The sequence below is a fragment of the Hemicordylus capensis genome, chromosome 6, assembly GCF_027244095.1.
Source record: "Hemicordylus capensis ecotype Gifberg chromosome 6, rHemCap1.1.pri, whole genome shotgun sequence".
In the NCBI taxonomy this organism is placed as follows: domain Eukaryota; kingdom Metazoa; phylum Chordata; class Lepidosauria; order Squamata; family Cordylidae; genus Hemicordylus; species Hemicordylus capensis.
Window position 1 is genome coordinate 127927577 of NC_069662.1, and position 72089 is coordinate 127999665.

Below are 72089 nucleotides of genomic sequence, written 5' to 3' on the forward strand. Positions count from 1 at the left end.
AGGATCAAGCTAGCTCCTGGCGCTGCACACAAGCAGCCCAACCCAGGTGGGGTGCCATAGTCTGGGTTTGGGCTGATCAAAAGAATAGCCTTAATGACTTATTTATGTATTTATTTTTATTTAGTACATTTATATACCACCCCATACAAAAAAGGTCCCTGGGCGGTTCGCAGATGAGACTAGGGCTGGCTGGTCCTATGACTTCCCCTCCCCCACCCATGCTCTGGATCTTTTTCTTCTTTTAGTCGCAATGAAGTTCATTGGGCACTGGTATCAACATTACATCATGTTTAAAATATCCTTTGCACAGAAATCCTATACAAGCCCTGCTTTTTTGAATAAGCATTGTATACCATCAGTAATTGGTGGGTTGCACTCACTACTTGCAAAATCCATGGGTCTAGATTTATATGTACGGAAAATATTAGTGTATGTTTTATTGATCATCCAAAAGTCTCTTGGTTTAATATAACTAAAGTACATCTAACGTAGTATAGAACCCATTTCCTTTTTCTAGCCTGTTCTTTCTAGTACATCATGCCTTTTGGCTGTTTGGGATTAAGTATATTGAAAACAGGAAAATTATTAAAGGTTAAGTACTGTATATTTTCACTATAAATATTCATAGCACAGTAATGAAAAACGAATAAGCAGATTAAACTGATTTAAAAATTAATCCGCAACTCTCTTCTTCAAGAGATTTTCAGAGTTCAATTATTAACCCAAGACTTTTTTTACCATCAAGATTTATTTTATTGTCATGGTTGTTGTTGCAAATAACCTGAGTACAGCTGACATGAAAATTAAAATATTCCTTGAATCCCATTTTAATATGAGACTTAATGAGTAGGAGAAAAAGTAATTACATATTTATCCACGTAATACTAATATTGATGAGCTAGAGTGCATCCACACTAGCTTAAGAAAATCCTTTTTACCTAAATTTGATCTTGGAAAAAGGGAAGGCTTTAAAAGAATTCAAACTCAGGAGAAGTCAGTGAGACTCAGCTGTTAAATACACGTGGGTGCTTGGTGTGTTTTTAAAACTATTTTAGGTGATTAACTTCAAATCACTGAGGGTGGAGTATTCATGTGTTCCTTCCTGGATTGTTTTGTGCAAGAGAAAGTTGATAGCTCTTTAGCACTCCACTGTTAACGCATTTAATTCACCAATACTTCCAGCTATTAGAAAGAATTTAATATACAACAGAACAATAATACAAACTTGAAAGCAATAATATCTGGTTTCATCTCAGGATGAAGTTCTTCTCAAGGAGTAATTATGCAGAATAAGTCAGCATTGAAAATAGCCAAAGGGCAGCATAGAACAAATAGGTCAAATAAATTGTTAGCAAATCATATCAAGTACAATACTGAAATGGCTTAGCAGTGAATATACTAATTATCTGAACTTGCCATCTTAAAGGTAGCAGTCCGAATGCGTAGACACAGATATAAGGAGTGCTGCTAGAAGGGGATGGGCAAACACAGCTCAGCTCAGTTTGGAACTGCTCAACATTTAAGAGCCCTACTGCAGAATTCTCAGAAAAAGCATTTATTTATTAACTAATTTCTTTATGTTTACACTTCTAGCCTGCTCTTCCTCCAAGAGCTCAGAGTGGTGTACATGGTTATTTTTATCCTCACAACAACCCTGTGAGGTAGGTTAGGCTGAGAGATACGTGACTGGCCCAGAGTCACCCAGTGAGTTTCATGGCTGAATGGGGATTTGAACTCAGGTCTTCCCGGTCCTAGTCCAAAACTCCAAGGGTCTTCTGACAATTTATAATGTTAAAATATCAGAGTCTTGTGGCACCTTAAAGACCAGCACATTCATTATAGCATTTGTGACCTAGAGCTGACTTCATCGAATGCATGAAACTCTACATTTGGTGAATCATTTGTCTGATAAAGTGGATGGTAGTCCATCATTTCAATCAAACTTGCATGGGAGAAGTGTCCATTGGATTTGTCTTGAGAGTAGAATTTCTAACCTGATATGATTTTATGGAGTATAAGACGCACTTTTTTCCTTGGAAAATATCCCCCCAAATTCAGGTGCGCCTTATACTCCAATTGGCCGGGGAGAAGTTGAAAGTTTAGCGCTTGTCAGGAAAGGGGGGGGAGAAGGAGGAAGAGGAGTAGGAAGGGTTCAGAAGGATTGGGGTGGGGGTTCCATTAAGGGCGGGGGAGGGTTTACTTACCCCTCTCGTGCTTTCCCCACTCCGGCGCCGTATTTCCTTTATAAATCAGGTGGCAGGATACCTCCCTGCCGCCCCCTTCCCCGCTGGGCTCCTTTTAGAAATCAGGAAGCAGGATACCTCCCTGCTGCCCCTTTCCAGGCTTGGCTGCAAAAGGCTTCTTAAAGCCTTTTGCAGCCAAGCCTGGAAAGGGGCGGCACAAGCCCACACAGACGAGCGCCAGCCCGCAGGAGCTGCCGGAGGCACAAGGTGAAGAAGGTCCCGGATGAGCAACAACTAGCAGCAGCTGCCGCAGGTCACCAACGTGGGCTCACTGCTGCTGGCAGGAGGGAAAGGACAGAGCGGGGCTCGGTGGGAGGGCTTGGAGGGGATATGGAGGCGAGAGGAGAAGGAAAGCTCGAAAACTCAAAAACTGGATGAAAATTTAAGGTGCGTCTTATAGTCTGTAGCATCTTATAGTCTGTAAAATACGGTATTTCTATGTGCTTCAGTGCCCATATTAATAGACCTTCTCAAGCTTTATTTTCATGACCATAAGAACTAAACACCTGGGTGTTTTTATATAATGTATGAATATATGAAACTGCCTTATATTGATTCAGGCCCTTGTTCCATCTAACTCATCTACTTTGCCTTTTTCACAGCTGCCACACACTAGGTTGATGGTTGCATTGAGCTATTCACCACAACTGATTTTTCCTGATAAATCACTAACAGCTCTATCCCACCAGGGTAGATACAAAGTTGGGGATTTGTTCCATCCCTTTACATTTGCTTACATTGACTCATATTTGACACTTTGTTTTCATCCAGTTTGAAGAAAACCTTTTTTCTTTTTTTCACATTTATATCCTGCTCTTCCTGCAAGGAGCTCAGAGCGATGTACATAGTTAGGTTTCTCCTCACAACAACCCTGTGAAGTAAGTTAGGCTGAGAGAGAAGTGACTGGCCCAGAGTCACCCAGCAAGTATCATGGCTGAATGGGGATTTGAACTCGGGTCTCTCCGGTCCTAGTCCAGCACTCTAACCACTACAGCACATTGGCTCTCTCTCTCTTTTGGAGCACTTCAGAATTCAGCTTGATTTTCTTACTTTATCTTAAGTAGCTTGGTATCATCTACAAACCTGGCCATCTTGCTGCTTTCCCCAAATTACAGATGGTTTATGGATGTTGAAAAATGACTTCCAGTACTGGGTGACCTCACTTCTTTCTTTCTCCATTGTGAACATTGTCCATTTATTCCTATTATTTAACCCTATTTATTTATTTTTTACCCAAGAACAGCCCTGCTGGATCTGGCTCAAGGCCTATCTAGCCCAGCATAGAGCCATCGTGGTGCAGTGGTTAGAGTGCTGGACTAGGACCAGGGAGACCAGAGTTCAAATCCCCATTCAGCCATGAGACTTGCTGGGTGACTCTGGGCCAGTCACTTCTCTCTCAGCCTAACCTACCTCACAGGGTTGTTGTGAAGAGAAACTTAAGTATGTAGTACACCACTCTGGGCTCCTTGGGAGGAAGAGCAGGATATAAATGTAATAATAATAATAATCCTGTTTCACACAGTGACCCACCAGATGCCTCTGGAAAGCCCATAGGCAAGAGCTGAGGGCATGCCCTCTCTCCTAGAACTGGTAACTGTTTAGAGGCATCTTGTCTCTTAGGCTGGAGATGCCCTGTAGCCCTCAGACTAGTATCCACTGATAGACTTGTCCTCCATGACTTTATCTAAGCCCTTCTTAAAGCCATCTAGGATAGTGGCTGTCACCACACCTTGTGGCAGATAATTCTATAGGTTAATTATGCATTGTGTGGAAAAGTACTGTCAGTCCTAAATTTATTGGCAATCAGTTTTATGGGATGACCCCTGGTTCTCATTCTATGAGAAGGAGAAAATTTTCTCTCTGTTCACTCTCGCCACACCATGCATGATTTTATAGACCTCTACCATGTCTCCCCTCAGTCGTCTTTTTCCTAAATTAAAAAGCCCCAGGTGTTGTAGCCTTTCCTCATTAGGAAGGTGCTCTGGGCCCCTGATCATCCTGGTTTCCCTCATCAGCACCTTTTCCAGTTCTATAATGTCATTTTTGAGGTATGGTGACCAGAACTGTACACAATACAGCAAATGCGGCCGCACCAAAGATTTTTCTAAGGGCAATATGATATTAGCAGTTTTATTTTCAATCCCCTTATTAATGATTCCAAGCATGGAATTGGTCTTTTTCACAGTTGTGGGCACATTGAGTTGACACTTTCAAAGAGCTGTCCACCACGACCCCAAGATCCCTTCCCTGGTCAGTCACTGACAGCTCAGATCTCATCAGTGTATATGTGAAGTTGGGGGTCCCGCCCCTAATATGCATCACTTTACACTTGTTAACATGGAACTATATTTGCCATTTATTGCATTTGCCATTTTGTTGCCCACTCCCCCTGTTTGGGGAGATCTTTTTGGAGCTCCTCACAACCTGTTTTGGATTTCACTACTCTCGTTTGTGTCAATCTTCTGGCACAGAGCCAGTTTTTAAAGAATAGTAACACATTTTCATAGGATCAGCAATTTCACATTTGCGTTCCTTAAGAAATCTCAGGTGGATGCTATCTGGACCAAGAGATTTGTTAATTTATCAATCTTTGAATCACCCTAGAACGTAATTTCTTGTCACCACTGTTTGGTTCAGTTCTTCAGATTCCCTCCCTGAGAAGAACAGTTCAGACATGGGTATCTGCCCTGTATTTTCTCTACTGAAGACAAATTCAAAGAATTCATTCAGCTTTTCAGCAGTCTCCATATCTTCCTTAAGCATCCATTTCACTCCTTTGTCATCTAACAGTACAGTCAACTTGCTGGATTGTTTCCTGCTTCTGAAGTATTTAAAGAAGCTTTTATTGTTCATCTTGAATTGTTTAGCCATATGCTCCTCAAATTGGTTTTTTGTGATCAGCTGTTGAGATGCAATTGTTTTCCAAGGCAGAACTGAGAGCTTTGGCTCCTTTCTCTTCTATGGAGGCATATTTACCTGCCTGCTAGCTTGAAGTATACACATTAAATAGGCATATTTGGATATCTTAGGATAAAGTAAAAGGTAAAGTGTGCTGTCAAGTCGATTTCAACTCTTGGCGCCCACAGAGCCCTGTGGCTTTCTTTTGGTAGACTACAGGAGGAGTTTACCATTGCCTCCTCCCACGCAGTTTTGCTGTTGCCTTTCAGCATCTTCCTATATTGCTGCTGCCCAATATAGTACCAGTGGGAATTCGAACTGGCAACCTTCTGCTTGTTAGTCAAGCATTTCCCTGCTGCGCCACTTAAAATGCACCCCAGGTATATATATATATTAGTATAATGGCTTGCAGTCTGCAAGCATAAATCCAAATCTCAACCTCTTATCTCTTTCTCTGACTTACCTATCTCTGAGGATTCATTGTCCATGTTCTTCAATGGTAGGGTTTCCCTGCATTTTCTGGGGAAGTAATGCATTTTTGTGGGGTTTGTGGTTTTATTTATTTGTTTGTTTTGTCTGGATGGGGTCTGGAACATACCTGCAAAAACTAGATTGGTCTGGGAGTTTCATGTGACTGAGGCCCAAACAGCTTTAGATAGACCTAAATATCTTTAGATAGCAATATAGTGATTTCCAAGCCAGGAAAAGCCCTTTTTAAAGGAAAGGATCCTCACAGTTTCCAAGCCCAAAACCCCAGATTTCTGCTAAGGACAGAAAAGACACTGTTTTGCAGCTGTAAGTGGGTGCTGGAAGGCGGGGAAGAGAAGGCGAGGGACCAGGGCTGACCCCACACTTGCCAACATGTTCCTATTTTCCCATTTACCTGAATGGGAAAGTAGGGGCATGTTGGCAGATATGTGACCCCTATGCCTTAAGTGACATATCTGGTGGTCTGGCTCCCCCCACCCCACCTTGGGCTCTCTCCTCTTGCAACCTCTCCTTCACCCCTAACCTGACGGATCTTCCTGGGCAAAAATGCTCAGTCGGATCCCAGCAGGAAGAAATGCAGAGGGAGGGAAGTAACTGAAGAGGCTGTAAGTGGGGTCTGGAAGGTGTGGGAGTGAAGACAAGAGACCAGGGGTCATCTTTAAGGCTTGGTGAGTAAAACTGTCCCTTTTTTTCTTGTCACAGCAAAAAAATGAAAAAAATAAAAATTCATGTTTGAAACTCAAACACGTAGTTTATCACATTTATTTTATAGCAGAAAGTGGGTGAACTTTTAAACAGCAGGCTTGTCTTGTAAGCAGCAATTCCACCTATGTTAGTGTTTAAAAGGACTCTCTCACACAACTCTCTACCTCAGGCAGGGAGAAAAGTATTGTGACAAAAGTAAGTAACTGGATGATCCAATCTTGGGCTCTGTCTTGTTTACAATTCAAACTCTATGGTTAAATGCGGGGGGGATACCACATTGCAATTCAGACGATCATCTAATCACGATAGTGACTGCCCCATATTCATCCCCTACATTACATCTAGTATTTAAATCCAGGGTAGACAACATATGGTTTTCCATCTGGATGATGATTTGAACAGGGGTAGAAGAATCTAATTATGTGTTGAAAGTATCGTCTGAACTGGCCCAATCTAAGCTTCTATTGTTGTGGTTTTTAATAAACTTCATGCGTTCTGGAGAGGTTTGACCATCTTGACTTTCCCTTTCCCTTTCCTTTTCACCCACCTCCTCTTTTGAAGTCAAATGTGTTTGCGCTGGATTTTCTTGGCAATTTTCTACTTGCATATATGTGGAGTTTGAAAGTACTATAGTCATTGTTTCCTATTGGCTCATCGAGACTTGCATCTCACACTAAGTCCTGGGCACCTCTTAAGATTAAGTACTGAAGTATATTCACTGTTTGGCTAGCACTATGCACATGAAGCCCTGGTTACTGTGTCTAGCTTTTTCATGTTGGGCACTGTGTTGGACTGGGATATTTATCTGTAGGATTCTGTTGTTAACGCAGACAGCAATGGAGGTGCTCATTATTATTAATATCTGATCCAGGGGATCACCTACAATTAGTCAAATATCTTACACATTCCCTTTCCTTGCTACAATAACCTCTTCTCCATAATTATGTATACAGAGACAAATAGAACTAGAGCTATCTGTTTGAACTGTTTTCTACACGTCACTGAATGCTGCAACAACAGTTATTAATAATCTCACCTAAATCTTCCAACATTTTTTTAAAATGTTCAAATTCCCAACATGGCCCATTTACCATGCACACACTGCTACTGAGCCTGGGGGAAGCTACTAGTTGTATGCTCAACGATCATATGACTTGGCCACATGAATGGTGGAACAGGGTGTGCCAAAAGGCTATTTCTGTCTCTTTTGTCTTCATAATGTGCTTCACAATGTGCTCATGTTCCATTTTTCTCTTAAAAGTTGCTCTATATTTTGAATGCACTAGAAATGGAATTTGATAGACTGAATGGAAGTACTGCATACTTATGTGTGTGAGAGTGGGTCAGGGGGTTAGTACACCCTAAATCCTAATTCTGTCTATAGAGTATATATTTTATTTAGATTCAAGCAAATATCCTTGTTTTAGAGGAATTATTTCAGACATTTTCTACAGAGATGGTGGTACCCTCATTTCATACACAGAGCACAGCCTTCCAGGGATGCATAATTTTCTCTACAGTTATGGCCGCATTCGGCCTCTTAATTAACCTCAACAAGACAGGGGTTATGCTGATACCAACAGTACAATTAATGGCATCACGTTGATTTCTTATGTTGTGATAGCATCCTGTTTGATAACACATTCTTCGATAAAGAAATATTATCCTACTTACTTTCAGCCAATAGATGCTTTGGGTATCTGCACACCAAAGTTCAGAACTGATGTTGTTGATCGGTCACATCAAATGAAAGCTGGTTATATTCAGTAACTATTGAGTGTTCTGCAAATTATATATTTCAGATAATCCTAGTATTTCTCATGCAATCTTGGCAGGGATAACTTTTGAATATGGAAAAGACTAGGAAAGGCTCTCCTGCCTTTGTTCTGTGGGTGACCTATCAGCCCAAATTAAGCATTGATTATTGAAACATGAGTGTCTGGGTTATTTGGTTAATTAATGGACCATGCATTTGCCATGTAATGTCTGTCTATGTATGTATCCATCCATCCATCCATCCATCCATCTATGTGTGATTATGCTGAGGAAGTGTGTATGTGTAAATAGCTGAGGACTTAAATTGGTGAGTCACAGTGGCATAGTGAGTGGAGAATTGGCCTTTGTTCAAACACTGAACATGGGTGGCCTCCCTTCCCTATGGTGGCATGTGTGTCCTCGTGCATGCACGAACCTCACATTCACCTGCACCACTGCTCCTGCCACCTGTCCACTCGCTTGCCAGGGCTCTCAGGCCCATCCTGTTTCCATTGGGCCTGGAAGCCCCCTGGGAATGAGGGTACACATGGACCTTGTGTCTCCATCAGGGTGCACATGCATCCTCATTCTCAGCAGTCTCCCAGCTCGGAAGAAACAGGACAGGCTCAGGAGCCAGGGCAAATGATGGGGGAGGTAGTTTTAAACGCCATGTTTAAACTATTTTCAGCCCCCAACCAGAAAGAAAATCTTCCAAAGATGACCAGTTTTGAAATCCGTGGTGGAAATGGACAGGGATGAAAGACTGATATGGTATGCCAGCAAAATCCTTCACTGACATACTCTGCTATGCTTAATGTACTGGTATAATGCAATGGGAATTTTGGGAAGCCCTGTAATCCATTTTCATTTCTGTTTGCCATACAATAGCACAAAAGGCTGCCTAGGGCAACATTATATTAATGCAGGTTCTTTGGAACCATCTACTGGAAAGAATGTTCCCATCCTGGAGCTGCTTTCATGCTTCTGCTCTTCAAGAACGAAAAGGGGTGATTTGATTTTATATTAGTTTTCTTCACTGTGACAACAGTGAACTTCTTTCTACCTCCTCAGTTGTAATTATAATAATACTAGCTAATCCCTCACAGAGCATCTGTGCAGCAGTACACTCCCCCCACCTTCTGTCCCAGTCCCCTTCCCCCAAGCCTTCAGCCCCAGTCCCCTCCCCCCAAGCCTTCTGCCCCAGGTTGCTCCCTCCTCCATTTCCCCCTCTTTCTCTCTCTTTTTCTTTCTCTCATTCGTGCTTCCCCACCCCGCTGCTTTTTAGCCTGCTTGTGTTTTCCCCACTGGCTGTTGCCGCCTCCTCCTTCCTCCAGTCCCTGGTGTCAGGCAGCCAAGCTTCAACTGGCTCCTTCCTGCACGGCCCTCCCTCTAGCGAGCGTCTTCTGAAGCGGCCAGCCATTTGTCTCTGCCCGGCCAGGTTCCGCCACTTTCTCTCCCCACAGCTTCCCCCTCCCTTCTGCCCCAGTCCGTTCAGTTCTCCTCTCTGCTTGCCCGCTTTCCTTCCTTTCCTTTCCTCCTCAAGCGGCCACTTCCCTACACGGCCAACCGCTGCCCAGCTAATCCAGCGCCTCCGCTGCCCAGCCAATCCGCTGGATTGCCGGGACGCATCCCCACAGAGGCACATCTACGAGAATTAATATAATAGATACTTCTCTAAATCTATGGTCAGGATCCAATGAACTATACAACTGGCTCTATGTGCCCAAGGTTGCTTTAGGCTTACATTTCTCAATTTTTTTTTTAAGCTAAGACTTTTCAATGGCTTCTGTTCAAAAAGAAAATGTAAAGATATAAATATATTCCACTGGGCCTGCCCAAGTCTTTGGGTGTGCCTGAAAGCAGCATTATGATTTTTTTTCTCCTCTTGCTGCCTAACAAATATTCCCTGCAGAAATCAGGAAGTTATATTCACTCAGCCTATTTTACAAGTCTCTAAATGATCCTTATTGCTGAGAACTCCCTCTAATATAGCTCAAGGAGAGGTTATGTGGAGTTAATATGTTCCACCTACAAAGACAACGGAAACTCTAAAGGACGACTGAAACTCTAAAGGACCAGCATGTTGATGACAGTGTCATGAATTGTGAGAGAACGTTTAAGTAGTTCTAAGGGACATTATTTTTAAAGAACACTAAACCATGTTGCTCTGCCTTATAAATTCAAAGCCAGCTTTCTCCTTTGCCCTCATTCTTGTATGTTTTATTTTACCCCAGATCGCTAATAGATCAAGAACATTGACGGAAATCCAGAAATCTAGTGAAGGCCCAGTTGCTAATTTCATGTACAAAGAAAATTCTTTGTTTTCTACTGGGCTGGGTGTGTTTTCCCCCCTTTTCCATTTCTGTGCATAAATGATAAAAGAAATTAAGTGTTGTAAATGTTATGTATGACAAGAACATAGGAAGACACAATGGAAATGAATACAAATAAGACATCTCTCAGCAAGATCTCGACCATGAGTGTGAAAAACACTGGGTATCTCATTAGCACGGAAATAAACAGCACTATCTGCCTAAGGAGGTAATGGCTCTTTCTTAAAATTCAAACACAAATGTCAAAACAGAATGTCTTTCAAGGAAGCATTGTGCTATTTGGAATGTATTCATATACATTTCACAAATCTCTCAGGGGAAAAGAGACTCAATTTTTTCACTGTTACAGATTAAATGGAAGGCTATCGTAAGGGCTAGGAACATATGACATAGAAATAATCAAATGGAAAAGCACGCAAAGAGGTGCTGTGTTGAGTCACAGGCCTAGCTCAGCTCTCAGAGAGCTCTATTTTCAGCCTGGTGAAAATGTTCATCTTCACCTCCTAATGTTCTGGGCACTCTTCTCCAGCAGTGTCCTCTCTAATTTGTTACATCTGTGTGCAGAATGAGTTTTGTTCTGGGCGGCAGTATCAAGGCAGTGTGTGCACATGTGCATTCAGGATGGGGCCTTCCTGATTCATCCTGAGCGGGATCTAAAATTAACTGAGCGGACATCAAAAACTATATAAGTGCAAGCACATGTGCACACCTTGGAGGGAACAATGCTCTCCAGCTTGAAATGCAAGCTCTTTTCATCAGAGGCGTATCTAGGGAAAATAGCGCCTAGGACAAGCACTGAAATTGTGCCCCCTGTTGAAACATCTGACACCCATCTTTCAGATAACTTTACCATAATATCAGCTGAAAAATATAAGTCAAGCTCGTTAATCTTTTAATATTTCAAAAACTATTTAGCAGTGCATGTAGCCAGACCAAAAAATGCTGGAAAACTACAAATTTCAGTGTGCTGGGGCTCACGACATACCCAAATACTGTGTGGAGGTGTACTTGGAAAACTAAACAGAAGTGCCTGTCTAATTCTCTACTATGCATTGTAGCATCACTATTACATAAGTTTTAAAAATAAATGGAGAATTTGGCCTTTCCCAGATACTCTGAAAATAATTAAAGGATATGCAGAGTAAACTGTGTCACTGCTTGGAATATATTCTAGTATTTCAGAAAGATAGTTAAAATGAGAGAAAGAGAGCAAGAAACTCCCAGTGGCCCTTAATACTAAGGATTTCACACTGATTCAGAGACAAACTCACCATTAATAGCCATATTATTAAGACACCACTTTTAACTCACTTATCATAAGAAGCAAAGTAAGAGCAAATGAATACAGTCTTAGCTCATAAGCTTCAGCTCAGTATTCACAAGCCCTCATTCTCTGTACATAGTACTAAACAGAATATGTGTACAGTGACATATTATATTAAATTATTATTTTTTAAAACCTGTAGCCCCTTCGGGGCGCTTCCTATAGGCCGTGGGAGGGGGGCATCTGCAAAGGTTAGCCCTCCCATTGCTGGCCTCTAGGGCCTTGCAGAGACCATTTGAGCATGTGCAGTGGCCATTTTTTAAAATATTTTTTTTAATGGCCACTGAAAACAACATGGCCACTGTGCATGCTGAAATGGCCTCTGTGAGGCTTGGCATGGCCCAGGGCCTCACAGAGGCCATTTGAGCATGTGCAGTGGCCATTTTGCTTTTGGTAGCCATTTTTTTTAAAAAAAAATTTAGGAATTTGCACCCCCCTTCAAGTGGCGCCCAGGGCACGTGCCCTGCCTGCCCTACCCTAGATATGCCCCTGCTTTTCATCATCATTACCCTCCAATAGGTCTAAAAAACATTGAAACTTACCAACTCAAATGTTGTAGCATCTGGACACAACAGAATTTGTACTGTATCAGTGACCAAACGATTCTGCAGATGAACAGATCTTCTTTTTGCAGTCTTTCCCATCAGCCTGTGCCTGCATCCATCACCAGTTCCTTCACTCCCTCTTTCTGGAGGGAAGAGCTTAGAACAGGTGCTCTCAAACTTTGGTTCCAAGTGTTGTTGCACTTTAACTCCCATAATTCCCAGCCACTATTGTTACCACACATGCTCACTTCACCATTTTCGAGGTACTTCATTCTACTTCCTAAACTCAAGCTTTAGCCATATTCTGTCTCCATGATAGTTTGGAAGAGAAACACTGACTGCATTCCAGGTAAACAGTCATTATGACAAAGGGTTGTCCTAAAAAGACACTACTCAGGTCCATTTAAAAACATAAGAAAAGCCCTGCTGGATCAGGCCCATGGCCCATCTAGTCCAGCATCCTGTTTCACACAGTGGCCCACCATTTGCCACTGGGAGCCTACAGGAGTTCAGAGCATGCAATAGAACTGCCACAAACCCAAGGAAATACCCTTGCTGACGTCATCATTCATTAATTATATTTGTACACCACCACAAACTTCTGTCTCTGGGCAGTTTACACAACATAAAATAAATTAAAACACAAATTAAAACCTTAAAACAATTTTAAAACACAGGTCTAGTTAAAAAGCTTAGGTGAATAAATGTTTTTAGAGACTTTCTAAAAGTTGCCAGAGATGGGGAGGCTCTTATTTCAGCAGGGAGCACATTCCAGAGTCTTGGGGCAGCAACAGAGAAGGCCCGTCCCTGTGTAGCCACCAGATGAACTGGTAGCAACTGCAGACAAAACTCTCTGGATGATCTCAGTGGGTGATGAGGGTCATAGTGAAGAAGACGTTTGCTTAAATACCCGGGGCCTAACATGTTTAAGTCTTTACAGGTTATAACCAACACCTTATGTTTTGCCCGGAACGTATTGGTAGCTAGTGTAGTTCTTTTAGTATAGGAGTAATATGGTCTCTCCGAGATGACACAGAGACCAACTTGGCTGCCGCATTCTGTACCAACTGCAGTTTCCAGGCTATGTACAAAGACAGTCCCACATAGAGTGCATTGCAGTAATCAAATCTGGAGGTTACCAGCATATGTACTACTGTTCTGAGGTCATTTATTTCAAGAAACAGACACATCTGGCATATTGGCCAAAGCTGATAGAAAGCACCTCTGCCTCAATCTGAGACATCAAGGAGAGGTTTGAATCCAGAAGCACTTCCAGACTGTGTACCTGTTCCTTCTGGGGACATGTGACCTCAACCAGAATTGGCATGTCATGAACCCCAAGTCTGACTTGGAGGAGTCCCAGGATGAAGGAGTCATGACCCCTGAGCTGGACACCAGGGGCTCTCTAGGGGAAGTGGTTGTGACTCCTGAGCCTGACTCTGATCAAGAGGACTCACAGGAAGAGGCAAGCTTTGAGGGGCCCTCACCCCCATTCCCGCCAATAGAAATGCCAGCACCTGCTGGTCCCCTCAACAAACCCTTGCCTGTGTTCTCTGATCTCGAAGCACCCCTATCCCCAGCAGCAGCCACGCAGCTACACTGCAACCAGCACTTAAGAAATAGGGTGCAGCCCCTTTAAGAGACTCCAGTCTTGGGTGGGGCTGAAGTGCTGGCTTTTTATTTAAGGCCCCAGTTTGCCTCCAACATTTGCTGAAGCAGCTTTGTAGTGACTATGTGGTATCCTGCTCCCACTCTGTTGTTGGTTTCCCTGGCTTCTGACCCTTTGCCTGTTTTGACTCTGACTTGCCTGCCCTACCGGACTGACCTTTTGGCTCCTGACCTCCTGCTTGTTTGACTTCGCCATGTCTGCTCCCACAGTTTGACTCTGTCATGTTCCCTGCCACACCTGACCTACCCAGGTATGGCATGGCAGATCAAAATTGTCTCCCAAGTTCCAACCCTGCACAATAAGTACTTCTGTCTTATTTGGATTCAGTCTCAGTTTGTTATCCCTCACCCAGTGTGTCCACGCCATGGCTGTCTGTCCTGCACAGCTCTTAAGGAATTTTTATTGCTGTTCATGGGTCTTTACCATTTGGTGCTAACTTTCCCCACTTGAGCCAAAACATAGTCATGGAGGGTCATAGTCTTTGGCCATTGTGGCTGGGAATCCCTAGCCTTTGGTCATTGTGGCTGGGGGTTATGGGAGTTGAAGTCCAACAACATCTGAGACCCCACATTAGATAACCCCTGGTGTAGAATCTCAATTGTGCCAGCTGTCAGGGACCAGAAAAGCCTACAGAACGTCAGAAGGACTGTGCCTATGGGTTGGCATCTTTGTCATCAGCTTAGAGGTGTGCATGTTTCTGCATAAATGACAAAAACTAAATGGGATCTGTGCACTTCATCTTCATTCGTTCTCAGTCTAAACATCAAGGGTAATGAATGAGAATGAATGACACACATGCCATTTGTTCTCATTCATTACCCCAAACCATTCATGTTTGGAATGGGGCTGGGGCAGGTAGGCTTCTGGAACAGCTGAGCAACAGCTTCTCTTCCCTCTAAGGAGCTTTTGCTTTAAATGTTTGAAAGGAGCATCAGAACTCATTCCTTCGGCAGCTTCTCATTGGCCACTTCATTTCCCTCTCAGAGTGTCCTAGAAATTGCATTGGTCTGGAGAACAGGGCGGGGGAAGGGGCAGGAAGAGATACATGAGCGCACACATCTTTATGGAGTGTATTGGGCCAAAAGGAGAGAGTATGATCTGAACCAGCACACAGAGATGCAGTAGAAAGTCACCTGTAGAGTTTTTACCATCGACATAGTGTGCATTTCTCTGCCAAGTCGACACCTGAGCCACTCACACAGCAAGAGACACAAAAGAATTCTTGCAGTTCTATTTCAATTATCCAAGAGGACCAGATGCAGAACAGAGTGTTCACCTCTGTCTAGACTCCACCATGGTAGGTATTTATTTGTCTAAATTTCTTGTGCTTGTCATTGAAAGAGCTAAGAAAGGGTTAAGTCATCCCTCACTAGTGACATGTAAATTGCTAGGGATTATATACAAAATTCCCATAAGTGGTTGTGTTTACACGTCAGCTGTGACTTGATAGTCAACCCTGAGGAGTAAGCTGCAAAATGTACAAGTCCTTTGGAGCAATGAATCCTGCTTCAGGGCAGGCAAATGAATTCAACATTGATTATTTCCTGCCCAGTAGGTTGTCAATGTTATATTTATATTTAAATGCCTCTCGAATTCTACAGGTGGCATTGGGTGGCTGCTTAAACTTCCACGATTCACCATGTTTCCACTGTATGCTGCACCCTGATACTGTGATATGTTTGTCAAGTGGTTAGAGGTTCATAATTGTTGACAATCTCTCTCATATGGTTTTGAGGCTTTAATGCTGCTAATACTCAAGTACCACCTGAAAGAAAGAATGCCAACAGCTGAAATATTCCGAGGGCAGCCCCTAGGCACCCTAGCCATGCCCCCTGCTAGGGACATGGTCCAGTTTGAGAGATGCTTCAGCCAGCACTGAGTTCCCAGCCTGGCTGGGAATGCATCTCTTTTCCTTTTGAGGCAGAGAAAGGCACTCCCAGCTAGGCTGGAAACCCAGCACTGGCTGAAGCGCCTTGTGAATGGGGCCGTGTGGCCCCATTTCCACATATGGCCACACACCCTGCATCTGATGTCAGACACTGGGGGCGTGGCTAGGTTGGATGGGGTGACTCCACAGGGAGTGGTGGCTGGGTTCTTTGGACCTGTCTGCACAATGGTGGCTCTGCCCCTGATAGCATGTGACTTATTCATGCCTCTGGCATTTGTTTCTTCACTAGTGACACATCATATGAATGAGCCCCATTCATTTTAATTTTTCATTCATTATCAAACAAATGTGTCTTGGTATTGGTTGGCCCTCCCAAGGCATTGGAGCTTCTCCAACTGCCCAATGGTGTCAATCCTTCATGCCAGCATAATCCCCTTTAAAAAAAAGGTCAGCACTGATCATATACAAAGGAAACCAGGCTCCTATACTTTTAATCATAGTGTAGAAGAGAGATTGTGTGTGCATATAGGTTTTTGCACTTGTCAAGCTGCACCTGCCAGAATTCTCTCCTGCACAATTATTTAAAGTAGAGGAGCCCTGTCCTCCTTTGCATCTGCTCCTCCGAGTTTAATGTCACCCATAATCAGACCTGTGACAAGTCTGTGCCATTCTAGCTGAGAAACCACTCCAAGAGGTATGCTTGTTAATGTAATTGTGCTTTTTTCTTTGGCGGCTGATGAATTATATTTATGCTCTTGACTAATGATTTAAAAATGTTTTTGTGAAATTTTAAAAAAAAATTATAAGAGATATTCCTGTTAGCCAACTTAAGCTAAGACAAATACTATGCAACAAGAGGAATACTCATGCAAACAGGTAAATTATGCGTGGAAATCAGAATCAAATGAGATGAAGGCCCAGTTCATAGGCTTACTGGGCAGCAATCCAGTTCCTGTATTGGCTGCCCCAGCAGAGATCTGATTGCGATTCTTTCCCTTTGAAGGAGGGAATGATTACACAAATAAGGCGTGTGTGTGTGTGTGTGTGCATGCACATGTGCTTTGCATGTAATAGCTGTAGCACAAGTTACATTAGGTACATTGTATCATTGGGGATTGTGCCCACTCCTCTGTCACAGAGATCTGTGTTGGCAATAACCATTGGAGGACAGCTGGTCTTGTGGAAGTGAGTATGAATTGTACCCTTTGCTAAGTAGGATTTGCCTTGGTTTGCATTTGAATGGGAGACTACAAGCGAGCTCTGTAAGATATTCCCCTAAGAGCAGGGCTGCTCAATGTTGGCCCTTCTGCAGATAACGCAGATAACTCCCATAACCCCTGTCTATTGACTGTTGTGACTGGGGTTATGGGAGTTGTAGTCCAAAAACAGCTGGGGGGGGCTATGTTTGAGCGGGCCTGCTTTAGAGGATGGGTCCATAGCTCAGTAGAAGAACATTTGCATGCAGAAGGTTCAGGAAGACTACGCAATCTCTATAGAATCTATACATCTTCTTAATCATTTACTACAAACCCACAGATCTGGGCCAGAGTGTATTTGTGGGGGGGGGGGGGGACACCCAAAACAATACTACACAAGCCACAATGGATTCACACAGCTTCTTGACCTTTCACAGATGAAATGGGGCACAATACATATCCCTCACTCCACAGTTCAAACACAAAACCAACTTGGACATATAGCGAATTCGTAAATGTGGTGGAGTTAAAACCACAACACATGCTCCTTGCTTCTCAGTTCTCATGCAGAAATTTTGGATTACAAACCAAGTTGAGCATAGTGCATTTGTTACAAAAAGTGTTTATTAAGATGTAACAGTTCAACTTTCACTAGATGTGAAATATTCTATGGATAGAGAGAACTCTTTCTGGAAGCTTTACTGTGGTAGGGGGAAATTCATTAAAAATCACTGGATTGGCCCATTTCCTTGAAATAAAAATACACAAAGGGCTGCCATTTTGGACTACATGTGTGCCCAGTTTCAGAACTCTAAGCCCAGCCATTCTGGAAATGTAAAGGGTTGGGCAAAAAGGGAGGCATGTTGCACTTTTTTAGGAAGGGAAAGGGCAAACTCCTTCACATGGGAGTGAAATGATGGTCCAAAAAGTGGAATGATAGCTTCAGTTCCAGAAGTTTTTGTAATTTTCTGCCATGAAACAAGCCACTTGTAGGACTTTCTTTAAAGGTTTAAAGGTTAAGATTTTTTGTTTTTTTTTAAACAAAACAATAATTAAATATCAATGGATAGCTTCAAAATAAATAGAGTCTTGATGACCTGTCTTACATCTGTGCCAAATTTCAGAAATCTAGGCCACGCCATTCTGGAAATATAAAAGGGACTCTCTTTTCCCTTGGGGAACATCATGGGGCCCTCTAGAAGAGTGGGCACACAAACCTGGGCCCCAAGGTCAATGCTGAATGGTGCCTCTGCTAATTGGTTCCTGCATACCAGTACAGTTACTCTAACTTCTCCATCCTCAGTGCATGCAACCTACCTTTCTCATTCATTTTCTTGTTTTATGTGAGTTTATAGGAAATTTTAGTACAATTATGACTTATGACTGCATGTGGATTCTTCAGAACCAACTCTGCTAACAATTGATTGCCATTCAGTTAAGCATATGAATTTAGTTTCAAGTACATTCCTAACAAGGTGAGATGTAGCTTTCCCTTTGTTATTTTCTAGGGCAGGGGTTCCATCCCAATCTGTGGTGCTCCAGTTGTTGCTGAACTACAACTCCCATAATCCCAAGCCAGACTAAATTGTAGCTGGGAATGATGGGAGCTGTAGTTCAGCAACATCTGGAGCACCACAGATTGGGAACCCCTGCTCTAGGAGATCAGTTCTTTTCATTCTATTTTCTGCCCTCTGCCTTTTTAAAGAATAGGAACTGGGATGAGGAGAAGTGACAGAATCAGAGACAGCTCTTGCTGCCACCTGTAATAGGTAGAGAGATGGCAGAGATAAGGCAGAGGTCCAGCTTTGAAGTGGGAAGCAGAGCCATGGGGATGGGAGAAAGATCAGGGGGTCTTATGGGTGGAAATTGATGGTGCAAGTGTGATCCATGCACTATGGTAGTGAGGTGGCAACTCATCTTACTTCTTGAGGCCACTTTGGGAGGGGGCTTGGGCCAGGCTTTAAGGATTCTCATGTATGTTTTTCCTTTGTGAGTGACTCTTCTCAGGAAGCCTTTACCATGGCTATACAACTTTGGCACTCCAGTTGTTTTCTCCCATAAACCCCAGCCACAGTGGCCAATAGTCAAGGGTGATAGGAATTGTAGGCTGTAGTGATGGGAAAGATTTGAGGGAGGAGAGTGGGCTTTTCCTAATAAGGGAAGAGGTGTGGAAAAATCAAAGCAGAACGACCATTCTAGAGGACTGGGCAGGAACTACATGCACAGCCACCAGCAGAAGAAGAAAAAGCTTTGTTCTGTTGCTTGTTCTGTCCCAAGAGTGCACTGAGGAAGCAGCTGGCTGAGAAGCTGCTGGGGAAATGGGAGGCCGCAGGCTGGCAGCTGGAACCAGCATGAAGACCACTGCCTGTGAGTAATAAGTTGTGTGAGGGAAGGTATTTTCCTTTTTTTAATTGCTTGAATCTGAGTTGCTTGGTTAATGAAAATTTCTCCCTCTAACAACCTGCTCTATGAAAAGACAACTGTACTTATTGCACACTCTTTTCTTTTAAAATTGATAATAAACCCTTGTTGGTGAAGTGTGCTACTCTTCATTTTGGGTCTGCCTTAGTTTGGAGGCCTAGGACTGTTTGGCCCTTCTAGGGAGGGTTTTGACACTTTACCCCCCAGAAATCTTATATGGAGAGAGTGGTTTGCCCCACATCAAAATAAAGTGGATGGTGGCAGCCTACTGTGAATCTCTTGCAGTCAAGGATTCACCCCAGTGAACTCCCCCCTTCACCTCTGACTCTGGTAGGAACTATAGCATAGGACAACATTTGCAGGAGCACCAAAGTTGTGCAGCCCTGTTATAGACCAAATTTTCAGCCCATCATCTTTGAGGAATCAGCAGAAGCTGCTGGCTGTAAGGGTACAAACTTTGAATTCTAATGGATGTGTATTTGCTTAAGAGGTGAAGGTACCCTCCCCCAAGTATTTAAGGAGTGCCCCTCATTTTACTGAACTATCCCAAAATCCTATTTTCTCTTCCCCCCCCCCCAAAAAAAAACCAAGTGAGGAACTGCTCCCATGGGCAGAGCCACCATTGTGTGAACTGGTTCGAAGAACCCGGGCCACTGCGCTTCAGGGGCCACACCTCGTGTCCAGCCACATCCCTGTGGGGCATTATTTCACTTGCAAATGGGGCTGTGCAGCCCTGTTTGCAAGCTACACTATGTCCCCTGTGTCTGAGATGCAGGGAGTGTGGCTTAACTACGTGTCCAGCTTCTGAAGTCAGATAATTAAGTCTGATTCAGGGGACAGGGCTAGGGGGCCGTGGCAACAGGCTGAACCTGGGCCACTCTTGGTCTCCCTCCACCCCTGGCTGCTCCTGAAGCTTTTCCTCTGCCTGCAGCTCTGCTTTGCTTTGTATACAAGAGCAGAGACATCCATCTTTAAGATCATCATTTTCACAGAAAAGTTAGTTCAATTTAACGGCGAAAGATGGAACAATTATATTTTTCTAAGATTACCTTTTCATTTGTTAAAATGACAGTAAATCATTGCGTCTCAGAGAAGTGTTCAGATGAATCCATATAGATGTGCCAAAGGTCATCCCTAGAAACAAAATAATAAATTAGTCTGAAAATGTAATATATATTGTGTATTCTTTTTAAAACAAAAATCTTTAATAATGATCTTCTGTAATGAATATGATAAATTTGATATTCAGAATAGCAGCTTTTGCCTGGAAATCCTGATGTAAACTATCAAAAGCTCATGCTATTCAACAAAGCGGTTGATAAATTAACTTATAAAAGGCCATACAATAGTTGGTTCTGAAGAGTCCAAAATGAGGGTATTAAAAATTACAATACTGCATTCAGTTTTGTAAGGCACAGTTGCCTGGGAGTAACCTTCACTGAACTCAATGGGACTTCTGAATATTACAGAATGGTAGAAGAACCAGAAGTTCAGGGGCTCAGGTTCTCCACTCTCAATCTCAGCTCTTTCTCTCTTCTTCTTTTCTCTCTCTCCATACCTTCCTCAGTTCAGCTCTTTACCTGTTCTAAGCTCTGCACCTAAAGAACTACAAGTAAGGCTCTGCACTCAGCTGCTGTGTTATGAAGAATATGCTGCCCCTCTCCCTCTCACTTATTGACTATCCTTGACTAAAAGGGTGTGTGTATGTATCTATCTATCTATGATTTATATCCTGCCCCTCCAGTAGGAGTGTGAATGGACCATTCTGGGCGGTTCAGTTCAAATTCGAACTGAATTCAAAATGAACCGCCAATCCACAAATTGGTTCATTAGAACCAGTTCAGTTCATGCATTCGAACCGGGTCAAACTGGTTTGGCCTGGCTTGGCCCTGTTCGAGTGGCTATGCTTGAATGTGGGAATCCGGTAAGGATTTCCCTTTACAAGCAAAGGGGATTTCTTATTCTAAAGAAGTTGAACAGGTGGGTGAGGGAACAGATGAGAGGGCACCTTACTGCTGGTGACACGGTGGCAAATCCTCGGTGGCGGCTCCTCTAGGCCCCGGTGGTGCAAGTGAGCCAGCACACTGCAGGCCCATGCAGCTGGGCAGGAGCATCGGCGGGGCCTAGAGAAGCCACTAGCACCGCCAATAAAGTGTCCTCTCGCCTGCCCCCCACTCTCCCTTTCAATCCCTTTAGAGTTAAGAATCCCCTTACCGGATTTACAAGCGTAGGCACCTGAACTGGGATGAGCATATCCACCCGAAACAAACTTTCCCCTTTACAAGCATAGCAAGTGCAGCTCCTTGGTATACACCTCCACTGAGGGTGATGAAACAAGCTGGGAGACAGCTGGAACATAAGTGGAAGAAAACTGGGGGTGAGTCTGTGAACGCAGGTTAAAACTCACCATCGAGCCTTTTCTTTACCCTGTGATGGAACAGAATAAATGTGTGTGTGTTTTTCCATCCACCATTTCATCCTCTCAGTGTTATCCAGTGGGGCTTCTCCAGATGGTGCGAGGCCTCTTGAAATCTGGCACTGAAAAAGATGTATTAGAACCCTTGGTAGCATGCTGTGATGCATTTGCACACCACTTTGAGGGTAAAGATGCTTGCATTAACCATGAGTTGGATTCTACAGTTGCACTGTCATTAGGAGAGATGTCCAGAGTAACACCTGGTCCAGTTTTGCTGGAGGAGTTTCAATTATTGGTGCCCAAAGATGTGAGCAAGGTGTTTAGTTGAGTTCGGCCAACCACGTGCATGCTTGACTTTTGCCCTTCATGACTTATTCAATATAGTATGGAAGGAAGTTTAAGCTGGGTCAAGCAGGTCCTAAACGCCTCAGTGAGAGAGGGAGTGGTCCATTGAAGGAAGCTATTATTCAACCACTCCTAAAGAAACCAAGTCTGGACTCTGGTATGTAAACAACTATAGGCCTGTGGCCAATATTCCCTTCCTGGGCAAGGTGCTTGAGCATGTAGGAGCCGACCAGCTCCAGACACTCTCAGAGGAAACAGATTATCTAGATCTATTTAAATCAGGCTTCAAACCTGGCTTTGGAAAGAAATTGCTTTGATCATCCTGTGGGATGACCTGTGCAGAGAGAGAGACAGAGGGAATGCAACCCTGTTAATTATCTTGGATTTCTCAGCAGCTTTTGATACCATTGACCATAGTATCATTTTGGATAGGCTGGCCAAGTTGAGTGTGGGAGGCACTGCTTGGTGCAGCTCCATTTTTGGTGCAGCTCCATTTCGGGGAGATTTCAGCCAGCACTGGGCTCCCAGCCTGGCCAGGAACACCTCTTTCTGCCTTTGCAAACAAGCAGTAGCCATCCCTGCTAAGCCGCAAATGGGGCACTAGCTGGATTTTACTTCCAATTGGGGTGCATGGCCCTGTTTGCTAACGGGGCCACGCCCCCTGCATCTGACATCAGATGAAGGGGGTGTGGTGGGGGCTGGCAGGGGCAGGCTAAACAGAGACCGCCAACATCCTTGCTATGCCACTGATGAAACCACTGGGAGAGGTCATCCTGAGGTGGCCTGAGGTGCCATCAGTATGAGGATTATACTAAGGTGTATCTCTCTTTTTCATCAGACTCAGGTGAGGCAGTGACTGTCCTGAATTGATGCCTGGATGCAGTAATGGACTGGATGAGGAAGAACAAGTTGAGATTCAATCCAGACAAGACAGAAGTACTGTTGGGTGGTTCCTTGACCTGGGTGAATGATGTTCAAACTGTTCTACATGGGGGTTCACTCCTTCTGAAGGACAAGGTTCTCAGTCTGGGGGTGCTCATTGATCCAGCACTGTTGCTAGAGGTTCAAGTGGCTCAGAGCACATTTTATCAGCTTTTGCTGATGCACCAACTGCAACTTTACCTGGATAGAGATAGCTTGGACACAGTTAACTTACTCTGGTAGCCTCTCGCTTAGATTACTGCAATGTCTTGTACGTGAGGCTGCCTTTTGAAAAAGGTCCAGAAACTGCAGCTGGTACAAAACTGCAGCTGGTACAAAACAAAAATTTCCAGGCAAAATACAAAGTGCTGGTTATTACCTTTAAAGCTCTGAACAGCTTGGGTCTGGGCTACCTTAGAGAGAGCCTTCTTCTATATGATCCCCATCACTCGTTGAGGTCATCTGGAGAGGTCCATCTCCAGTTACCTCCGGTACGTCTGGTGGTGACTCAGAACCTAGCTTTTTCTGTAGCTGCTCATGGTCTATGGAATGCACTCTTGGCAGATATCCGCAGTTTAGGATCGCTGTCGGCCTTTAAGAGAGCCCTAAAAACTTATTTGTTTGGCCTGGCCTTTCAAGGTTTGTAGAGTGTTTTTTAAAGTATTTTTATTGGTTTTAAATGATTTGAATTGTTTTTGAATTGTTAATTGTTTTTATATTGTTTTTAGTACTGTGTTTTGAATTGTGTGTTTCTATGTCTTATAATTATTATTATTTATTCAATTTCTATACCGCCCTTCCAAAAATGGCTCAGGGCAGTTTACACAGAGTAATAAGAAATAAATAAGATGGATCCCTGTCCCCAAAGGGCTCATAATCTAAACAGAAACATAAGATAGACACCAGCAACAGTCACTGGAGGTACTGTGCTGGGGGTGGATAGGGCCAGTTACTCTCCCCCTGCTAAATAAAGAGAATCACCATGTAAAAAGGTGCCTCTTTCCCAAGTTAGCAGGGTTAAAAACAACTCTTTTTAGAGTTGTTGTACACTGCCAAGAGCCTTTGGATGGGGTGATTTATAAAGGAAGGAAGGAAGGAAGGAAGGAAGGAAGGAAGGAAGGAAGGCAGGCAGGCTTGGGACCAGGTTACCTGAGAGAGTGCCTTGCCCCATGTGTCCCAACTCAGACCTTAAGATCTTCTTCCTCAAGATGGTCTTTGGAGAGGCCCTCCTCTTAGTGCTCCTGCAAAACAAGAGAGGGGTGGCTACTAGGGAGAGGGCCTTTTCAGTGGTTGCAACCTGTTTATGGAACATTCTCCCCAGTTTGTCTAGCACCAGCACTTTGTGCTTTTAGATGGTAAGGCCTTTTTATTCTCCCTGGCCTTTTAAAATTTGATTTTAAAATCTGATTTTAAAAACTGACTGTAAAAATATTTTTGAAGTGTTTTGTACTGTATTTTGTATTCTTTATTTGGTGTGTTGTGATTTTCTGTGCTATGTTTTTTTAAAAATTTATTTATTTATTTATTTATTTATTTGATTGATTGATTGATTGATTGATTTCTCTACCGTCCTTCAAAAATGGCTTAGGACAGTTTACATTAAAACAAAACAATTAAAATCAATTAACAATTAAAACCAGAGACTATAAAGCACCATAACACAATTTAACACAAGTTAAAACTTTCAAAACAGTTTAAAAACCCTGGAAAACCAGGTTACAGCAAGTTAAAAACATTTACAACAAATTAGAAACCCTGGGAGGCCAGGCCAAACAGATAGGTTTTGAGGGCTCTCCTGAAGGCCAATGAATTCAGATTACGGATTTCTGCAGGAAGTACATTCGACAGCCCAGGAGCAGCTACAGAGAAGGCCTGCTTCTGTGTTGCCACCAGATGTACCAGTGGTAACTGGAGACAGACCTCCTCAGATGACCTTAACATGCAGTGGGGATCATGATGTAGAAGGCGTTCTCTAAAGTAAACTGGAGCTATGCCATTCAGGGCTTTAAAGGTAATAACCAGCACTTTATATTTTGTCCGGAAACATATCGGCAGCCAGTGCAACTGTTTCAAAACAGGAATAATATGGTCTCTCCAGGTTGCCCCAGAGACCAATTTGGCTTCCACTTTTTAAACTAACTGAAGTTTCTGAACTATGTACAAAGGCAGGCCCACATAGAGAGCATTGCAGTAGTCAAGCCTGGAGGTTACCAGCTGATGCTCTACTGTTGTTGTTTTTTTAAATGTTTTTTGACATTTTATATTTTACAACAACATACCCAGTTCCCTCTCTGCCCCAACATCCACCCCCCCAAAAAAACGGGGGGGGGGAGAAAAGAAGGGAGAATCACCATTGCACTAGAAGATGTGGATAGGTCAGAAGGATTTTAATTCTAAGAATAGATTAAGAAAGTTATCCCAGATTTCTGACCATTTATCCAATTTATTTATTTTTAAAGGGAGCCATTTTTCATATGCTACAAGCTCAAGCAGGTCCTGTACCCAGTCTTCACACCTCTACTGTTTTGAGGTCATCCTTTTCAAGGAATGGACACAGTTGTCAAATCAGCTGAAGCTGATAGAAAGCACTCCTGGCCATAGCCTACACCTGAGATACCAGGGTGAAGTCTGGGTCCAGGAGTACTCCTAAGCTCTGTAGCTGCTCCTTCCGGAAGAGTGTAACCCCATCCAGCACAGGAAGAGCTACCTCATTCCTCAGATTCTAAACCCCTACAATGAGCACCTCCATCTTGCTTGGCTTCAGCTTCAATTTGTCATCCCTCATCCAGCCCATTACTGCCTGTAGGGAGGCATTTAGGGACTGAATGCCATTTCCTGATGAAGATGAAAAGGAGTAGTAGATTTGGGTGTTTTCAGCATACTAATAACACCTAGCACCAAATCTCCCGATGACATCACCCAGCAGTTGCATGTACATATTAAAAGGTACTGGTGACACAGAATGAAGCCCTGAGGGACTCCATATGATAATAGCTCCCATTTTGAGGAGGAACTGTCACCAAGCTCCACCATCTGGAATCTGCCCGAGAGATTGGAGCAGAACCACTCAAAGCAATGCCCCCTATTCCCAACTCCCCCAGGTGATCCAGAAGGATACCATGGTCGATGGTATCCAATGCCACCAAGAGATCCAAAAGAACAAACAGGGTCACACTCCCTCTGTCGATTTCCTAGCAGAGGTCATCCATCAGGCTGTCTCAACTCCATAGCCAGCAATAAAGCCAATTTGAAATGGGTCTAGATAATCAGTTTCCTCCTAAACCACCTGGAGCTAGTCGGCCACCACCCTCTCAATCACCTTGCCCAACCAAGGGATATTGGAGATCGACCTATAATTATCCATTGCTAAGGGGCCCAGGGAAGGCTTCTTAAGAAGCTGTCTAACCATTGCCTCCTTCAAACATGGAGGCACCCTACCCTCCCTCAACAATGCATTTATGATATTGACTAGGCCACCTCCAACAATCTCCCTGCTAAGCAGAAGCAGCCAAGTCGGGCAAGGATCCAGAGAACAAGTGGTAGGCTTCACCGCCCCAAACAGCTTGTCTACATCCTCAGGAGTCACAGATTGAAACTGATCCAACCTAATACATAAAGAGAGACTGCTGGACACCTCCTTCATAGACCCTGCAGAAATAGCAGAGTCCAAGTCAGCCCGAATACAGGATTTTGTCTGCAAATAACCCATTAAAAGCATCACAGCAGAACACTTCCGGGGATTGATTTTTACTAAATGTTTTAATGCTGTGTTGTGAGACACCCAGAGAACAACTTGTTATGGGGAGGCTAACAAAGTTGATTATTATTATTATTTATTACCTGCACTGTAGAGGGGTAGAGAGTCAATCCCATTGTTATTTGAGTTGGTTTTTGATTAAATCAATTGGTGGCCCTCTTTGACCAACTGAGCTGAATGACTACATTGGTATGGTTGTAATTTCACTTGCCAACTGTGGAGGCAAAGAAGTGACAAATAATGACAGGCTAAAGTACAACTCTCTCTCTCTCTCTCTCTCTCTCAATCTCTTCTAGAATCGACTCTTATATAACTGTTAAATCCTTTCTGTATGTGGACCTGGAGGAAAATGATAATTTGTCTTGATCATTCAGATATGCAGTACAACTTCTCCCCTGAATTCCTTCTAATTTTCAAAGAAATTAATCAAATGAATCTGTCTCGCTCAACAAATTGAAAATATTGTTCAGTTAGGGCTATAAAAATAATTATGACATGCAGCAAGGACAGGAAAGAAGCTTACAAATGCATCTTCCCTAATTTTGAGTCATTATTTTGCATAATCAGAAACCACTTCTGTGATTGAAGGCACTCTTTAGAAATCATGCACAGCCTTTAACAAGTAGTCTGATCTAGACATAGGGCCGGGGTGAGGGTGGGGGAAGTGTTGTCTCCAATTCCGCATAAGCGAGACAAAGAAAAGAAATGAGTGATGTAAGTGTAACAATTTTGAGCAATAGTTCATGTGTAAACTCAGAAATAATATATAATATGTCTATTTTAATATATAGTGCACATCCCTCATGTAGTGCAGCTTAGTTACTTTCCAAAGACCTCCAAAGTGAATGAAAAATCAGCCAGTAATACTAGGGGAGGAATAATAATGAAATCTACTGTCCCCAAATTATGGTCTCAATCCAACACTTGGAAAAACAGGTGTATATGAGGGAAGTGCACTAAATACACTGCATGAGTTTAAAGCTGGAATGTATGCATACAAATAGAAAGCACCAATAACTCAGTGGAAGAGCATCTGCTCTGATGCAGAATGTCCCAGTTTCAATCCCTGGCATCACCAGGCAGGGCTGGGAAATATCAGTCTGAAATGCTGGAAAGCCACTGCCTATCAGGAAAGGCAATACTAAGCTACAGACCAATGGTCTGGCACAAGATAAGGCAGCTTTCTCTGTCTACCTACAATCCTCTTCAGTCTTGGCATTTAGTTGGGTTCCTATGCTGGAAGAAGTAGTTAGACAGCAACAGGAAAGGTAGTAGACAGCCACATTAGAAGTGAATAGATCATACATATGCAACCAGCCTCAGAATTAATAATGAAGACATTGAAGTGGTGGATAGCTTCTGCCTTTTAAGACTGACCATCAACAGTAAAGGATCCAGCAGTCAAGAAATATGCAGCAGACGAGCACTTGGCAGGGTTGCAATGAAGGCCTTGGAAAGGATATTTAGATACCGTGACGTGTCTATACCTACAAGGAGTAGAATCGTTCGGACAATAGTTTTTCCTATGGCACTCAATGGATGTGAAAGCTGGACTTCAAAGAAGCAAGATAGAAAAAGTATTGATGCTTCTGAACTTTGGTGCTGGAGAAGACTTTTGACATGGACAGCCAGGAAAACAAACAAATGGATCATAGAACAAATCAATCCAGGATTTTCACTCGAGGCACAAATGACCAGGCTCAAACTATTGTACTTGGGACACATGAAGCGAAGATCCAGCTCCCTTGAGAAGTCAATAATGCTGCGGAAAGTTGAAGAAAGGAAAAGAAGAGGATGACCAGCAGCAAGGTGGAGGGACTCAATTACGACAGCAATGAATGCACCACTGAGGGACCTTAAAGGCCAAGTTGAAGACAGATCATCCTGAAGAGAATCTATCTATGTGTTCGCTAAGAGTTGACACCAACTTGACAGCACTTAATCAATTAATTGTGCATCCCAGTCCAGCTAGGGGCATTGTATGTTCAGGGACAGGTTGATACATATCTATCCCCACCTGGAGTGGGAACCATGTGTGCAAATAGGTGCTGTGAATGATGTTCCCTTCACAGATAAAACAGCTAGGTTTGTATGCACCAAGCCCTTTGAAAAATTAGAATGCAGTAAACAGCTGTTTGGAAAGGGGAGTGTGGGGCTGGATTCAGCTCCCCTGCCACATTCCTCTTTTCCTCCCAACAGCTGGTCAGTGTACCTTAACATTATTGAAAAGGCTCAATGTGAACTTGCACAGTCTTTTTGGCTGGGACAACTGTCTGCATATACTGCATTTGAGGTATCACCTGGTACCATCTCTGCCCAGAGTTTCCTATCCTTGGGTCCCCAGATGTTGATGGGCTACAACTCCCATCACCCCCAGCCACAATGAGGATGTTGTTCAATAATGTCTGGGGACCCAAGGTTGGGTCTATGCTACTGCCACATATATGACACAGGGCACATCAGTGGTAAGACGACAGACAGCAGCAGTGCATCTTTTGCATGAAGGTTCCCTTGCGAGACTCCACCACCACTTGCTGTTTCAGCCACAGATAAGTCCCCTCCTTCCCCAAAACAGATAAACATGTTTTAAAAACCCCACACCTCCAAACATCTAAACATAAGGATTGCCTTTGTGTATCACACCAATGACCATCTAGCTAAGCATTCTCTTTCCAGGTCCAGAAGCAATGTTCCCTGTAATAAGAAATCCCAGATATTGTTGACTACAATTCCCAGGATCCTCAGCTTCAATGGCCTTTGGCTGGAAATGAGGGGAGTTGTAGTCGTCAGCATCTGGGATTCCCTGTGTACAGCGAACATTGTCCAGCAGTACTAACCAGATGCTTCTGGGCACCTGAAGCAGGGCACAGATTTCCACTATGGTTTTTCTCCAGCACCTAGGATTCCAAAGTAAATGTTGCTATCATAGCTAACTCTGAGTAGAGATTTTATTGTGTCGAAGGGTGTGAGTGGACAAACCCTTTTGCCTGCAACAACAATGGTAAGAATGAAGGGTTGCCTGAAGTGGTCAGCGCAAGGACTCAACTTGTTTCTAGGTTGTTATGGAGATGTTGCTGACAGTGAAAATGTATGCAGTTGATTCACCTCTGGAATGAGGTGGTCTGATCCACTGTTCCCTCTAACAGGGACTCCCACATGTTGTTCACTACAACTCCCAGCATCCCCAGCTGCAGTGGCCTTTGGCTAGGAATTCTGGGAGCTGTAGTCAACAACGTCTGGGAATCCCTGTTAGAGGGAACACTGGTCTGATCTGTTGCTTCCAGGTGTCCACAGCAACACACATCTCCAAGGGTCATGAAGAGATATCAATCCTTGAAGCAGGAGGGGCAATAAGCAGGGATTAGAATATAAGTAGTCTAAAACTCATACCAAATCCACTGAAATATAATACAGAGAGATCACTCTGGAATGATAGCACATTTGAATGACAATCATTGTTCACCATTTGAACTTACAAAAATAAGAAACTACCTTTCCAGTCACTTGTACCAGAGAGCACCAGAGAAGGGAGTAAAGGCACAAATCCACAATAAATATGGACTATGGAATTACTCTATGTTTATACTATCAGCTCACTGAAGAATACAAAAAAGGTCCATTGAGTATAATTGAATCAAAGAGTGTTCAATTTTATTCCAATGGTTTTCACAGCAGGAAAGTGTTGAGTTTGAGAACACTAGAGACATCCATACCTCCCAAAACAGTATGCTTCATTTTCCTGCATCACTTAAACTTTACCATTTCAGGTAATATTTCTCTATTCACGCAGAATTTCAGAGTTATTTACCTTGGAAGCAAAATTTTCTCAGTTTTCTCAATATCTGCAAGCATGCAGATATTCTTCTACTGAGCTATGACCCCCATCCCCGGAGGGGAATCTTACAGTGTTCACATATAAAGGCTGTTCACATGACCTTTGAGACCACTAGGGAGGGCAGGCAGGAGAAGGCAGGAGAGCACCAACCTTCCCCCCAGACAATCCAACAGTGCTTCCAGCTGCATGGCTCATGTGTTCACACAACCAGGGATGCCATGAGCCACTCAGCATTCTGGAGGCTGGGAAAATGCGACCCGGCTTCCAGATATCCCACAATGCACCATGTGATGAATGTGGTGCACTGAGGGATTCCCTATGTGTCGGGTGCTCTAGGCGCCCAGCTCTGTGTCTGTTCAGGCTGCAGGCAGCCCAAGTATTCACACAATCCTGAACCTGGATAGAAAGGTGCACTTGCGCCCTTCTACACAGGTAAACAGATGGGTAAAATTCCCAGGCTACCCAGGAGGGAAGTGCCGGGATTGGCCTTGATCTCGGCACTTCACAGGAGCAGCCCTACTGAGGTAGGTCTACCCAAGCCTGGGTAGGACTTCATATGTGAACAGCCTCATTGTCTCCCATACAAATGAAAATCAAGGCAGAACCTGCTTAGCAAAGGGGACAATTGATGCTTGCTACCACAAGACCAGCTCTCCTCTCCATGGGACATTTTTTTCTGTCCAGATTCTTGTTTCCACCAAAATTAGATCAAATGTGGATATGGTGGAGTACTCCATGCATACAGGCTTCGCTTGACTTTCACATAACAGCATGACTGCAGCTCAGTCATAGAGCATCTGCTTTGCATTTGCAAAAGATCCTAGGTTCAATTCCCAGCATCCCCTGCTAGGGCTAGGAAATTAAACCCTGGAGAACCACTGCCAATCAATGGAGTCACACTGAGATAATGGACCAATGGTGTGACTCAAAATAAGGCACATTCATATTATGCATGGCATTCTCCCCATCTCAGTTAGTTTTTCATGGACAGAGTTGGTAAGGCTACATTAGAATAGTGTGAGGGTCCGAACTGTGTATGTCCATTAGGCTCTCAGCCACAAAAAGGATTTTTAATGAAGATTGCAAGGTTAAGAACATTGTAAAGGCTTAATTTTTAGCTTGAAAATACTGATGTTGAGGCAGGGGAAAATATTTCCTGAAAAAAACCTGTTTAATTGTAAGCATATTCACCTGTGAGAAGTTGCTGCCACTGCTTATTCTGTCTGCAGATGTTTCAGCATCATTTTTTCCATCTACTTACTGTGTCTTCTTCACTTAGGTGATCCTAGCCAATCAGAGATCACATAGTGACTAAGCTTGTCTGGTGACGACTCAAAGGTGAGCCTTCTCTGTAGTTGCAATCGGGCTGTGGAATGCACTTTCTGCTGAGCTTAAAGCTGCTCCATCCCTGTTGGTTTTTAGGAAACAACTAAGGACACATCTCTTCAGCCAAGCTTTTTAGTTAGTTGGTGTGTTTTTATGAATATTTTAATCTGTTTTTCTATGTTTAAAATGTTAAATTCTTGGTTTGCTTTATGCTGTAACCTTCCTAAAGACTTTGGTAGTGGGTGGTATAGACATTTAATTAATTAATTAAAGCTGGAATGATGTCATAGCCAGCGTGGTATAGTGGCTAGAGTGCTGGACTAGGACCGGGGAGACCCGAGTTCAAATCCCCATTCAGCCATGAGACATGCTGGGTGACTCTGGGCCAGTCACCTCTCTCTCAGCCTAACCTACTTCACAGGGTAGTTGTGAGGAGAAACCTAAGTATGTAGTACACCGCTCTGGGCTCCTTGGAGGAAGAGCGGGATATAAAGTGTAAAAATAATAAATAAATAAATAAATAAATAAATAAATAGCCAATTAGATTTGTCTACTTCCTTCTGCTCTGAAAGCAAACAAATGTAATTAAGTGTGAGAGCAATACTTCGGTCACATGGGTGATCACAGTCAGTTAGGGGTTGTGTAGTGAAACTGATAACACCACAATGTTGTGTAATCAGCCAGAGTTGATGTCATTGAGGGCAAACATATTTTGAATAGAGTAAGGGCAATAGGTGAACACATTCAAACACTTTTGAAGCTATCTGGTTAAAAACCAACGCAGGTGGGAGAGGGACTCTTTTTAACACTGCTGAGTAATGCTCATGAAATTTGGGCTCAGTACCAGTCAGGGCTGGTATCCACTGGATTGTCCTGCACCACTCTTGGTTAGATAAAATTACATTTTAACAGCAACAGCATTACCACAGTTAGAAAATGCAAACAAAAACAAAATGCAAACTGTGTAGGCGACTTAGAGCTGATTCATACATTAAAAAAACCACCCATGAAAGCAAAATACAAAATATCCATCCCAGAGGGAACATGGAAACTCTCTCTACATCAGAAAAAGAAACCAAAAATTGTCTAGATTTGCTTGCTTTTTTCTACTTTGGCCCAAGGGTCCTGAAACACAGGCAGCAATCAGCATCCATGGACCTGTTAGCCTCATGTGAAGATCTTGTGCTAGCCCAGTGGAATTATGTTTACTTTTTCCTTGAACAGCTGGTCCCCATGACATATCAAAAGCTGCCTTTGAAATGCTTCTGTTTCTCAATTAGGAGGCAACTGGTTGATAAAGTCAAGTTGAAAGCCAACTTGGGCTCATGAAACTTGTTTTACAGTCCTTTGGATATTGGCTCATCCCTGGGGTGGTCATGTCCTGAGATGAGGTGAGACAGTTGCCTCAGATTAAGGCTTATTGGGGACAGCAACAATAGGGCAGCAAGATGCCCCCTGACACTGCCATTGGAGTAGCTCTTCAGAACCAGTCTGATGGTCCTTGCAAACTTATCAAGGAACACCTCTCCTCACACTCCTGGAACAGCTACCAAAAAGCATAGGGAAAACAGCTCCTGGAACAGCTATTCAGCTACCTTTTGCTGGGTAGGGTCTGCCCTGGTTTGCATGTGGATAGGAGACCACATGTGAGCACTGTAAGATATTTCCCTTAGACGATGGGGACACTCTGGGAAGAGCAAGAAGGTTCCAAGTTCCCTCCCTGCAGAGGCGTAACTAGGGAAAACAGCGCCCGGGGCAAGCACTGAAATGGCCCCCCTGTGGCCCCCAACATACTACATAATACTTAGGTTTTTCCTCACAAGCGCCCGCCGCTGCCGCCAAGCCAGGCCACTGACTGGCCTCCAGGCACCAGCAAAGCAATGGGGGGGCCCCGCGGGCGACACAGAAGGGACCGCTTGTGGGGGAGGGGCACCGACACACTCCCTTGACTGCTGCAGCGCTGCTGCACTGAGCAGGAAACATTTGTATTAACAAAAACATTTTTTAAAAAAATTAAAAAAAAATTTTTTTGTCATGGCGGCGCCCCCCACGTGACCAGAAAAGATGGCGCCCGGGGCACGTGCCCCCCCTGCCCCCCCTATAGTTACGCCTCTGCCTCCCTGGCACCTCCAGATTGGGCTGAGAGAGATTCCTGTCTCCAGCCATAGAGAAGCCCCTGCTAGTCTGTGTAGACAATACTAAGCTAGATGGACCAAGGGTCTGACGCAGTATAAGGCAGCTTCCAATGTTCCTAAGCATGAGGAGAGAAGAGGAGGCTGATGGCAACCTTCCCTCCTTTCTGCTACTTTCAAGATTTCAAGGTTGGCTTTGAAAGGGGGCTGGATCAGGCACCATATGGGCACTTTGCCTCAGGCCCCGCAATACCTTGGCCTCTCCCACTCATCCCAATTCCGATAAATCGATTAGTCAATCACCTTGAATGCAAGATTCTAGCTTAAATTCTGATTTTCCATACTACTACTTCTACTACCAATAAATAGCTTGTATTTACATGACACTCTAAAGTGTCCAAAGAGCTTTACATATTCTATAATAATAATGAAATATTTAGGCAGAACACAATAATGAAATATTTAGGCAGAACACAGAACAGAGAGAGAGAGAGAGAGAGTCCGGCGATGCCAGCTGTCCTTATCTCTGAGGAAAGAGTGAAGAAAGGGCCCAAGGTGACAGGGATGGGTGGCAGCTGGGGAGAGCTGGAGGAAAGACTGCCAACAGGCACTCAGGAACAGAGCCCTGATAAGGCTGAAGGGGAGGCATGCGAGGATAACATCAGCAGCATGCCTCCCCAAGGGAGGGGGTCTGAGCAGGAGGAGGGAGAAGGGGGAGAGGCATTGGCAACAGCTGTAAAGGGTGGTCAATTACAGGTAATAAAGAGGGGCATTGGCCCCATAATTGGGGGCGGGCAATGCATAGCCTGTGAGGAGGCATATAAGGAGCCGGCCGGGGATGAGAGGCTGGCTGGTGGTGAGTGTCAGGCCTCCAGAGAGGGGCAGTCACAAGGAGCAAGCAGCCTGGGACGGAGGAGGCACAGGGTGATGCTCAACCCCCTCCCTGTCCCTGCTTTGAGGCCGGACCCGATAAGCCTAGCCAGGCTGCGTAAAGGAGACAGGGACATGTAGCCAGACAATTATATAGCTGCTTCTCTCATAAACACAAAGTGAACCCCTGCTAACTGAGTAAAGAGACACCTTTTAAAGTGTTGATTCTCTTATATTTAGCAGGGGGAGAGTAACTGGCCCTATCTAGCCCCAGCACAACATCCCTCCAGTGGCTGTTGCTGGTGTATACCTTATGTTTCTTTTTAGATTGTGAGCCCTTTGGTAACAGGGGGACATGTATTATTTGTATGTATTATTTATTTTTCTATGAAAACCACTTTGAGAACTTTGGTTTAAGAGCTGTATATAAATATAAGAGTTGTATATAAATATTTGTAGTATAGTAGTAGTATTCAGAAGCTCGTTTTTTCTCTTTCTCCTTTCCCTACCTTGTCTTTCTGACTCCATCCCCACACTCTACAGGATCCCCACTGGGAGAATCGTCTAATTAACAAAATATAAAGGTTTTCTAGATAGAATACAACAACAACACACATACACACACAATATGCTGGTTCATATTGACAGTGAACAATTATTACAAAATGATGACACACACACTAAGGGCTTTCCCACCTCCTAACTACAGATGCAATCTTCAGACTGATCTTTATAAACACAAGCTTTATTTGGGCCTTCTCTTTTCCAGCAGTGTTCCAAATTGTCATTCTGAGGGGCAGTAATGAAAATGAAGAGGAAAACCAGTGAGATCAAAGTTGGAAAGTAATTAACATTGTGTTTTCCTTTTTAATTGAAAAAGAAAATGTAGTTCTGGTTCAGCAACCATGATTCAGTATTCTGGGTTCATTTCTGCAATAAAGCTTCTTCATTTAGCTGGTGGAGGGGAAAAACGTAATGCAATTCTGACTTTATTTGTAGGAAAAGCAGAAACAAGAGGCCATGCATTTCTGTTTGAGAGTAAAAATATTGTGGTGGGTGTTTTTTTACTGACTTTACAATTAGTGACCAATTCTTTTCACCTGATAATGATCAGGGTAAAACACTCCTTATTATTGTCTCTAAAGAGATTTTGAGTGTTTTATCATTCATCTCCCTGTGTTAATTGTTTTACCTTTAAAAATGTTCTTGTTTTTTTCAATCAACACTATGCTTTTCTTCATTGATGCTAACTGAGAAACTACTTTTCAATTAGGTTTCATCTATTTACTTATTTGTTAATACAGTATGATCTTAAATAGCTCCCCTTTCTCCCACCTAATCTCTTTTTTTTGGGGGGGGGGAAGTAGAGAGAGGAGATGCATGAAGGTCATCAGTGAAGATTCATAAACCATTGTGAATAATGTCAGAACTATAATTTAATTAGTGGCCCATCTGTCACTTTCTGTTTGACGAGCACTAAATGTCCAATTATCATTTAATATCTGCTCTAATCAGTTCTGGCAAATTTTGCAGGCACACAAGAGGTGATATTAATAGATGGAAGGGAAGCTACATTTGCTACATTATCAGATGGAAAGAGTGCCAGTACATTTCAGGTTTCCAACGGAGGGCATATGGATTCATTCTTAAGAGAAGGCAAACTATTTTTTTGTATATGCATAGCTAAAGCTTTATCTTTGGCTAATCAAAAATTCAACAAATTTACCCAAATATATTTGCATTGCATACTGTCCATTGTAGACTTGTAAAAGACTATTATCTGATACATTGAATAGAATGGGTAGAATAATTATCTGAAATATTCTCTCCTATGCTGAATAATGCAAGAGAATATTCTCTTACAAGTCTGGTCTATTGCACGAAGATATTACATGTTTTTGTGTGAATGAATGTGCGTGTTTTCACTTTAACCTGGGTAAAAGTGTGCCAATGAGTCGGTGTTGACTCCTGGTGACCACAGGGCCCCCCTCAAATGCAGGATACCAATCAGAAGTGTACCACTACACATACATTGAACATAATGTGTGAATAATTGTACATGGCGTGGCCAGAACTGTACATGCATATGCTGTATACGGCAGAGGTCTCAAACTAGCCCTTCAGCTATTCTTACACTACAGTTCCCATCTTCATCAGTCACAAAGGTAAGTAGCCAGAGACACTGTTGAACTATATATGCTGAACTACATATGTTGAACATAAAGTATGAATACTATTTCCAGAGTCAGATTGAACATTTCAGTGAGTTGTTCCAACGGAGCACAGAGTATGCTTCAATAATACATGCTTCATAGCCAGAGGCCTGAAACATACCCCTTCAGTTGTCAAGGATAAGCTAAAACTGTATGACTGAGCTTTGGGGGATGGAGCTGTAGCTCAGTGGTAGAGCATCTGCTTAGCATGCAGAAGGTCCCAGGTTCAATCCCTGGCATCTCCAGGTAGGGATGAGAAACACTCCTCCCTAAAACCCTGGCGAGCCAGAATGAGATGGACCAATGGTCTGACTGGTTATCTCCTACTACACAATTCAGGAAAAGTGTAGCATGTATACAATTAAACCCACTGGTTTCAGTGGGAGGAATATAAACACATGCTTTGCTATTCCTCAGAAATCAATAGGACTTTAAAATGCTTAACTTAAACTGGAACATGTCCACTCTTGGTTAGAGTTTGTCATCCCTCCTATTGTCATAACTCTGCCCAGCCTGGACTGTTGCATTGAGGGTTGCAGCTATATTACAGAGAAGTCAGCAGCTTGAAAGAACTTTATTCAGGCTTGTGGTTCAGTTATATATTACCGTGATGGCTGGGAAAAATGAGTAAGCATATGTTTTCACCAAGGAAAACAACCTGCAAAGGGAAATGTTCTGCAGTCTTAATATTATAGCTCATTCCACTTGCATACCTGTATTGTGAATGGCAACTAAAATAAAGTTGTGCCCTCAAGTCGGTGTCGACTCCTGGTGACCACAGAGCCATGGGTTTTCTTTGGTAGAATACAGGAAGTGTTTACCATTGCCTCCTCCCGCACAGTGTGAGATGATGCCTTTCAGTACCTTCCTATATTGCTGCTGCCTAATATAGGTATTTCAACCCTACCTCACAGGGTTGTTGTGAGGAGAAACTTAAATATGTAGTACACCGCTCTGGGCTCCTTGGAGGAAGAGCAGGATATAAATGTAAATGTAAAATATTTCCAATATTCTGGGAAACATACCAGCGGGGATTCAAACCAGCAACCTCTTGCTCTCTAGGCAAGTAATTTCCCCGCTGCACCATTAGATGGCTGAATAGCAGCTACACTAGGGAAAAAAAACAAAGAGCAATTTCTTATAGATAGTACAGCTAAAACCAACAAAATGCCCATTCCTCATAAGTTTGATAGAACATTCTTTCTCCAATGCATGTGACACAGTGAGTATCAGTAAGGCAAGGATGAAATAGCAAATGCTGTCATCCAAAAAGCAGATTCACCTTTGTTGAGCCAAACATAAAGCAACCTGAAACATCTAAGTTGTAACAAAATAAACCTCCAGAAAGCAGTGAAGATGCTTCTGTTTCAAAGAGAGCATAAGAGTGCTTCTTTTGGATCCCATGTTACCAAGCGCATTACAAGGTGAAAGGTTGGATGTATTGAGAGAGAGATATTGATGATACCATAAAATGCAGACACTAGGTCAAGGTCAGGACAGCATATCTTCACACAGGTTCATGATCAATATTGCAACAGCTTTGTTTAAAGTCTTTTGTCTTGACAAGAAGCTTCCTCTAATGAGAAAGTGATTTTCACGTGACATGTTAGATTTAGCCCCACAGCTCTGATGCTGAGAGGCTTAGCAGTCGGAACAAAACAAAATGTTTGGTATAGAACTGCCTAGGTTGACCGCTTAGCAGCTAATAGGGTTAGAAGCTCAAGTTGGCAGGTCTACTTGAGTGATAAAATTGCCCGTCTCGAAGTAAGATTTAAAGCAAAGCCCTTCCCCATCTGGAACTGGCTTCGTTTTTAGAGCAAAAATGTTATATCTGATACTTCCATATTTCTACTAATAATACTGAGTCAGAGACTGTATTGATTTCAGCTTAATTTTAGGAGTTGCTCTGCTGGCTAACATGAACCTAGCATGACCCTTTGTTATTCTTCTCAGTCCAGCATTTAATTCACAGACTATTGTGACTAGGTCCAATGCTGCCCATTGCTGTAATAATGGAAGTTTTGTGTACCTCCACATCCCATGTTAAGGATGAGAAAAGATGATGGCAGCACTGTTTTTGCCCAAATTAGCCTACCTGGGCCCTGTGATCAGCCTCTTAGGCACTGATCTCTGGCCTGCCTTTGACACAAATTTGCTTGCTGGGTACTAGGGGCAGGGCTTCCTTGGTGATGGCACCTCGTGTTTGGATCTCCCTTTCTACAGATATCCAAGAAACCCTTTCCCTTCTGCTTTCAAGTGGTGGAGGAGAAACTCTACTATGCTGTCAGCCTTTCATTGCTGATCTGATCTAATCTGATTAGCTGCTGATTTAGTATTTTTAATGTCCCCTCTTTCTAGCAAGACCGACAGCAGCTTAAGAGCGGTTAGTTAAAAAACAATGAAAGCTTAAAATCCCATAAAATACAACAGAAGAATGTGAACAGAGCTAATGGCCAGGAACAGGCCATTAGCGATGCAAGAATAAAGCGGACATCACAAAATTATTTAGGATAAAGTAAAAGCACTTTTTAAAAGATAGATCTTCAAGTAGTTTCCAAGACCTTTGGACATGATTGTTTCATTGGCTGGAAAGAATGTATGGAATGACAGGGAATGTGGCACAGGTGTTTCTCCATAAGAATATAAGAACAGCCCTGCTGGAACAGGCCCAAGGCCGAGATAGTCCAGCATCCTGTTTCACACAGTGGCCCACTGGATGCCTCTGGGAAGCCCATAAACAAGAGGTGAGGGCATGTCCTCTCTCCTGCTGTTGCTGCCCTGCAACTGGTATTTGGTATGCATGTTCATTGTTTAAAACTTTGTTCATGTTGCTATTTATCTGTTAAAATCATGTTCATTGCATCACACAAATCGATTTTTGTTCTTTGATTTGTTGTTGTTTCCCATTTATTTCAATGGGAGAAGCACCTGCATTTCTAATTAGGCATGTGCCCGAAACGTTTCGGAGGCCATTATGAAGGCCTCCGAAACATTTTGGGACTGGGGGCATTTCGGCGTTTCGTTGCCGACGGGGGGTAGTGCTTTAAGGGCGGGGGAGGGTGTACTCCACATGGCAGAAAGGCACGCGCGCACGCATGACAGGCGCACGCGCGCTTGCGACTTCCGGCCACTTCTGGCCGACGGGGCGGCAGGGAGAAACACTGCCGCCCCGAGGGGCTTTCAAATGACAGCATGCCGGCGGGGGAAATGCGGCGGGAGGGGTGAGTACACCCTCCCCCGCCCTTAAAGCGCTACCCCCCATCGGCAACAACGATCTTCGTGCATATCCCTATTTCTAATGCCTTTAACTTCCCTGTTTTCAGCTAATCAGCATGGCAACTGCTAGGATTGTCTAGGACCTCTCCAGAGGAGCAGACCTGTCACATTTCAGAGAGTCAGGACAAAAGGGATCTATTTTAAAGGCAATTAAAAATACAGCCTGTTGTTTAAATCAATAGTAAGTAGAAATAAGAACTTAGAGGTATGGCAGATGGTAGCCTGAAGGACAGGGCACCAGGCATAAGCAGCAGACTTTAGCAAGATGGAAGAGTCTCCCAGGTAGGCAGAATCTGACAACAGGCTTTAGCACCAACATTTGGCTAAGTGGAGAAGTAGCCAGGTGTGCATATGTACGTGATAGCAGTGTATGGTGACGGACTATGCAGGATTGAGCAAGCTCTTTCTCCTCCTCCTCCTCCTCCTCCTTCTTTTCTTTTTGTTTCAGCAGTTCAGAAAGAGAAAGCATCCCCAGTGCTTAATCTGAGACAGTGCAGAGCAATTTTTGCCGAAGGCTCATGGCTGAGATCTGGAGGCTGGTCTGACAAACTCTAGGTTTCACTGCTGTTTTCTCTCAAGGATGGATCTGAAATCCTAGTGTGTACAATGTAACCTCAACCACTGGGCAGCCCACAGCTCATGAATTCAATAAAGTAGAGTGCAAAAAACAAGCAATCCATCACAGAAATCCAGGCAGCAGACATGAGATTGGCCCTAACCAGATGCACCACTTTTGGACAAACCTCTGCTGACCTCCTCACCCCTGGCTTTATGCCCCTTAAATAATGCCCTCCATCCAGAGCAATCCAAAGCCTCTCCCTCTGGCCCCTCCCCCATGGGCCAAGTTGTCTCCCAACTTGCTGCCTTGGTGGGCTCTGGGGCAGCTGTTGCTTTAAGCCCTGACTCTGCTTCCAGTGCCATCACATAGCACTGTAGCAGAGGGGTGGGGGTAGAACTTCCATTGCTGCCACCAAGCAATGGCCTGTTGGGCCATGTCAGCCCAGCCATGGCCAGCCGTCTCCCTGACCTCCTTGCTCTCCCCGTAGTCAGGGGGAGGGCACCATCAGCCCTCAATGGGGCTGGACACCCCGCGACTTCCCCTCCTGCTGCTTTGCAGCCCAGTAAGTACGCCCACCCCTTGGGAGCTGGCAAGAGGGCCAGACACACAAATACAGGAAAATATGGTCTGAATGGCAGGTAAAAGATTTACCTTGGCCAGATGAATCAGCAGGTCAGGAGAAAATTTTATTAAAATAAAATGCTTTGGTTATAGGTAAATCCTAAAGAATCTCAGAGAAAAGCAATGGGCTGGAATTAAACTCTAAATTAGGAGCCCCACCGTCTATTGAGGTCATCTGTGGAGATCCGTCTCCAGTTGCTGCCAGTTCATCTGGAGGCCACATGGAGATGGGCCTTCTTGGTTGCTGCCCTGGGACTATGGAATGCACTCCCTATTGAGATACAATCCTCCCTATATCTGACAATAAAAAAAAAACCCTCATCTTTTTGCTCAGGTTTTTTCAGCTTCTGGATAATTTATAGGTTATAATTTTGTGACTGATTTCTAAATTGTTAGTTTTTATGTGTTTTATATGTGTTTTTAACTGTTTTATATCTTTGTGAACCGCCCAGAGATGTGGATTCAGGGCAGTACACAAGTGTGATGAATGAATGAATGAATGAATGAATGAAATGGAACTGAAAGAGAGGGGTGGTTCTTTGCACAAAGACAAAGCACAACATTGGCAAGACCTCTCTCTTCTCTTCCTATTCCTCTCTCTTGAGGAAGAACAAAGCAACCACATATTGGGTGGCTTCACATCTAATGGTGGCAAGTAAGTATGGGGGAGTTGTCAGTTACTACCAGGCACGTGACCCCACTACCACTACCATTTCCATGACATGTGAAGCCAGAAATGTCCAGCAAAGACTGGGCAGATGGAAGCCACAGGTTTGGTAAAAGGAATCTGAGAATCAGAAAGTCCAAACAACACTAATATGAAAGAGGTTTTCTTTATATGTTGAGATGTTAACATTTACAAAAGTTCCCTTTCCCTTAAAGCCAAATATGCTGCCCCCTTTGATCCCAGTTTTCCAGTTCAACAGTATCCACACCCAGTTGGCATACAGCAGCTGCTTGAAATCTTCAACTATGTTAAATGTTAATGTTAAATGCTTGTTAAAGACTATGTTAAATGCTTGTGTGGCAGGCCTTCTGCCTGCTCCTCACAGCCATTCTGCCCCATGCTAGTCTCCTGATGGATCACCAATGCACTGGCTCTTCTCTTCTCCCCTCTATTCCTTCTGTCTTCTGCCTCTTGTCCTCTCTCTTCCTCCCCAGCCTCCTTCCCATCATTCCACACCATTGCAACAGCTGATTAGACCCTGGATAGAGAGGAGAGCTGGTCTTGTGGTAGCAAGCATGACTTGTCCCCATAGCTAAGCAGGGTCTGCCCTGGTTGCATATGAAAGGGAGACTAGAAGTGTGAGCACCGGAAGATCTTCCCCTCAGGAGAAGGAGCCGCTCTGGGAAGAGCAGAAGGTTTCAAGTTCCCTCCCTGGCTTCTCCAAGATAGGGCTGAGAGAGATTCCTGCCTGCAACCTTGGAGAAGCTGCTGCCAGTCTGTGAAGACAATACTGAGCTAGATAGACCAATGGTCTGGCTCAGTATATGGCAATTTCCTATGTTCCTATGTTCCCTCTGACATCAGCCACATCAGTTACCTACTTCAGCACAACATTCTTAACTAACATTTGAAGTCAGCTTGATGATGTCAGACTGAGGTGGGTAACCAACATTCTCTGAGCACCATTTCCAGCTTCATACATCATGGAAACAGCAATAGTCAGTAGTAGTGGGAACATGCAGTAACTTGTAGCTCTCCTGTATTGAATTGCCACTGTTGTATGTGCAGCCACCCATTGCCTCTCTGTTCTATAGTCTTCCACATCTTGCCCCTTCCTACTGAGACTGGAAGTTTCTTTGTATTCTTATCAGATTGTTGAACACTATGACAAGAATATGTCTGAGCTAAAGATTTATTAACATCATCAATCAATCAATCTTTATTTGGTCCATTGACCAGCAAGAACATCATCAATGTCCCCCTGATCTCTCCCTCCAGCCTCCTCTGGGGCTGGCTAAGGAAATGAAACTGAAAGAAATTAAGACAACATCAAGAGAGTGTCATGCATTTGCTGCTCAGCACTGGTTCATTCCTATTATGCTTGCTCAGTCATGAATGCCAAATTAAACAAAAGGATCCAATTTGCTGCATTTTCCATCTATCCTAAAATGAATGCACACCACACCTCAGTTTTCTGGCACTGCATCACAGACCATATATGGGCAATGGAGCTTATGTACCTTCTTTTTCTTTAAAAAAAATAACACCATCTGAAGTCTAGTAGAGCACAGGACTGTTCCTGTGTAGCATTACAAAGAATTCTAGGATCTATCGACTCATTGTCTGGATGCCTACTAGCAATGGCTCCTTAAGTAGCCATCAAGTCATCATCATTATAGCATCACGGATGCTTAACTTTGAAAGTGAAACTCAACCAATATCTCATTTTTTAACAGACTGAAAAGTGCCAAGAGCAATTTAAAAAAAAAAATCTCTGGTGCTACATGAGCTTCAGAATGTTACATAAAGGGGAGAGACTCTATTAGCTTGGGAGAGTCTCTCAGATCGGCTAAACTTCTAAAAGGATATAGTCTCAGTGCACAATTTTTTAATGTCCAAAATAAAATCAGACATTCAATAGTATATGCATCTTAATTAAATAGATGCACTGTTCTGCTGAAAACCTGGCCGTCCTTCCTGGGAACCATAAGCAAGCTTCCGAAAGAACAAGAAGCAGGAGTTCAAGATAAGTTAGTCATGACTAAATCATATTAAAATTAATTAGCATTAAGTTCATCGTGTCTCATTTCAACGGTGCTTAGTCATGACTAGGGATGTGCTCCCTAGTCTCAAACTGGCCCAGCTTGAGGACTCACCCTCAAGCCAGACCGGGCCTGGTTCAGCTCAAGGTCAAGCCGAACCCGCCGGTCCAGTTGAGGCCCAGTTTGTGGTTTGTGGTTTTTTTAAAAAACAAACCAAAAATTGGCAGACTTACCACTATTGCGGGGCTTCGGGGGATACTGCCGCAGCTGCGGGTGGAGTCTCCTGATGTTCCCCTGTCCTCCACCGGCCTCCCCTGAGTCATTTTCAGCTCCTTTCAATTACAGCTCATTTTTTGCACATTTAGGGCCTTCCTGCAGTGGCAGTGGCCATTTTGGAGGCCACCATACATGCCCATTGGCCATCTGCATGGCTGAGGTCATGATCCAGCCATGTAGATGGTCAGTGGGCATGAGCGGTGGTCTCCAAAATGGCCACTGCCACTGCAGAGAGGCCCATAACAGTTCAAAAATGGCCCAAAAAGAGCTTAAAATGGCTGGGCGAGGCTGGCAGGGAAAGGGGGAACATCAGGAGACACACACACACACACACACACACACCGTGGCTGTGGCAGCACACCCCGAAGCCATGCAATGGCGGTAAGTCCTCCATTTTTTGGTTTAAAAAATATTTCACACACACAACAAGCCAGGCCTGAACTGGTTTGGACTGGGCCTGGCTCTAGTGTGCACAGAACCGTGCATGGCTCGGTTATGCTTGAGTCTGGTTCTACCCAAACCAAACTGGGTTTTCCAGTTTTGTACACACCCCTAGCCATGACTAACTTAGTCTGGATCCTGCCCAATATGTAATAATCTGCTGTAATCTTGCATAACTGTTTGTACTTCCATGATACATTTGCACTTTGCATAATGTGATTTAATGTGATCTATTATTATAATTAAATAATAATATGTGCTAGTTTGTGGCAAGCATTGGACACTTGATAGTCTTCAGCATTTGTATGCATACATTGTTTGTAAAAGGAAGTATCCACTAACAAGTAGAACACAGAATTTAGCATAAGAGGAAATAGCTTGCTACTGAATATGCTCCCGTTTGTCTGGATAACAAAATGCTAGCTGGTAGCTGTGCTCTCCCTCTCCTTCTCCCTCCAATGTCCTTAGTAGCTGTGTTCTCTTATACTTACTTCTTCTTCCAGAAGGAGGAGGAAGTGATGGAGAATCCAGCTTGCTGCTACAGTGGTGGTGTGAGACATGGAAAGAGGGGGAAAGGGAAAGGAGAGGGCCACCCCAGAGGGTGGCGGGAGACCCCCTGTTGTCTTTGGGTACATCAGCCCTTCTAATGTAGGTGAGTCTTTTAGGACTGGCAACAAACTGGGACAGCTGGAGAGCTTGTGCTTCAAAGTGTGTCACAAGTCAAATCCAAAAATTAGATAATGCTGCCCTAGTGAGTTTATATGCAGTTATGGTTTGATGTGTATTTCACTGAGCCAGAGAGTAAGCAAAAGGGCAGCACTGGAAGAGCAGACAGGAATGTAAGCTTGATCTGATGTCTACTTCAATCAGTGATTTCAATAATTTAATTGATGTTTACTTCAGTATGATTGTGCTTGGTATTGACATCTGGATAGATCTGGGTGTTCATTTAAGGTTCACCAATGTATGCTATCTTCTTAAAGTAGGTGTGTATACCAAAATAGATATATTCTGGTTTCATCTCAACATTATGTAGTGGTTTGCATCTTTGAAAGGATTCCCTACAACCAAAGGCCTAAACTGATACCGGGATTGGTTCCATCACCCCCAGCACCCATGAATAAGGCCACAATTTGATTTTCATTATTTCTTGTCTCCAACACCCAGAATGTTGAGACTTCCTGTGGCTAACTATAACAAAAGCATAGTTGTTTGGCTCTTACAATGTTTATACTTGCCACTTTAGCTAAGAAACAGCAGATATTAAGGATTTGTTTCACACTTTTGCATGTGATGTGTAATTTGATCTCTCATATTTTGGCCCTTCATATCTGCCTCTCTTCATGAATTATGACAAGGTCTTTAAGGATAATGGCATTCATGAAGAGAGGAAGATATGAACGGCCAAAATATAAGAGGCAAGCTCAGGCAAGCCAAGTGTTTCTAAAGACAATTGCCTTATATTTCCTAGCTGACATGATCCGCAGCCCTTCAGCAATGGAAGGAGGGTTGCAGAGGGCTGTAGTTCCACAAAGAGCCTTCAGTGTCTCTGCACAGAATGCTCCTTTGGGTAGTGGATGAGGCATGGAAGATGGGGGAGAGTGATTTTTGCATCTCTCCCCTCCCTCCAAACTTATAAATCTGTTCCTCAGGGCTGCATAACCCTCAGGAACAGATTTATACCAGTGGAAAGAGTTTTTGGAGGGAGGGGAGAGCTGTGGAAATCAGTCCTCCTCTACTCCTGATCCACAGTACAAAGGAGCCTTCAGTTTAGGAACACTAAAGTCTCCTTGCAGACCTGCAGCTCTTCTTCCATCTCTGGAAGCCTGCAGATCATGTCAGCCTCTTCCTACATATTTTTGACTAGCCGGTGAGTATAACCACATAAATAGCCATGTGATTTCCTCTTTGCACATCCAGCTGCTGAAGTACACACTAGACCACATAATGACCAGGCAAATAAGGATGAGGGACAAAGCCAGACACTGGAGCTGTTCAAATGACCAGAAAATCTGGATTGTAGAGAGGAAACCCAAGGTTTTCTGGGCCCATGGGACATCCTCCCACCTGCCTTGTTTGGACCTGGATAACCTGACTTTGTTACCCAGGTCTAAACTGATGTAGGAGGAACACAGTTCATCTCCTACCTTGGCATTTGGTCATCTGTATTTGCAATTGATCTAAAAAAGCAGCTCTGGCTGCCAGTAGCCATCAAGACCATAGAGTCCAGGCACAGCAGAGTTGCTGCAGTACTGAGGACTGCCTCTCCAGGGGCGTAGACACCATTGGGTGACCGGGTTCAAAGAACCCAGGCTGCCATCCCTAAGGGGCCATGCATCGTGGCCCCGACATGCCCCCCGCGTCTGACTTCAGATGCAGGTGGGCTGGTTTAGCTCCTGAGTGGGGCCATGAGGCCCCGTTCGGGAGTTAAATGGCCATCATTGCATTTGCAGTGTGATCAGGAGCAGATCTTCCCTGCCTTAAAGGCAGGGAGAGCCGCTTCTGGCTGCACTGTGAACGCAGCACTGGCCTCGATCTAGCTCCTGAACTGATGTCAGATGTGGGCGGGTGGCTAACCCCCACGTCTGACGCCAGACATAGGAGGCGTGGTGTGCAGGGCCGCGGCGGTGGCTGGACATGGGCCACCACTGGTCTGGCCCCACTACTGTGACTCTCCACTACTCCCACAATGCATTGTGGCTGCTGGAGGACCCATTTCCTCCCTCCCACTCCTGGAGCATGCAGCAGCCTGATCATGTGGTGGTTGGGTAAGTAAACCCAACCCAGGATTTGGGTGATCTGGGAGGCATGGAGTGGAGCAATGTTTATTGTTCAAGAGTAAAGAAACTCTTGAGAGTCCCCATTCAATTATCCTTTTTGACAAAAACAATCTCATTCCAAGAGTACCCATTGAATTCTCCTTTTTGACTAAAGCAAAATCATTCCAACCTTTGCTTGTTTGAAGAGTGAAGGGCAAGGAATGGTGTGATGCTCTAAGGCATTCAATATATTAAGAAGACCTTGAGGCACACACACTGCATAATCAACAGTGAGTGCAGCTTGCATGACTCTTGCAGGAAAAGGCCCTTGAGCAGTATGCTTCTGCATCATACATTAGTTGGAATCTATAAGTGATTTTCAAGGGTAACTCCAAACCAAGTACATTACAGTAATTTAGCCTGGAAGCAAGGATCAAAGTGGATAGATGAGAAGTTATAATGCACCCCTCTAACAAATGGACAGATGTTTATTGAGCTGTCTACCTACTACATCCCTTAATGCAGCAACAGAAACTGGCACAACAATGACAGTAATAAAAAAAATTGGAGCCACTTTAACTTTAATTCCCAGTTCCTAATAGTCTATACATTGGCCTAACAGAATGCTGCTCTGACCGAAAGCGACAGAAACCCTGAAATATCTGGAATGCGCTCAACTACCCACACATAAAGGTAAAGTATGCCGTCAAGTCGATTTCGACTCCTGGTGCCCACAGGGCCTTCTGGTTTTCTTTGGTAGAATACAGGAGGGGTTTACCATTGCCTCCTCCTGTGGAGTTTGAGAAGATTCCTTTCAGCATCTTTCTATATCGCTGCCGCCTGATATAGTACCAGCGGGGATTCAAACTGGCAAACTTCTGCTTGTTAGTCAAGCATTTCCCCGCTGCACCACCCACAAATAGACACCACCCACAAATAGACAAATAGATTACTGTGTAATCTCACATTCAGGTAATGATAGAGAGTCCAAATTTCTAGATGTGCTAAATGACTATGCCTTAGAATAGTTAGTCATGGAACCAACCAGAGAGATGGTGACTTTGGATTTAATCCTGTGTGGTGCCTAGGACGTGGTGTGAGATGTCAGAGTTGCAGAACCATTGGGTAGCAGTGACCATAATGTGATCCAATTCAGCATATATGCGAGTGGAGAATTGTCAAGGAAGTCCAACACAGATGCGTTGGACTTCAGAAGAGGAACCTTCTCAAAAATGAGGGGACTAGTAAGAAAGAAGTTGAAAGGGACAGTCAGAAGGGTCAAATAACTCTGGAAAGAATGAAACTTATTTAAAACCACAGTACTAGAAGCATAGTTGGAATGTATACCAAGAAGGAGGAAAGGTACCACCAAGTTCAGGAGGATGCCAGCGTGGCTAACAAGTAGAGTCAGGGAAGCTATAAAAGGTAAGAAGATGTCTTTCAGAAAATGGAAGCCCTGCCCAAATGAAGAGAACAGGAAGGAACATAAACTCTGGCAAAATAAATGCAAGGACACAATAAGGGCTGCAAACAGAGGGTTTGAGGAGCATATAGCTAGAAGTATCAAGGGGAATAACAAAAACTTCTTTAAATATATCCCAAGTAGAAAACCTGCCAGTGAGGCAGTTGGACCCTTAGATGATGAGGGTGTGAAAGGGATTATTGAGGAGGATAAGGAGATTGCAGAGAAGCTGAATGAGCTCTTTGCATCTGTCTTCATGGTGGAGGATACTGATCATAGACAGTTGAGTTTTTCAGGTTTAGTGGCTGAGGACCTGCGTGAATTTGAGGTAACAAGAAAAGATGTTCTGAACTGTCTTTAAAAGCTAAAAATTAACAAATCACCAGGGCTGGATGGCATCCACCCAAGAGTTCTGAAGGAATTCAAATGTGAAATTGCTGCTCTCCTAGCAAAAATATATAATTTGTCCCTAGAATCAGACTCTGTACCAGAGGACTGGAAAGTAGCCAATGTGACTCCAATTTTCAAGAAAGGATCCAGGGGAGATCTGGGGAATTACAGACCGGTCAGCTTAACTTTGGTGCCGTGTAAATTGATGGAAAGCATACTTAAGGACGAAATTGTTAATCATATGGAAGAACAGGCCATGTTGAAGGAGAACCAGCATGGCTTCTGCAAGGGAATGTCTTGCCTCACTAACCTTTTAGAGTTTTTTGAGAGTGTCATGTGGATAAAGGTGATCTGGTTGACATAGTATACTTGGACTTCCATAAAGCTTTTATTTATTATTTATTTATTTATTTGATTTTTATACCGTCCTTCTGAAATGGCTCAGGGCGGTTTACAATTTGCTTAGGTTTCCAGCAATGCCCTTCAAAATGTTTGAATATTTGCCAAAGAATTATTTTTTTAAAAAGAGTCACAAAATGACCCTCTGCTGGAAAATGGTGGCCGTAAATGACATCAGAAGTTATTTCCGGCCACTCAAAACTGATAGGCGAATTTTGCTTATTTTTCTACCCACAGATAATGAAACTGGGTCTCTCAGTCCCAATCACAGATATGCAAAACCCCGGATATGGAATCTGTGGAAAAGGAGGGTCACTTGTATCTATAAATATAAAGCTTCTTGGGCCTCACTGAACTCTTGATAAAGTTCTCCACCTAAGGCTCTTGAGTAAACTTAGCAGTCATGGAATAAGGGGACAGGTTTATGTGTGGATTGGTAACTGGTTGAAGGACAGGAAACAGAGGGTAGGAATAAATGGATAGTTTACACAATGGAGGTAGGTAGGAAGTGGAGTCCCCCAGGTATCGGTACTGGGACCAGTGCTCTTTAACTTGTTCATAAATGATCTAGAAGTTAGGGTGATCAGCGAAGTGGCCAAATTTGCAGATGAAACTAAACTATTTAGGGTAGTGAAATCCACAATGGACTGTGAGGAGCTCCAAAAAGATCTCTCCAAACTGGGGGACTGGGCGACAAAATGGCAAATCCAGTTCAATGTAAGCAAGTGTAAAGTGATGCACATTGGGGCAAAAAACACCAACTTCACATATACACTGATGGGATCTGAGCTGTCAGTGACTGACCAAGAGAGAGATCTTGGGGTTGTGGTGGACAGCTCATTGAAAGTGTCATCTCAGTGCGGCAGCTGTGAAAAAAGCTAATTCCATGCTAGGAATCAATAGGAGGGGGGTTGAAAATAAAAAAGCTAATATTATAATGCCCTTATACAAATCTATGGTGCGGCCACATCAGGAGCACTGCATACAGCTTTGGTCACTGTATCTTAAGAAGAATATTATAGAGCTGGAAAAGGTGCAGAAGAGGGCAACAAAAATGATTAGGGCCTTGGAGCACCTTCCATATGAGGCTAGGCTATAGCATCTGGGGCTCTTTACCTTGGAAAAGAGGCGACTAAGGGGAGACATGATCAACGTGTATAAAATTATGCATGGAGTGGAGAGGGTAGACAGAATTTCCCCCTCCTCTCTCATAACACTAGAAGCAGGGGTCACCCCATGAAACTGAAGGTTGGGAAACGTAGGACCGACAAGCGGAAGTACTTTTTCACACAGAGCATAATTAATCTATGGAATTCCTTGCCATGGGATGTGGTGATGGCCACCAGCTTGGATGGCTTTAAAAGGGGCTTAGACAGATTCATGGAGGACAGGTTCATCAATGGCTACTAGTCTGATGGCTGTGGGCCATCTCTAGCCTCAGAGGCACAATGCCCCTCAATACCAGTTGCAGGGGAGCAACAGCAGGAGAGGGGGCCTGCACATAACTCTTGCCTGTGGGCTCCCCAGGGGCATCTGGTGGGCCACTGTGTGAAACAGTATGCTGGACTAGATGGGCCTTGTGCCTGATCCAGCAGGGCTGTTCTTATGACTATTCCCAAAACATGAACATTGCAAGTGAATATACCATAGCGGCAAGCAGTTGGACTTTCTCAACAGATTATACTGAGGAATGGGATGAAGAGGGTTGCCAACTGACTGCAAAAAATATGGCCCAACTGGGTTTTGGCCTTCTGGGCCAATTGCCAGACGTTTCCCCAATGAAAGCCAAAATCTGGAGTAACTGGTGTAGAATCCAAGAGAAAGAGTTGTGGTATGCAAGGACAAGGCAGTACAGTGGAATCAGAAACATTAATAGTGTAATAAAATGGATATTATGTACACAGAGACATGTGCAGACTGCTTTTTAGTGCTCTTGCTTCTGGCTGTTTGTTAGCCCCACTTCTCCAGGATTGGAATTCAAATAACAAAAACCCCATTCAAAAGCAGGCCTGGATCAAGGAATGTATTACCAAAAAACACCACAACTGACAGGAATTTATTTATTTATTTATTTTTAGTAAAATGAGCATATTGAGCTTAGCTTCAGATCCCTACTTTACATGTCACATACTAAGAGAGTGTGTGTGTGTTTCAAATGTTGCTTCCCCCCACCACACACACACACACCTGTTGGGCTAACGCAGGAAGAATAGCTGGAGACAGAGCAATGTGGCAAGTCAACAGAGAATTGCTCTCCCTCTTCTCTGCCCAGCTCCTTCACTCAACACTATAATGCAAGCACAGGCTCATTATCAGCCACAGTAGAAACAGAAAGCTTCTACAATTGGATGCCTCCACAGGTCTACCAGACTTTGCCCCAAGCCCGATTATGCCCTGAGATGTCACTGGAATTGGTTTTTCCTGGCCCAGAAAGACAAATCAGAGCAGGTTATAATGCTTGCCTCATATATGTGGCGGGCATTACAGCCCTGAGAATTCTTCCACTCAGAATACAAATAGGTTTCTGTACATATGCAGAGAATGCTTGATCACACAAATTCTAGGGCTACATAGCTGCTTTTCTTGCGGGGGGGGGGAGGGATTTGTTTAGCTCTGTGCAATAAAACTAAACACATCCTCTCCCCCAGAGATGAGACAAATCTTCTTCTTTTTCCCCCTGGAAGTTCCCAGAAGTCTCATTTCCGCTGTCATTTTTGAGAAGGTAAGAAACGGCAGGAATCCTGTCTGGGCAGTAGGAGAGGGATCCCACTGTGCCGTACCATCTCTCCATTGCAGTGCAAATGACAGAAGACTTGCTCCTCTCCTAAGACCTCTGCCTGCATGCCAAGAAAGGATCTGAGGGAAGTGAGGGGATTGGTGGCAACCACAAATGATGACTAGCTAGTGAACTAAGCATACATTTGTGGACCCCTGCTTACAATGCATGTGATGATAGACACTGGCAAAATAACAACTCATACAGAAAAACCCATTCCAAATAATAGTTCACATGTGGCGACTTTCTTTTCTCTCTGAAGGCCAGTTCAGAAATTTCTCAACCGAGGTACAGGCCATGTGAAAGCCCCAGCTCATGTGCCCCAACTCAACATATATGACTTAAATAGGGAAGCTAGCCTTGATATTACAATTGCAGTTCAAATTCACACATCAAAAGGCAGGAAAAGCTAACTTTTATCACTGGAAATTGAATCATTTGTTGTCAAAGATTGAGAAAGACGCCAGAACACTTGGTAATTTATGTGCACTGATGCTTGCACTCCTTAAAAGTTGTTTGAATTAAACATTGGCAAGCAAGGAAAAATCAATACAGTTGTTTAAATGGTTTCAAAGGGATCCTTGTGATGACTGAATATTACTCTTCATATATATGTGTGTGTGTGTGTGTCTCTGTGTGTGTATTCTGTTTTCAGTGCATGACTAGTATTTTGTATCAGGGTAAGAGATAGGCCATCACCACTTTGTATTCTTTTTTCAATTTCCATTTTCTTTATTAATTGGTGATGACCCTAAAATTCCTCACATTCCAGACAGGCAATTTTATACACTGTTCCTTTAATTTGGCAACTGCCCTCTTCCTTCTCACAAATCAAACAATCCCTCCCCCCAACACATTTACTAGCATAAAGCCTAGACTTTACCACGTGCTGCTTCAGATTCATGGGTCATACAGATTCATACAGACCACACTAGCCTCCAGGCCACATTTCCTTAAGATCTTTTGTGTTTGCCAGGTGAATCTGCCTGTCACATAAAGAACTCTGAGTATAGGTAACTCTTTCTCAAATTTTATATTCTTAGATTGATTCTTAGAATCAACTTGTAAGTAGTGCAAGAAGAATCAACTTCATGGTGTAAGTGGCTTACATACAGTGCAGTGCCCCACCTATGGAAGAGCGTGGCACATGCTGCCTCAGTGCATTCCTAAAACCACATCCTCACCTCTACCAAGTTCACGGAGACTCAGTGGCACCTAAAAATTGCACCATTACAGCATCTATGAGGATAATGGGAGACCCATCACTGCAGTGTTGATGCAGTTCTTAGGAGCCACAAAGGTTGTGCAAACTCAGGAGAAGCAAGGACATGATTGGGGATGCACTGAGCTAGCATGCGTCATGCTCTTCCATAGGTGGAGTGCCAGTATGAAGTTTCAAATCTCCCTTACCCAATTCAAGACAAATATACACAATGAAATTAATATAGTTCATAATGCAAATGAGTGTGCAGTTTAAAAAGATTAGGGGACCATTGGTATGTGGGTTACAAGTGGTTGAAAATAATCTAATGATGAAATTGGACAGTGGCTGAAATTCTAATGTTGCATACAGTATATGCAACAAAGGAAGCACATGTGCAACTTCTGCATTCCAGAGTAAAAGAGAATGGGTGCTCTCATAGGGAAGCAATTTTTGGCAATCACCCTCTCCCTCTGGTTTCATGAGGTTTCATGACCCTCAGGGGCATATTTTCAGCAGGCACAGTGGACTTCAAAAGAAAAGGGAGATAGGATAAAATTTCTCCTTCCCCTTAGCTGACCACTTTGTTAGTCTTGATGTCAGCCAGTATTTTTGTTCATGTATTATGTCTTGCTCTCATTGCATCCTGAGTCATTGTTGATGTTTATTGTAGTTTATGTTCTGCTGCCATAGGCATTGTTGTGTTAACTGAGTAAACACTTCATCAGTCTACATCACACCTGATATTTCATGATATTGCATTATGATCTCAACCACCTTGAGATTGTTTTACTGAGAAGCAGTATAAAAATCTAACAGTAAACGCATTTTGTGAGATTACCAAATTGGTTGGTGTAAAGGGTTAGATACTGTGAGAAGACAGATGGTGTGGCACAGTGGATTAAAAAGTATCAGGAGTGGCCCACACTAGAATATATAACACTTTTAAATAAAATTGTGATGTTAAGTCATAATGCCTGTTGCGAACATCACAGCCAGGTGCTAAAAGTGGCTTTGGATGTGTGCTGAATACATCCAATATATGGTTATTTCTAACTTCTAGAGCTTTTCTGCATTACAAACTTGTGAATGAAATGAACTAGCACTGTCAGCCTGAAATAGAGGTGACCATATATCTGTCTGGCTGCGCCAGTTCATCACATCTAAAGCTGCCCTGAGCAAGGAGATAATAAACATTAAAGCAAAGCTAAGTATCATATGCATGCCAATGGCTCTGGAGTTCTCCCACAGTCTCATACAGGTTAAATAGGAGAGGCAAAACACAGTTCTGTGGTCACAGAGCTGATAAAATGAAGATAAGCTATCCCTCATTAATATCCTGTGACACGTCTGTGTTAGAAATGAACGGAACTGAACCTCTCCATCAGATCTACTGGTGCTTTGTGACCAATGGTAGCGAAGAGTGATTAATGAAAACTGGTGGTATGGCCAATTCACATATTACTTCCTTTGTGTGGTCATACAAAAATATATGCCGGGCTACAGCACATATTGAATTGTTGGGTTTACCAGTGTGTGACCCAGTACTGAGTGGTGTAGAAAAAGCTTCTCTACATGCTGAGAGACAATTAATTAACATTATGTTTGAACTGCATAGAAACCAGAATCTATGGCACAGGTCTGATAAGGCCTGGGTGGCTATAGGCAACCATTAAACTATCATGGTGGCCATAGTTTACTGCATGGGTTGTAAACTTTGCATGTGCTTATGGACCTATGGTCCCAGAGTACGCTCTAAAGCATTTGATGTAGCAATCTTGAGCTACGCACGTTTGAGTCTGGTCAGTAACTGGATCGGAAACCACCTCAACACCTTATGTAAAGGTAAAGTGTGCCGTCGAGTTGGTGTCAACTCCTGGTGACCACAGAGCCCTGTGGTTGTATTTGGTAGAATACAGGAGGAGTTTACCACTGACCTAATTTCCACAAAAGAATGTTATGTGGAGAAATTTCTTCAAAGTGAAATTTTTTTTCTGAATTACAGATTTTTCAGGGTTCCACAAAAGATAAATTTGAAATTCTCTCCAAATTCCAGATATTCCTCTGAAGGAATTTTCTCCACATTTGGTCATTGCTGCATCCAGTTGTGTGAAGGAGAAATTGTTGTCATATCCCTGCTTCCTTGGGTTACTTTATGTTTGGTTGCAAAGGGTTTGTTAAAAATATTCCTACCACCAGCAGATCAGCTTCCTGTAATTCTTTATGTACACCACAGAAAATTTACAAGCTATGATCACATTATAGCTAGTTGTCAGTATCAAATGAAAGGCTATCTACTAAACTATGACTTATTGATATAGCCAAGGGTATAGTATTGAAGTCACATGTTCTGTTTGTTTTAGGTCTTTAGACATAAAGGGGACAGTTGATTTGAGTCCAGAAATCTCAGTAATGTACTAAAGCTACCTGTATTTATATATAAAATCTACCATGATAGGTTGCATTTTCTTCAAACAATGCAACTTTACCTCTGATCAAAATCCTCCTAATTTACAAATGTTTACTTGAAAATACCATTGGTGAAAATAAACTTTAATAACTGGATTGTCTTATGTGTGACATTTGCTTTTATGAGCCATGCGGTTATCAGAAGCTAATCCTGTCGAGAAACTAATCAAGGAAGGTGTTACACAGATGCAAAACATATGATTAAAGTGGGGGAAAGGAAAAGAATGGAATATTATAATGAAATTGCCACTGAATGGGGAAGTGAGGGCTTCAAGCTCAGTTTAATTAGGCCACTGAGAGGAATCCCCTAAGACTGACAAGCACTGAACAGCTAATAATCAGTTTGTTCTTTACTGATTACCAGCTAATCATGCCCCAAACACAGTCCTAGTTCAACTCTTGCATTATGAATACATTTTCATGTATTTCTTTTAAACTCTTCAGTTTTATGGGCACACAAGTTCTAATCAGTGAACAGTGAGAACTTCAACAACCAGTATCTTGAAAAAGCCACCTATTGTATTGGGAGCAAATATTTACATCTCACTCTGTGTCACATAGGTAAACACTGGCTGAAGTAGCATGGAATGATGGAGAAAGTATGACCCTGATACAGCAGATTTTGCTAAAGAAATGTTGGCACTTTGTTTTTGCTTTCAAACACAGTTGACTACAGTGATGCTTTGGTGTGGAACTCAAGCTTGTGTGATACTTTCCATATATATCTTTTGCTATTCACATCTTGCACCAAATAGCTTTATTAAACATAACCATGTTTCAAACTGGAACTCAGTTAAAACAATGACTTTATAGCCAAGAAGACAGTCCCTTGGTTTGCCTATGGGTGTCAGGGATCATCCATAAAATATGTTATGGACGAATGGAGGAGTGAAACACAATAGCTGTGATGAAAGGGGAACTGGGTATTCGGTTAAAAGATAGCACAGTGTGGCAACACAATGAGTGAGGGTTTTTTTAATGATTATAAGTGATTTTTAATGATTAAAAATCTTTAATATTTTGACATTTATGAGCAGTCCCTAAAGCTATCATCCTAAACAGAAATGCTTGCTGCAAAGCCGACTGGAGTGTGTCAAAAGTGAAGTGCATTTTTGTTACCAACAGAATTAAATGGAAAATACTAACTATTCTATCTATCTATCTATCTGTCTATCTATCTATCTATCTATCTTTCTGAAACTATTTGTTTCTGTGAATGTTTACTCTGAAGTATCACTGCATTTGATGAGCTTCACTCCTAAATAAATTCATGAGATTGCATCTTTATTCTAAAAAATTAGAACCTTTCTTTGCTTACTACTATTTAAGTGTTGGTTTCATACATGATCAAAAAAGGAGGGCATATTGAGGGGAAAGCATTACAAATTTTGGCACAAGGGAATCTATTGCGGTTATTGTCATAATTCATAAACAAATAGTGCCACAAGTAAAATGTACTTCCCCAAAGATGCTCAAATGTCTGAAGTCATTATCTACTAGAGGAGTAGCGTTATACTGAGAAGTAAAAGCTAATGGAATGGAGCCCTTCTTGATTTACATCAAACTGAGACAGGTCATTGGAATCACCAGCTACATTACAGAGCACAGTACACAGGTGATCAAAACAGAACCATCAATCCAGGAAAACAGGACACTTAAAAGGGGCACAGTGTCTATCAGGAACTGCATGCATGGTGCCTTGTACTCTAACAGTCAAGTCACCATGTTCCAACAGTGACTGCCTGTGAACAGCTCTGCTGTCGGAAGGATTATTTTCTGCTAAATAAAATTGACATGCAGAAGCAAGGGATCCTAACGAGTGACACACCAAAGCTATGAAAGTCAATGACACACGGAGCACTTATACTTGATAAGAACCATTTAGTGTCTGCCACTTCAAAGGCAGATTCCCTTGAGATGTCTGTAATTCTACCTGGCTCCTCAAACCCAGTGCTCAGTGCTACTAGTCTGTAGAGATGAAAGCAAAAGGACATAAGAAGTACAGTGACAAATAGTTACAGGAATAACTAGATACATATTCTTCTGTAGGATCTGAAATAAAACCGGAGGATGGAGAAAACTGCTTGTGAAGCTCTTCAGCTCCAGGCATTGCTGTGATTCCCCGGTATGCCTTGGCTGTGCAAAGGGCTGTGCAAAGCAATAGAGCCAGTTATAGAGTCACCCTTGATGCTGCCGGCTCTAAAAAAACAGACCCAAGCTGCAACAGAGCTGGGCTGTTCCACTCCTACTAACCATCACACAATTGCATATTGAGACCATATTTCTGTTGGTTCCAATGAAAGCAGCAGCACAACATGTGATTGCACGGTAGGAGCGGAATAACCCAACTCTGCAGCATGGGCATGTTTTTTCCAAGCCTCACAGCAGCGCGACTGGCTTTGTAATCACCTCTGCTAGCTGGATAACATGTCAGCCCCTGATTCTACAAAATTTTACTAGAGGATTTAAAATCTCTATTCTTTATTTTATTTTATTTTATTCATTCATTCATTCATTCATTCATTCATTCATTCAATTTCTATACCGCCCTTCCAAAAATGGCTCAGGGCAGTTTACCCAGAGAAATAACAAACAAATAAGATGGCTCCCTGTCCTCAAAGGGCTCACGATCTAAAAAGAAACATAGCACAGAAACCAACAATAGTCACTGGAGGTACTGTGCTGGGGACGAATAGGGCCAGTTACTCTCCCCCTGCTAAATAAAGAGAATCAGCATGTCAAAAGGTGCCTCTTTGCCAAGTTAGCAGGGGTAATATGCATAATAACCTCCCTCTAGAATCCTCGGACGATGGGATAGTCCCACAACATAGGCATTAAGTTGCCGTGAGGATGATTGAATCTCCAGCAATTACTCTTTGAGGCCATTTTAATTTTGCACATTATATCATGGCAGTAGTTCAGGCAGGCTTTCATATTAGGTTCAACAAATACCATATTACTTACAGGTTTTCTATCTGTCTAATAAATATCCCATTATTACTAGGAAAACAGGACTCATGCTATTATCACCATTACATACTAAACTCGTTCACACAACCATATGGGCTGGTGGGCAGGGAGGGCCAGCAGGGAGGCATCCCCGCATACAATCTCCCTCCCCAGTTCACTTTGCCACTCGCCGTGGCACACGAGCGCCACCGCAGCAAGTGGCAGAGCATGGAGCCGGAGGAGGAAGTCCTCCGGCATCCCTCAAAGCACAGTACCAGAAGCACTGGGATCCTCCCTCATCTGGGTACTCCTCCCTCAGGGATTGAGGGGTGCTCCCTCTGCTAAGCGCTCTTGCTGCCCATCTTGGCAAAAGGGATCATTCCTCATCTGGGTGATCTTTGCCACCTGTCTTTGTGTGTGCGTGGGCTGCAAGCAGCCCAAGCATACACATGACCCCAGCACTGGGGTTAAGGGTGCACTCGCACTCTTAACCCTGGCTAAAGGCTGGGATAAAAAGTGGGGTTAGGCTGGGCAGGAGCACCGGGATCAGGAGTTTTTTCCAAGCCTGGGCTGCCCTAACCTGGGTTAGGCTGCTCATGAGAATCGCCCCATAGAATTGGTTTTCGACGTAGTTTAGAAATAAGTGGATGAGCCATGTCCCCGAGGATCATGTTTTAGAATCCGGTGTCCATATTGTGGGTAAAAGCCTGGGAATAAGTAATTAGTGATGTTGCTGAAGTTTGTAATTACTGGTTTGGCATACACATTTGTCTAGTTTATAATCTCACATGCATTATGAACCAAGCATTGTTTCTCTTCCCACTTCCCACTCCCGAAATTCTTCTCTGGCTAGGAATGTAAAACAAAATTCTTTATATAAATGGACAGTCAGCTGACTGACCTGGCTACCATGTAGGAGCATAAACAGTAGTGTTTTATTGTTAACTACTTTCTCTTTATTCCAGCCAGGCAAGTAAGAATCCAGGGACAATAAGTCCCAACAGACTAAGCAACCCCACCCAAAAGAGCAATTCCTTGCCACTGCTTAAAGTAGCACACCCAAAGCCCTTTAGCCTATATGTTTATAGCCCATACTTACCTGCTGACTTACCTCCTTAGCTCCCACGACCCTTAATAAAGATACTGGCATAGCTGCCTTCCCATGTCCCTAAAAATTCCCCTCTTAGGAGACCCCTTGCCTTTTGCTTAATTTTGTTGAAAATTCCTGTAACTGACCTAAACACTCAGTCACTAGTGTGTTGGATTGCTGTAGGATTGAGATATGATATTGTTGTTGGACATTCTGCCCAATACTATCTTGGGATCTCCCAGCCAGGCACCTACCTAGGTGCTCACCCCTGAATGGGGCACATGCAGTGCTCAAGGCAGCTTGGGCCTTGGTGCTGGCTTGTCACCCATGCTTGAACCCCTGGGTTATGGTGTTAGCCTCGGATGCTTTCCTTTTCCCTTACTGTGAAGGGGAGCCTGGATCTCAAGCCAAGATTCAGTGAGCTTTCTCATCATCCTCAGCAGATCAGAAGTATAAAGCTGCTGTTTTCTTCTCTTCCCCCATCTTCTCCAATATGCTGTTTTTTTTACTTTCATCTTCCCCAAAAGTTTGATTATGTCACCCTCCTTTCTCTCTCTCTTGGAACATCCTTCAGTCCTATTATTGCAACCAATACTCTAAAACAAGTTATTGTGTCATGCTCTTCTAAAAAAAACATATTTTTTCTTTGGAAAATATCTTCCCCCTTGACTATTTTTGCCCCTCTGGGGTACTCTAAGGTGACACTTCACTATCCAGACCTGATCCCTAGTTCTTCACACTTGCTCAGTGGCACATCTAGGTCCAAAATCAGCCCGGACCTAGAGGGCTTCGGAGGCCTCACCCCCCACTGCAAGGTCCCCCCTCCTTAATATTTTTCCAAATAAAAGATACCTTGCTCTGTTGCTGCTCCTGTCTTCTGGGGGACTGAAAATGATCTGGGGGGCCTCTCCAGAGCCCTGCCGCTGTGCTGCCACTGCCCTGTGCCTGCCGCTGACCCACACACTGATATTTCCCATCTCCAGTGCTGGGGGCTGGGGGGTGAGCCGAGTGGATCAGGCCACCCCTGTGGTGGCAGCAGCGGGAGGTCTTCTCCCTGGCCAGTGTGTGGACTTCTCCCCACACGCTGGTGCACGGGCTTGCAGTTTGAGTATGGAGAGTGTCACATGCTGTGACATCACAGCACGCAACAATCTCCATACTCAAATTGCGCAGATGCGTTGGCTGGAGAGAAGCCCACACACTGGCTGGGGAGTGGGGAGAAGCCCATGTGCAAGTCCACATGCTGCCGCCATGGGAGGATGGACTGTTTCGCATCCCTGGCAGTGAAGATGGGAAATAGCGGCGCAGCAGGGCAGCGGCGGTGCTGCATGGCCGTGGGGTTCTGGTGAGGCCCCCCAGATCATTTGGAGGCCCCCAGGAAGCAGGAGGCCATGGACCTGGCCACCAAGGTCCGTGGCTAAGTACGCCTCTGCGCTTGCTTATACCAGGTGGCTAACTGCCTGCTTTCTCAACAATTCAGAATTGGCTGCAATAAAGTAAGGATTTCCCTAGCACTTGAGTGATTCTCCCAGTTTCAAAATATACATTCCCTAAGTTCAAGCTGGTCTTCAAACCATGGACACACAACTAAGGTGCACACATGAATAACAACCCAGGTCCGAGCACATGTGTGGAAACAAGAGCTTTCTGGAGCCAAACTATGATATTTAATCTACACGGATCTCCCAGTTTTGCCCTGCATGGATAATCGGAGAAAACAAAATTATCAGAGATTCTTGATCATGTGCCATGCATTTCCAAGCAGCGCACAAAGGAATGATACATTTTTCTCAGCTCCTCTTTAATCATCCCAGTCATCTATCGACAGTTTCCTCGACTGTGGTAATGATAAAAAAGATGATAACACTAAAATTGCTGAATGTTCATTTGACATTTGGAATCCTTTCATCCCTAATTTTGGATAGCAACAGAGTTTCTTGCTAAATAAAAAGATTTTGACTACAGTGGATTCAACACAAGGTGGCAAAGAGCTTTTGATTATAATATTTCAGCAGCATGAGAATCAATGGCAAAGGCTAAAAGGAAATTCGGGTTCTCTGTGGGAGAACAATCTGCAGAACAAAGACCTTTTACTACCCAGGAGGACTTTACCAAGTTTTAGATGCTGATTTCCCTCACTTTTCTTTTCAATACTGGAACATCTTTATTAGTGCCTTTCAGGCCAGAATGTCGTGCAGGGAATTAAAAGGGCACCACAACCTGGAAAACAGCATCTATTATATAGATTGCATGCATGACAAGCCACCTAATTATAAAGTTATGCTTATTCATATATATTTAGCATCTCATAAAAGCAGCAAATGAAACACTAAAGGTGCTACATTCAAAAGAACACCATCATAGCTTCAAGATTCAAAATGTTATATTGCAATAATGTATGCCCCTAAACACATGCCTAAACCCCTTACTAAAATATAAATAATTTAAGCTCAAATTTCATTTAAACACATGCTTATATTAACCATATCCTTCCACAAGTGCTATATAGGGAAGAAATAAATCTTTTGTCCCCCACAGCTTCACCAATTAAGCATGATCAAGTTGAAGTTAAAGTCTCATTGCTTTCAATAGGGCAGATTTAAGCACATTTTTACCATTGAAATAGTAGGAAATACTTAATTTCGGCTAGATCGTACTGTATAACTTCAGTATTTTCCAGTAGAAGGCACTGATTGAAGTCTGCACAATTTTTACTTATTCTGACAATATTCATTATAAAGATTTGGTGTCAAAATTTACATACAGCCTATTTTGTGAAATATTTTGCAACAATATTCGTCCTTTGACCTTTGCAATATATTTTATCTTCATTGGTGGCTCATTCCATCTAAATCCCTATAGGTTAGAGAGGCAATAAAAGAATAAGGGATGTGGAACATATAGCCAAGCCAGCCAATCAAATAAAGGAATAATGAAAAGGTTAAAATAGTGGAGGATATTGCCATGATTTATACAACATTAAAATTTGAATTTTAGTCTTTAATTCTCCTAAGCAAAATCATAATAATAAGTGAAAAGGACACTTTTGAATAGATTCAGGTGACAGAAATTCCATATTCAATAAGAAATAGCACTCTTGATTCACCAGTAAAATTGGTTTCATTACTTTTAAGATTCTAATTTTGTAACTACTTTGACTGTAGTAGCCTGCAGTGAAACAGAAGAGCAAGCATGTTAAATATTATAGATCTTGCATTATACAGTGGAATTGGCTTTTGAATCCATTCTGTACTCTGAAACTGTGCTGAAAATCCAAGCTTTAATTGTACAAAGAGACGATATATCTCTATCATTTCCAAACATATTTTGGTTACAAAATTATCTCTCAGTAGACTTCTAAGTCAGCAAGAGTCTCACATGAAAGCTCTCCAAAATATAAATTGGGTTGTAACTCATCTCAATGAGATATAGGGCTGATTCATAGACATTCCTTCAGAGGTGTGGTTGCTGCCCAAATCTCTTCGATGTGTTTTGGAATGCATGTAGCTATGGGGACTTATTGAATCCACCTTCAACATGGGCCAGCCAGACTGCATGGTAAGTTCCCAAATTGGCTAAATGATTGATCTGTTTTTGAATAAATTTGATGTATATATATATAACAAAGGGATTGAGTAACTCATGCAGAACTCAGATACTTATTTTATTAACAAGTTTGGTTGTTTTTGTTATGGAAGGGATTAAAGGGTTCCCTGAAATAATATAGACCTCTTAAATTATTCTACCACACTATTCATTTCCAAATGACCTCTAATAAGAAAAGGATTTTGACTTGAGTAGAAGAGGATAATCTCATTACAGATATCTTTAGGAAATCTACTGATGTCAATTCCTTATTGATATACTGTATGATAGTTATCAACTAATTCATCTGCAGATCAGTTGCCATGTGGCCAATGCATTTGCTTACATACAAACTGTAGAGAAACATACAAACTGTAGAGAAACCCAGGATTTCTACACGCTATGGTTTGATGAAAATGTGGGGATCTGAAAGTGAGGTGAGTCCCCTGTCAATTAACATGGAAAGGAATGACTTCCTGCACCTTATGGAAAAGGAAGGCAGATGATCCACTTGTGGAGCTCTGCCACAGGATGTGGTGACAGCCAACAACCTGGATGGCTTTAAATGGGGTTTAGATAACTTCATGGAGGAGAGGTCTATCAATGGCTACCAGTCGGAGAGCTGTGGGCCACCTCCAGCCTCAAAGGCAGGATGCCTCTGAGTACCAGTTGCAGGGGAGTAACGGCAGGAGAGAGGGCACATCCTCAACTCCTGCCTGTGGCTTCCAGCGGCATCTGGTGGACCACTGTGCGAAACAGGATGCTGGACTAGATGGGCCTTGGGCCTGATCCAGCAGGGCTATTCTTATGTTCTTATGTAATACCAATTAAATATGAAAAAACATACATTGCAAATATAGGACGTTATTTTAAAACACTAGTAATTTTCTTTAGAAAATATTCCACAGTGTAGCGAGAGACCACTTGTTGCTTATAAGAGAGATCGAAATATTAGAAAGAAGTTGATTAATAGCAAGTTGGATGTCAGAATGTCTTTCAAACCACTGCTGACAATCAAACTTTCGGGCTGCTCACAGTGTGCCTGTGCTGTGTGGCCCATTTGTCCCAGCCCCCTTGAGAGGGAGCACGAGCCATGGGTAGGGAGCCCATTGGTTCCAAGAACTGAGGAGGCAGAGCTTAGGAGGCCAGGCAGTCTTCAGCGTCCTCCCTCCTCAATCCAGTTTTGGAAAGTGATTTGTCCTTGTCGCTCCTTTCAGTGGCGGCGGCGTTTCTGCCTTTGAAGTGGCGGTGTTGGCATTTTTTCAATGGGTTGGGCCTGGGTAATGGCAGCAGTGGCCTTGCTGATGGCTTCAAGAGCGGCAGTGGCCTGACGGCAGCAAGGACTTCGGGCTCTCAGCAGCAGCAGTTTGGGGGCTGCAGCAGAGGGCCATGTCCAGTTTCTTGGGCATTCAGCCCTGGACGGATGACCCCTGGCAAGCCAGTGGGGTACTCAAATATAAACTGAGTACCCAACTGCCTTGCAGGTGGGGGGGATTAGTGGCACCCCATGTGCCAACTAACCCCACCCCTCCAATCTGCAAGCCAGTGGGGTACTCAAATATAAACTGTGTATCCCACTGGCTTGCAGGTTGTGGGGGTAGTTGGCACAGGGGTGCCACTGATTCCTCCCTCCACCCGCAAGCCAGTGGGGTACTTAGTTTAGGAATGTTTGAGGTGTGTAATGAATCCTTATTTGAGGTGAGGTTTGAGGTGTGTAATGAATCCTTATAGGGATTCATTAGGAGGAAAAGTCATTACACACCAAAGAGTCTAAACATTCAAAAATAGTGACCGCACATTTTGCTCCATAATTCCACTTCTACAAGGGTTAAAGCTTAGCTTTTTTAAAAAAATCAAAGCTGGGGATCTGGGTTATGGCTATGGTTTTGGTTAGGGCTGCTTCAAATCTCCATTATTTCCTGTGGTGGAAATATACCAAATCACTAAAAATGAAAAAAATGTTCCTTTTAAAAATCAACGGAGTACCCCACTGCCTTGAAATTTGGGTGGTAGGCAGCACTCATGGGGCCCTACCCACCACCCCAATTTGGTGCCTCTTGGACTTTAATAGTTGGTTGAATCAATTCAAATCTGAATAGAATCAAATCCAACTCAAACTGAATGTGATCATATTCAAGTTTGAAGATTTGAGTCCAAATTGAATCTGGCTGATTCAATTCGACCTAGAATCAGATTGAAAAAATCAATGCGTGCACATTCCTACTTCCAAGTCACGCAGGGTTATGGTCTTAGTTTGGTTGTTTGTTTTGCATTGCCTAAATCACAACATTTTGTTCATGGCTAGGCATGTTCTCAGAATGGCCTGGCAGATGCCCTATCTCATGGTAGAGCATTTTGTCCCAGGAGCATCCCAAGAGCCTGATCCTATACACCATTGGCTCTGGAACTTTGGTGCTTAGAAGCACACAGAGCCATACAAGTTTCCTTGGCTCTGAACATGAAGGTGGCTTACGATAGGAAGTGCAGGGCTTTTCAGGCCTTTAGAGAGCTGGTAGGACTGGAACAGCTGTGGCCAGCACCTCCTGAGCACTGTATGCAATGTTTGATGCATATCTGGTCCTGTGGGTTGTCCACCAGTACTTTGACCAGCCACCAGTGTTTGCCTTCCATTCCAAGGCTCGGGTTTTACAGGACCATACAAGTGATTTTCGGGTTTGATGCATACTAGATGTTTGGGGGCTCATGAGCAGCTGGTGCATTCTGATCCACGGAGGCCATTTACCCCTGGGGTGCTTGGTGCTGCGGTGTTCCCTACCATTTCTGTCAGCTTCGGCTGATTCGACAGCAGTGTCCATTCCTCGGAGAGGATGACCTCAAAACAGTGGTGCATCAGCTGGTAACTTCCCGGCTTGACTACTGCAATGCGCTCTACGTGGGGCTGCCTTTGTACGGAAACTTCATTAGTTCAGAATGCGGCAGCCAGACTGGTCTCTGGGGCAACCCGGAGAGACCATATTATGCCTGTTTTGAAACAGCTACACTGGCTGCTGATATATTTCCGGGCAAAATGCTGGTTATTACCTTTAAAGCCCTGAACGGCTTAGGTCTGAGTTATCTAAGAGAGTGCCTTCTTTTACATGATCCCTACCACACATTAAGGTCATCTGAGGAGGTCCGTCTCCAGTTGCCACCAGTTCGTCTGGTGGCGACGCAGAGGCGGGCATTCTCTGTAACTGCTCCTGGGCTATGGAATGCACTCCCAGCAGAAATTCGTAATCTGAGATCATTGCTGTCCTTCAAGAGAGCCCTTAAAACGTACTTATTTGGCCTGGTCTTCCAGAGTTTTAAATGATTAATTGTTTTAAACTGTTTTAAATTGTTGCCCTGATTTTCAGGGCTTTTAGCTGTTTTATTTGTTTTATTGTGTTTTAATAGTTTGATTTTAATTGTTAATTTATTTTTAATTGTTTTTATCATGTTGTGAACTGCCCTGAGCCATATCAGAAGGGCAGTATATAAATCTAATAAATAAATAAAATAATAAATAAATTTGCCTCTCCTCTTATGAGGTAGCTATTTTTCATGCTGCCATGGTTGTAGCTTTCTTCAGTGCCTTCAGGGCATCGGAGCGATTTCCCAGGAGATGGAGGGGCCCTACATCCTGGGTAGTTGAATGGGGGAAGTTAAGATCTGCTGCAGGAGTCAGCCTCCATTATGCTGAGATTTTCAAAAACTGACCAGAAGGGGAGGGGTCAGACATTCACCCTGTTCAGGGCCAGACAATCAGCTTTGTGCCCTGTGGGTGCTCTCGAGTGTTATGAGTCCTTCCAGGGGCTGTGGGAGGGATGCTTGTTTGTCCATCATGATGGGTGGCCACTCACTCAATTCCAGTTTGGGGCGGTTGTCCAGAAAGCATTGGTTTCCTCAAGTATGTCCACAGACCTCCTGTCTTTGCATTCAGTCTGTATAGGTGCAGCATTCACAATTGTTCAGCCTCTGACATTCAGTGGATTGGCTGATGCCATTCAGGCATTTACAGGTGTCATATGCGTTAGCATTCTGGCGTTCAGTTACTTGTTTTTTCCCTTCTCTTTTGACAGGTCAATGGGTGCCAGAAAGGCAAGTCAGAGTGCTGATTCTCGGGCATTCTATTTTTTTCTGGGCCTACAAGAGGGTGCAAGCAGCTGGCTTGGGAACGCAGCTTGGCCTTGGGTGATGGGCATTGATCTTGTGGATGCATAGATGGGGTATGTTGCTTACCCAGCTTTTGCTTGTCCTCAGGGAATACTTGGAGGCCAACCTGCCTCCCACTATCCTGCTTCTGCACCTGGAGAAAATGTTTTGGTAGCTCAGACAGGGCTTGCCGTTAGCCACTGGTCATCCAGGGATCTTGGGTTGGTCCAACGATGGCTTCCTGCATCATCCTAATTTGGTCTGACTTGCTGCTGCACAAGGTGTGGAGGAGCACCCTTAAGCCTGGCTGGGTCAATTGGGCGTACAGGAAAGTTTAGCATGATCTGGCCAGGTTTGTTTCCCTACAGGGTGGGGGGATGCTTCCCCATCCTGATATAATTTTTTCTGTGTTTGAACTTTTTAGGGGGGATGGGGTTCACCTTTCCCCTAAGGGTTCTGACATCTTTTTAGAAGATTTGCAGAGGGGATTGGCTGTGGTCTTGCTTGGTTGGTGGGAGGGGTCAAGATAGGCCAATCCCTTGCTGTGGCAGGTTCAGTGTGGTTTGCATTATAGGGTAAGGTTGGTGAGCAGCTTCAGGTATATTTCATGAAAGAAGAGCTCTGGTCAGTCTCTAGAGACTTTGTGGCTCAGGGAGCTCTGACTTGACTCACTCTTCTTTGTCAAGCATTACCTCTTTGAAAGGCTTTGTGGCTTCGGTGTGTGTGTGTGTGTGTGTGTGTGTGTGTGTGTGTGTGTGTGTGAAAGAGAGAGAGAGAGAGAGAGTTTCTGGACTTAAAGTTAGAGGCCTTAAAGTCAGAGGCCTGACCTTAAGGTGGCTAAGATGGGCAGCTTCCGCCATAGGGCTTGGGGGTTGCTTGGAGCCAAGGTGTGTCACCCATGATGTTTTAGGTGAGGCTTGCAACTCTGGTGACATGACTCTAGCTTCCACACTGTAGGGGATTGGAGAGCCTATCACCTTCCACTTTTTAAATTTCCAATAAATTGTGGCCCCTTAGTACCATACAGTGTGTCCCGTGGCTTCCTTGGTGTGGGTGTGATGGGTATGATCCCTACAGTCAGTGTAGTGTACGTGTTAAATGGTCCCTTGTGAAACATTTCTGTGAATTAAACCATACAAAGAAAATCTTAGATTTCATTGCTCTTAAAGGGAATATAAGAATGACACAATTCACATCTAGTGAAGTTGTCGAGGGTTGTGAGGGGGCTAGTATCTGCCCCTTCCCCCTTGAATTTGAAATTGGAACCATCAGTACTCACTGTGATGTCTTCAATGACCTTTTGCGGATAAAATCTTTCATATTTGGGCTGAACAGGATTCCAAGTTACTGCAGAGTCTACTGTGGAGGTTTCAGAAACTCCTCTTATAGGATTAGATTGGGTCACCTTCAGCTTGGTACTCCTGAGGATGTGGACAAACTGATTCCTACAACCTGTTCTCTTGACCCTTGCCCAATTTGACTCATTTCATCTGGTAATCATCGTATCAGAGAGGGTCTGGTAAATATTATAAATGCTTCTCTGAGAGAAGGCATGTTGCAGAGAAATTACTTATCCTCTATAAGTAATTGTGCAGGAAGCAACTCTAACTGAGAAACAAGAGTTTGCTATTTTATTAATTAATTAATTATTTATTTTATTCATTACTAACTGAAACATAGGCTAAGCAAACAGTAAAGAGACTAACAGTCTTTTATGCAGTGAGAGGGAGAAGCTCTCTGTTTGAATTCTGAACAAGTGGAGGAGACAAACACAGTGACTCCACCCACAAGCCAATCAGTCTCCATATAAAGACAGTGTCCATGACAAAATCCCAACAGGGCAGGATACTTGCTTGTCTTAAGGAGGCAATTAGACCACTGTTGAAGAAAATTGCATTGGATCCCTCAGAATTTACTAACTACAGACCCGTTTCCAATCTTCCATGGTTGTGCAAGGTGATTGAGTGCATGCCCCCCCGCCCGCTCCAGTCAGTTTTAGATGATACAAATTGTCTAGATCCATTTCAAACCAACTTTCAAGTGAGCAATGGGGTTGAGACTGCGTTGGTCAGCCTGATGGATGATCTCCAATTGACTTATCAACAGAGGGAGTGTGACTCTGCTGATCCTTTTGGATCTCTCAGCAGCTTTCGATATCGTTGACCATGGTATCCTTCTGGGTCACCTGAGGGAGGTGGGACTAGGTGGCACTGTTTTACAGTGGTTCCATACCTACCTCTCTGGTAGTTCCAGATGGTGTCACTTGGAGACTGCTGCTAAGCAAAGCGAGAACTAAAGTATGTTGTTCCAGAAAGCTCCATAGTGTCTTCAATGCTCTTTAACATCTACATGAAACTCCTGGGAAAGATCATCAGAAGGTTTGGTTCAGGGTATTATCAATATGCTAATGACATTCCGATATTTTTCTCCATATGAACCTCATCAGGAAATGACATATCTTCCCTAAATGCCTGCCTGGAGGTGATATTGGGAGAATGAGGGATAACAAACTGAAGTTAAATCCAAATAAGACTGAGGTACTGACTGTGTGGGGTCGGACAATTCGGATTTTCGGTGATTCGGTTCGGGACCTGAACCGAATCACCCCTGTTCTGTTTTGTGCCCGAATATGGGTCACCCAAATCACCCTTGATTCGTTTCGGATTCGGATTTAATCCAAATCCGAATCGATTTGGGGGGAAAGGGGCCCAGAGGCAAAATTTTGGGGTGGGATGGTAGTGCCCAATGGGTGGAAGCTACCACCCCAATTTCAAGGGGTTTGGGCAAAGGGCTGATTTTTGGGGATTTTTTGAAGTTTTGGTGACTTTGGGGCAGTTCGGGGGCATAACATGGGATCTGGGCAAAAAGAGTGGGGTGGGGTGGTAGTGCCTAATGGGTGCAGGCTACCACCCCAATTTCAGGGGGATAGGGCAAAGGGCTGATTTTGGGGGAATTTCTGAAGTTTCCATGTCTTTGGGGCAGATTGGGGCAGAAAGTGGGGCCTGGGGCATAATAGTGGGGTGGGGTGGTAGTGCCTAATGGGTGGAGGCTACCACCCCAATGTCAGGGGGATTGGACAGAGGGCTGATTTTTTGGGGAATTTTTGAAGTTTTGGTGTCTTTGGGGCAGATTGGGGGCAGAAAGTGGATCTGCCCCAAAAGAGTGGGGTGGGCTGGTAGATAGTGTCTAATGGGTGGAGGCTACCACCCGTCCCCAATTTCAGAGTGATTGGGCAGAGGGCTGGATTTTGGTGAATTTCTGAGGTTTTTCTTCATAAGGTGCAGTGTGCTAGATTGATATTCATAGTAAATGAAAAAGTGAAAGTGGGGTCATGAGAGTTCTTTAATTGAAAAAAATCTCATTTGCTATCATTGAATGAGAATTCACACCTCAGAAAATAAGGGAACATCCCTTCAGAAAAACTTCTGAGGTGTGAATTCTCATTCAATGATAGCAAATGAGATTTTTTTTCAATTAAAGAACTCTCATGACCCCACTTTCACTTTTTCACACTCTCATTTACTATGAATATCAATCTAGCAATCTGAAATTGGGGGCAGGTGGTAGCCTCCACCCATTAGACACTATCTACCAGCCCACCCCACTCTTTTGGGGCAGATCCACTTTCTGCCCCCAAACTGCCCCAAAGACACAAAAACTTCAAAAATTCCCAAAAAATCAGCCCTTTGTCCAATCCCCCTTAAATTGGGGT

At 43.5% G+C, this 72089-nt stretch overlaps 1 non-coding gene across 1 annotated transcript; it reads left to right on the forward strand.

Moving 5' to 3' along the window:
* The first annotated feature begins 37454 nt into the window (after positions 1–37454).
* On the forward strand, positions 37455–37526 carry TRNAA-AGC (transfer RNA alanine (anticodon AGC)). The gene has a single exon. It is a non-coding gene; the product is annotated as a tRNA-Ala (tRNA).
* Positions 37527–72089: the final 34563 nt, after the last annotated feature.